General features: G+C 38.6%; 2 protein-coding genes across 3 annotated transcripts; one reads left to right on the top strand and one right to left on the bottom strand.

Moving 5' to 3' along the window:
* Nucleotides 1-12,842: 12,842 nt before the first annotated feature.
* Nucleotides 12,843-35,497, bottom strand: uspl1 (ubiquitin specific peptidase like 1). Of its 2 annotated transcripts, none has more exons than XM_027138415.2 (9): nt 35,347-35,497; nt 23,041-23,189; nt 22,621-22,743; nt 21,616-22,258; nt 21,371-21,481; nt 17,976-18,105; nt 15,811-15,936; nt 15,556-15,716; nt 12,843-14,600 (listed from the first exon to the last, which is right to left on the bottom strand). In XM_027138415.2, exons 2-9 carry the CDS (start codon nt 23,101-23,103, stop codon nt 13,177-13,179), a joined length of 2,781 nt encoding a protein of 926 aa, XP_026994216.2. In that variant the 5' UTR covers nt 23,104-23,189; nt 35,347-35,497; the 3' UTR covers nt 12,843-13,176. The 2 variants fall into 2 exon arrangements, with proteins under 2 accessions (XP_026994216.2, XP_026994224.2); XM_027138423.2 differs by lacking the exon at nt 35,347-35,497 and adding an exon at nt 26,213-26,261.
* A 1,279-nt stretch (nt 35,498-36,776) lies between these two features.
* On the top strand, nt 36,777-40,158 carry hmgb1a (high mobility group box 1a). Its single transcript, XM_027139327.2, has 5 exons — nt 36,777-36,933; nt 38,484-38,643; nt 38,747-38,892; nt 39,019-39,193; nt 39,346-40,158. The coding sequence occupies exons 2-5, from the start codon at nt 38,497-38,499 to the stop codon at nt 39,487-39,489; spliced, it is 612 nt and encodes a 203-aa protein (XP_026995128.1). The 5' UTR covers nt 36,777-36,933; nt 38,484-38,496; the 3' UTR covers nt 39,490-40,158.
* The last annotated feature ends 31,931 nt before the right edge of the window (nt 40,159-72,089 follow it).

The raw sequence follows: 72,089 nt of genomic DNA, 5'->3' as shown, positions 1-72,089 counted from the left end.
ATAAAAATTCGGGTGGCAATTGAGGTGGCCAATCAGATGTCAGGGGTGTTCAGTGCCACCCCGGACACCACTCTGGCTTCGCCACTGCTCCTTTGGCAACATTACACTGAAATAGAGCACGTGGAGCTGCGTAATGCAATCTAGGAGCAGTGATTCTCCAAACCTCCCTTACTGCAGTCGCAGACATTTCTTCTGATTTTATTTTGTAGTAACGAGTAACGAAGATGCTTAGTGGAAATATAGCGGAATAAAAGTATACATTTTATTTAGGAAATGTAGTGGAGTAAAAGTGAAAGTTGACATAAATTTAAATAGCGAAGTAAAGAACAGATACATGAAATTTCTACTTAAGTACAGTAACGAAGTATTTGTACACCGTTACATTACAACACTGCTCCTGGTCAATGAAATACAAATAGTTAGACCAATTTCACACAGCACTCAACCATGACAACACCTTATGGCATCAACATAACTAATAGCAGCAATAGCTTATAGAGCCTTTGTTACTTTATATTAAAAGCAAGTGTGGAGTCAAATCATAAGCCTCTAACAAAGAGAAGAAATCCAAGATATTACTTATTGACACTTTCCAAAGATAGATGAGGGTAGGCTTTGTCTTGTTTCAGTTCTGTTTAATGTCTTGGCTTAAGAGAATATGTTTAAAAAAAATGAGGTTACACATAATTTGTTTTTTTTATTTGTTTAGTAAATTTATTTTGTACATTAACTTTGTCAACCAAGTAATTTTTCTCTAGTCACATTAATATTTAATATATAAGGTGAATTAAGTGCCTCTTAAGCCAGAGAGCAAGCATCTTAAGCAAGATGCTGTCAAATATGTTAATGAGCTTCAAAAACATAATAAGTACTATGTATAAGTATAATAAGTAGAAGTACAATGTATCTTGCAGCATGCCAAAAGAATGGGAAGAAACTCTACTATGCGACTAATTCCAATGAAATAAAGCAGAATTCCAACACCAATAGTTAAATGGACAGTCCGAAAAACTTCGGAAACATGTTGTCTGTACGAATTTTTACTCCTGTAATCATCTATTACATGACAGAAACACAACCTTGGTTCGACAGAATCCAACGGTATAAGGATCATCAATTTGTGACCAATATTCAAAGAAATAGAAGGAAAAACCACAAAGCAACTGAACAGCTATGACACTAACCTTGCTCTTTCCTTTGGTGTTTCAGGATTATAAATCATTTTCCAAGAGAAAAATTCACTTGAATTACAATATTTCATCTGACTGCCACCAAAAGAAACTCCTATTGCACATATGTCAAACTCAGTGCCTTGCCACTGTATTGACGCGTAGTCACGAACAGCAAGCGCCCCTCATTCTCTGTTGACAGTCGTTAACAACCATGCTACAGTTACATCGGGCAAGTTAATTCCACCCTCCACAAAAATGGCCAAACAAAGATGTACAATAGGAGCTTTCAGGACAGGTGGGACAGATTATCTGTTCACGAATATAACAGACAGGCCTGTTTGTCTTGTGTGCGGAGCTAACGTGTCTGTAACGAAAGAATATAACATAAGAAGACACTATGAAACGAAACATTATGAGAAGAATAAGGACCTAGACCAGGGGTCGGCAACCCGCGGCTCCGGAGCCGCGAGTGGCTCTTTGGAAAATAAATTCATTCATTCATTCATTCATTCATTCATCCATTCATTTTCTACCGCTTATCCGAACTACTCGGGTCACGGGGAGCCTGTGCCTATCTCAGGCATCATCGGGCATCAAGGTAGGATACACCCTGGACGGAGTGCCAACCCATCGCAGGGCATACACACACACACACTCTCATTCACTCACACACACTACGGACAATTTTCCAGAGATGCCAAACAACCTACAGTAACATGCATGTCTTTAGACCGGGGGAGGAAACCGGAGTACCGGAAGGAAACCCCCGAGGTACGGGGAGAACATGCAAACTCCACACACACAAGGTGGAGGCGGAAATCGAACCCCGACCCTGGAGGTGTGAGGCGAACGTGCTGCCACCGTGCCCCCCCCCCCCCCCCGAAAAGAAATATTTAATTTAAATTTATTTTATTTTAGTTAGTTAATTTAAAAAAATTTAATTCTAAATTCTAAGATTATGATGCTCTTGTAACATTAAAATTATTCATTCATTCATTTTCTACTGCTTTATCTGAACTTCTCGGGTCACGGGGAGCCTGTGCCTATCTCAGGCGTCATCGGGCATCAAGGCAGGATACACCCTGGACGGAGTGCCAACCCATCACAGGGCACACACACACTCTCATTCACTCACGCATTCACACACTACGGGCAATTTTCCAGAGATGCCAATTAACCTACCATGCATGTCTTTGGACTGGGGGAGGAAACCGGAGTACCCGGAGGAAACCCCCGAGGCACGGGGAGAACATGCAAACTCCGCACACACAAGGCCACCGTGCCCCCCAACATTAAAATTAACCGTTTTTAATTTTTTTGTCGCTCAAAATATGCGTGATAACTGCCGACTTGCGAAATCCGACACACAGAAGCAGACGCATTTTTGGTTTGCTGCAGCCGGGAAGTTAAAATTTTGATGTCATGCAGGGCTGTCAAGTGTCACGCATTTGGGTCTTTTGTCACGTTCTCCCGCCACACATCGTATTTCTCACGCAGAAAAACCTTTTGACTATTTATCATATATTTAATAAGCCGCAGCGCCCAAAATGTATCAGTCCGCACCGCTGTCTCTATGGAACCGGGCAGGAATGACGCGCCTCTCAGTTCTTAGTCGAGCCTGACACATACCAGCCAATCAAAAAAAGAGGCTACACAATAGGCAATCAGAAAATAGCACTATCTGGGAAAGATTTAACGCAATAACTAATGAAAACATTTGGGGTTGCGGGGGGGTTGGCGATGTCACGCTTGCCTGTCTTCAAAACTTGAGAGCCCTGGCCATAAATACAAAGAGGACTCAATTATACATTGAACATTTTATTTGAAAGTAACCTCCAACCCAGCGTCTTTTTTGTTAAGGTTAGTTCGAACTGTTCAAAATATTTTTGTTTGCTTGCAGAAATAAAATTTCGTTTACTGGGTAGAAGTTCGTTGGTTTCATAAATGCAACACAATACAGTTTTTCTATACTTTTCATAAAGGTAAAAAACAATATATGCAGTTTTATCTTCATTTTAGATGTCAAATGGGTTTTGTGCCTCCCTGTGTTTTTTTTCTTTGGGAAACGGGTCCAAATGTCTCTTTGAGTGTTTAGGGTTGCCACCCCTGACCTAGACGTAAATCAGAAGCTCCAGAAGGCGGATCAGATGAAAAAGGTCAGTATCAGTATCAGACGTGTCGCTGCACTCATCTACAGCAAGGGAGTATGCAATAAAATCTTTTCCCTTTTTTATTAGTTGTAAATGTAGATTGGTGGAAAGCTCACATGCACGCTCAGCCACGGTGTTCCTGCTCAGGCTGACAATTTAAAAATTCTTGCTTTTTATCTGGGCACACGATGTCGCAAACTTTGACCATACACTTTTTGACAAACTCTCCCTCATTAAAGGGCCGGGCAGATTTTCTATTACATCATGTGCAGCAGTAAAAGACCTTGGTGTGATTATTGATACCGGTCTCTCATTTGAAGCTCACATAAATAATATCACAAGGGAAAACTTCTTTCATCTCATTGCTAAGATAAGAAATATGATGTCATTACATTACATATGATGCAGAAACACTAGTGCATGCATTTGTTACCTCTAGGTTAGATCGTTGTAATGCTTTACTGACTGAATGTTACAGAAGGAGCAAAAACAAGGTCCAGTTAGTCCAGAATGTAGTAGTAATATCACCCCATCTTATCCTCATTGCATTGGATCCCAGTCAAGTTTTGCATTGATTATAAAATACTATTATTTACCTATAAAGCACTTAATGGTCTCGCTCCACAGTACTTGAGAGATCTCTTGTTTTTTTATGATCCAAACACTAACAAGTGCTTAGCAACTATTTAGCAAGATCCTAGCAATTGCTAGAAATATCAATGTGCCTTGTATGAACCTTATACTTAAAATTTTAACTTTAACAATTTTAAATTTAAAAAAGTAGTAAAAATAAAAATAAAATCTTTGTTAATATTTCATGTGTCACAATTTTTGATGCAGAACCACAACATTTGGCAAAATTTATGCTGGGGTAGATGGGAATTTATTAACTTTATTTTGTAGTACATTCAAAATTAAGCAACACCTTGAAATTGCATAGCATAGCAACTTCCTAGAAACACCCTAGCAATCACCTGGAATATAAAAAGTAATGTCATTATTCTGGCCCTTATCAGTTTTCATGTAACAATCAAGCACTTTAATCCCCACTGTGGCTATGTGGAATGTGTTAATACTATGTGTTAATACTATGTGGATCTAACATCAAAACAAGTGATTGCTGGTACAGTACTGTTCTTTGTAGTTTTCATCCTAATTCGGCCCCCAAGGGGGATTTTTGAAAGAACTAAAGGGTCTAGCCCAAACAACTTAAAAAGTATGACTGTATGACTATGCCCCTGTGCTCAAAGCAATGTCCATGTAGACATGGTTTACCAAGGGTGGAGTGAAAGCTCTCAACAGCCCTTCATATAACCCCGTTAATTTTTTAATTATTATATATATATATATAAAAAAATAAAATAAATAAATAACAACAACAACAACAACAACAACAACAAAAACAATATATATATATATATATATATATATATATATATATATATATATATATATATATATAAATAAATGTATTTTAAAAAAACTGTAAACTAAGATTAAAATGAAATATTATAATATAAAAAATATAAAATTCCATTTTTTTTTAAAATAACCTACTGCATAAGTGTGTAAACCCTAGTTGAAACTTTATATTTTATCATGGCACTGGTTGCATGCTAAATGGTGAATTTCCTCTTTAATTGTTTAGCAAAAGCATTAAGATTTTGTGCCAAAAAAGACTTCATTATTCCCTCCACCCTGATCCAGTAAAAACAAAACTGTTGTTATCATTAACAATAATGTGCATATTTTATTAAAAAATGTGTTCTGTGTTTATTATAAAATATTGAGAACATTTCAGTAAAAAAAATCAAGAGATTAATCTCTCTCCTTTTTTTGAAGAACCAGTTATGCTAATAAAATTGAGGAAAGAAGGCTTCATGTTTATTTTAATATCATTGGTTCAATTATGTGGTTTTGACTGAAACACCTTTATTTGAATCTGAACAGCAGTGATCTGGCGAAATTATGGCTGGGTGGATGAACAGTGACCACAATATGAGGAAGGCCTAAAGCCTTACTAATTTATACGTTTATTTATTTTTTTAAATTAAATTAGCTCTTTCAGATACACACCTCACTCTGTTGAGTTGAATAGGGTGTTTTAAAATAAGGGTATCCAATCATGTAATGTGTTTTGTTGTGAAATTAGGAAGGATAATCTAATCTTAAACTGGTAATAACTACAGTAATGTTGTTCATGTGCTGTAGCTAGAATGCACAAGTTGATCGCTAAAGCAAAATCATCATAAATGACAAGTTGTTCCATAAGTTGTTCATGTCAATATACACTGTGTGCACAATTATTAGGCAAGTGATTATTTCGACCATATCATCAATTATCCATAATTTCCAACTCCAAGCTGTATAACCTTGAATGCTTATTATTTAATGCATATCAGGTGATGTGTATTTGTGTAATGAGCGAGGGTGTGGCCTAAAGAGATCAACACCATATGTCAAGGTGTGCATAATTATTAGGCAGATTCTTCTCCTCAGGAAAAATGAGAAAAAAGAGATTTAACTGACTCTGAAAAGTCAAAAATTGTAAAAAGACTTTCAGAGGGATGCAGCACTCTTGAAATATCTGATTTTGGGGCATGATCACAGAACCATCAAACGTTTTGTTGCAGTCAACAGAGTTGCAAGAAATGTGTAGAGAAGAAAAGATGCAAATTAACCACAAAAGATTTGAGAAGAATCAAACATGACACTACCAGAAACCCATTATCCTCCAGTGCTGCCATATTCCATAACTGCAACCTACCTGTAGTGTCAAGAAGTACGAGGTGTTCAGTTCTCAGAGACATGGCCAAGGCTGAAACCCGACCAGCTCTGAACAAGACACATAATTTGAAACGTCAAGAATGGGCCAAGAAATATCTGAAGACAGATTTTTCAAAGGTTTGGTGGACTGATGAGATGAGAGTGACTCTTGACAGACCAGATGGATGGGCCCGTGGTTGGATCACTAATGGACACAGAGCTTCACTTCGACTCAGACGGCAGCAAAGTGGAGGTGCGATACTGGTATGGGCAGGTATTATTAAAGATGAGCTAGTTGGACCTTTTTGGGTTGAAAATGGACTCAAAATCAACTCTCAGACCTACTGACAATTTTTAGAAGACACTTTCTTCAAGCAGTGGTACAGGAAAAAGTCTGCATCTTTCAAGAAGACTTTGATTTTCATGTAATACAACGCTCCATCACATGCATCAAAGTACTCCACTGCGTGGCTGGCCAGTAAAGGCCTTAAAGATGAAAAATTAATGACATAGCCCCCTTCTTCACCTGACTTAAACCCTATTGAGAACTTTTGGGCCCTTCTTAAGCAGGAAATTTACAGTGAAGGTAAACAGTACACCTCTCTGAACAGTGTCTGGGAGGCTGTGGTTGCGGTTGCACAAAAAGTTGATTCTGACCAGATCAAGAAACTGACTGACTCCGTGAATGGAAGGCTTGTGACTTTTAATCGAAAAGAAGGGTGGCTATATTGGTCACTGAGTTTTTTTTTTATTTCAGAAATATTTATTTGTAAATTGAGTTTGTTTATTATTCTTACTTTAACAGATGAAAATAAACAAGTGAGATGGGGAAACATATAGATATTCTCTTAAGAAAGCCAAAACTTCACTTTTACTAATTAAATGTTCAGGTTTGAGGGTTTGTTAACATTTTGGATTGACCAAGAGCACTGTAGTTGTACAATAACAAAGGTAATCCTCAAAAATACAACTTGCCTAATAATTGTGCACACAGTGTACATTCAATTCAATTCAATTCAATTCAAGTTTATTTGTATAGCGCTTTTTACAATAGACATTGTCTCAAAGCAGCTTTACAGAACATAAACATAAAGCAGAAGGTAGACATAATTAATGATAAAGGAAATAACGAATAATAAAAGAAATAAGAATTAACAGAATAAAAATTCTAGATTATTATTAGATGTATATAGTTCACAGTGTGTATGTATTTATTCCCCTATGAGCAAGTCTGAGATGACTCAGGCAGCAGTGGCAAGGAAAAACTCCCTTAAATTGGTAAAGGAAGAAACCTTGAGAGGAACCGGACTCAAGGGGGAACCCATCCTCATATGGGTGACACTGGGGGTGTGATTGTAATATACAGTCAAACAAATGGTGTATTGGTGTGAGGTTTAAGGACTTCTGATCTTCTGAGTACCACAGAGTCTAACTGGAGATGTCTCAGGATTCTTAGAGTCGGCCTCGGCTGAGTGGATGTCCAAAGGCTTCGTCCCACAGAGGACGATGGGAGCTGGTACAGTGTCTGGATGCCTCGGGATGGGTACAAAGAGAAAAGCAGTGGAAAGGGATTAACATATCTGCCGTTCATAAAAATGTGCTGGTCTGATGTACTGGTGCATGATATTATGGGATGTATTATGTGTACGCCTGACTGAAGAGATGAGTTTTTAATCTACATTTAAACTGGGAAAGTGTGTCTGAGCCCCGAACATGTGACCAGCATCAATGAGCTAGATAGAGGAGACTTTACTGTATATGCTCTTATATTCGCTTCAAATTGTAAAATTGGTTGGAAATTTGACGTTTACCCGTTTCATGTAATATATGCAATTTCTTTCATAATCAACTTTAGAGGGCACTCTCTCACACAGTGCAAGTTCCAAAAACTATAGAAGTAACGTATGATTTATCAAGAATTGATTTTGTGACACACAAATGCAGAAAACACAATGATTTTACAACATAATTTTAAGACTGGGGTGCTTGCAATAAGCAAGTCCATGCAGCATTCATTTGTTCCTGAGCCACACTGGGAGGATTTAGAAGACATCACTGGAGAAAGTGATGAGCAGATTCTAGATGTGTCACAAACAGTTGTTAATAAATTAGCCTTGCTTCTTTTTAAGCTGGAGAGTGTTTATAATGTTTCTTCTAGGTGTATAGATTATTTGGTAGGGTAGCTCCAGTTTATTTCTTCTCTGGCAGGAGGACAAGATGTACGAAAGGCTGTTGATACAAATTTAGGAAAGAATAAGGAACAATTCTCAGTCAAGCCAGTATTAATGAGTTTATCTGTGAACTTTGAAAGCTCAGCCCCATAAAATCAACACTAGATGCAGGAGTCCCCTTGGCTTTTCTTTCAAAAGACTATATTTTAAAGACAATTTAAAAAGTTGTTGAACCAGTGGAATATATTTTGTAATATCTATATTCAAGTGTATTGTTAATGGCAGATATTTCAGTGAAAATTATTTTTTTTCTGTGGTTGAGATGAAATTCTCTGATATGTTTATGACTTCGAAGTGTGCAATCTGCTTAGAACATCCAAGAAAAAGCACAAAATCACAGCAGTTTATTGGGATTTTGCAAATTTGCCAACTGAATTGCGGTCTGCTCTAACATCAATACATTTAGCTGTTCTTAGAAAACATAGTTTGGATATGAAGTCATTTTAGAACCTCTTTTGAATGATCTTTCTATATTAGAGCAGGAAGGGGTTTTCATTGCTAGTTATGGAAAAATTATCAAGGCACTGTGCGCACAGTGTGGCAGCAGATAACCTTGGTGCCCATGCAATTAGTGGTTTAGTTACAAATCTTAATGGGGATTATATATCTGTCGATTCTGCCTTGGCTGCCATGCTGAATTCCAGGAAAAGGAAGTGAGATCAGGTGCTTATGCTGTTCATCTTTAGACTGTGAAGAAAAATCCTACACTTACCCACTGCTTTGGTGTCAAAAAGGTTTGTTACTGACAAACTGAAGCATTTTCAAGATATTGGTTATCTTGACTCTAAAATATCCAAACATTGACATCAATTTCTTGAACTTTTCTCCACATGAAAGAATTCTTGGAACATTATTGTCAGTTGATTGAGTCTTTTATACCAGTTGTTGGAAACTACATAAAATTTCATACTACAAGGCATCAACAAATGATGGACAATATAATTTTTTTTTATTGTTTAAGGCATTCAGATGACACCATGGAACCTGTAGCAGTAAGAGTACTTATTGAACAAGAAATCAGGAAGTTAATCCGACCCTCAGGAACCCTAAAAATTTTACATGAGCTTATGATGGTGGTTAAGGAGGCACTTGATATCACTGAGGATTTCTCCCTTCAGTATAAAGATTCTGAATTCAACGATTTCTTTACCCTTATGTCCACTGACCAAATTCAGCACAAGGATGCTATTAAAGTTCTTTCCCCTGCTCTTATTGAGCTCTCACTCTATACTATGAAGGATGGTAGATATACTGTGCAGGAGACCAGGTAGAAGGGGAGCAAAGTACATAGTATTGGAGGGGATACAACCTTTTATTATTTTGTGGATAGGAAGAAAAATGTGGTAGGAGTAATCCTGAAGGATGAGTTTGTGAGGAATGTTTTAGAGGTGAAAAGTGTAAGACAGGGTAATCAATTTGAAGTTAGAAATTGAAGGGATGATGTTAAATGTCAGTGGTTATGCTCCATTATGACTTCATTCTATGTAGACAAGGCAATCTGAGAGATTAGTGACTGCAAGGTGGTGGTAAAAGTGAGTGTAGCCAGTCTCTGGTGGTCAGGAATATGATGACTGGAAAGACAGAAAAGGAGACCAAGAGGTGGAAGCTGAAAAAGGAAGAACGTGATGAATTCAGACAGAAGCTGATACAGGCATTGGGTGGTCAAGAAGAGATTCCAGAAGACAGGGAAACAACAACAGATGTGATCAGGGAGACATGTAGGAGGGTGCTAGGTATGTCATCTGTAAGGAGAAAAGAAGATAAGGAAAAAGGCTGGTGAAAAGAGGAAGTACATGACAGCATTCAGAGGAAAAGGATGGCTAAAAAGAAGTGGGACATACAAAGGACAGAAGAAAATAGACAGGATATCACATTACAGAGTGAAGAGTTACATGGAAAAGGTCAAACAGAAAGCATATGATGAGTTGTTTGCCAGGTTAGACACGAGGGAAGGTGATTAAGACTTGTACAGTTTACGCAAGACAGATGTGCAACAGATAAGAGTGATTAAAGATGGAGACGGAAAGGTGCTAACAGGCGAGGAGAGTGTGCAGAAAAGATGGAAAGAGTATCAAGGATCAATGGAAAGGTATAAGACAGTAGTGAGACCAGCTATGCTGTATGATTTAAGAGACTGTAGCAGTGAGGACAATACATGAGGCAAAGATGGAGGTAGCAGAGATGAGGATGTTGAGGTTCCCTTTAGAGGTGACGAGGATTTAAAAGATTAGGAAAGAGCACATCAGAGGAACAGCTCAGGTTGGCTGTTTAGGTCAGAGAGGGTAGAGTGCGATTTTTCAACACCTAACAGGATGGATGGATGGATACATATATATAAAATTTTTTTACTATATATTTATACAGTTTTGTTCAAAATAATAGCAGTACAATGTGACTAAGCAGAATAATCCAGGTTTTTATTATATTTTTTATTGCTACATGGCAAACAAGTTACCAGTAGGTGCAGTAGATTCTCAGAAAACAAACAAGACCCAGCATTCATGATATGCACGCTCGTAAGGCTGTGCAATTGGGCAATTAGTTGATTCACAACCATCACCAACTTAGACATGTTCTTGCTGTATTAGCTCTCAACAGAGATTTAGACTGATTGTGGATTCGTAGACCATGCCCTAGTGGACCAGTATCCATGTAGTCATTAATAGAGACTTCAGAAAGCAGTTTAAGTTGCTATGGATAAAGGCATAAATGTAAATGAAATGCAAGTAAAAGGAATATTTAAAAAAATATATAAAATTTACAGTGTCAATTATGGCTACTTTTTTTCACTGTGTATAGCCTTTGTTTTCATGTTCCATTTTCCTTGCTTTGCCTATGTGCTTCATGGAAACATGGCTGTATGATGACATAGCGAATCTCTCAATAGAGTTCTGTCTCATTCAGTTTTACACCATGCAAATTAAGGGAGGGTGGGTCGCAATTTATGTGAACAACAAATGGTGCAATCCTGGACACACTGTAGTGAAGGCAATTGTGTGCAGCTCTGACATTGAACTTTTAGCAGGAAGTCTCTGTCCATGTTAATTGAATTTGTAAAGAGCAGACTTAACTGAGCAGAAAAAAAAAATCAAGGAAAGGGGTTATAGGTGGAAGCTGGAGCGTAAACAGAAATTCTCTTTGAAGTGGTAAAGATCATAATCTCTCCACACTAATTGAAGATAGGAAAAATAATCCTAAAATTGTGATACTATAGCAAAATTAAATAGAAATAAACCACTGAAAAAAACTGTCACCATTAACATGCAGCAGCAATGACTTGGCAATATTTAAAATATCAGAAAATATCTTTATTAAATTTTAAAACTGACAATATGATATCAAACCCTGTAGATAAAAACTATCAGATCTGCATTTAGAATGTTTTACTCCCCTTCAAAAGACTGATTCCACTCATAGCTAAGCGATAATACCAGTAGCAACTGAAACACTTATAAAAGCAAGACTCATCACTGCTGCTGAGGATAGCTCCATGTGGACAACCTGGAAATATATGGAATTGTTGTGGACACATGCCACTCGGTGACCATAGAGGCTCTGCATCTTGGGTATAACCACACTCCAAACATTCCATGTGACCTGAGAATGTTCTGTATACATCTTTCAGGTTTCAAGCAAATCCATACAGTTACAGCCACTTAAGTTAATTATGCTCAGCCTTATTAAAATGATTGATATGGCAGACAAATTACCAAAAAATAAAAATTTAACAAACATTGTGGCCTGAGCTAAATGAATTTTGGAACAGGTGTCAAAATAAATTTTCCACTGAAGAACTTATTTGACATAGCAGAAATAAATGGCAACACATTAGTCCTTTTAGGTGATTATCTGTTCTTAGAGGACATATGGATCCTGACATGATTGTCTGCTACTGTAGCCCATTTCATTTTATTCATTCTGAGATGTTCACATTTGAAATGAGTGACTACACAGGATACTCAAAACTTAGGTCCCCTTGGCTGTTATAACAATTTTTATGTTGAGAAGGCATTTCAGGAAAATTGGCTGTGGGGATCATTCGATTAATGGCTGGGCACTGATGTCAAGTGAAAGCATTTGTAAGGTTGTCCCAAAGCTGTTCACTAGGATTGAGGTCAGGGCTCTGTAAGGGTCACTGGGGATCTTCGACTCAAGGAGTCGGGTGCTTCCTATTTTGAGGAAAGCCCATGCGTGTTTGATATTCAGGTGTTCACAAACCTTTGGCCATATAGATATAAATGTATGTAATAGCACCCAAATAACACTTTTCTTACCATTGTTATTATTACCTTGGGACCGGAATCTGGATTTCAGTACAGTTACTTTTAGAAAAACATTTTAAAAGGTATTACAAACAAAATAAATAGGTAGCAACATATAGCATCCTACAGTATTGAATAGAAGTACAATTCAAAATTTTTTTTTTTTTAATAAAGCAACTTATGAATTATAAATGGTTATCTTTTTAGGCCAATTTTACTGTGCCTGGTTTATCTGAGGAATTTGAAGTTCCATAAAACAGATAAAGAAATATTCCAGTTTATTTAGTTTTACAAAAATCTGCAGTATTTAGTGCATGGTCAGGAGAGTGAAACAAAACATTCAAACGTACACATTCCTATATAAATTACAACTTAAATATTTAATTCTATAAGAATCATTTTGATTGCTGATACAAAATCTATTTTTTAAGGTGAATGTAAGAAGCCAAATATTAGACTGAGAATTCAGCTGAGCCAAGAACAGCTTATTTTTTAATATACTAATAAAATCCATAGCATCTTTATAATGAGAGCTGATCTTTAGCTAGCAATTTTAACTTCCCAAAAACATATGTGCACTGGTCCGAAGAACTTATCAAAAGAATATATCCATAGCATTAAGTTCAGCATTCTCAATAACAGTTTGATGCTCCCTTGATCCTGGGTTTAATTCAAGAAAGGTTTCGTTGGTGGATGATAGGTCATTTAGAAGAGGAACTGGTAGTTCAGAGAGTGGCACAGAGTTCTCCTGAGAGCTGCTTTCTGATGTCCCAGCAGCCTGGCTGTTGGTTAGCATCTCCAAGAGGCCTGTGCTATCAGGCGATTGGTTGCTGGTGCTCATGTCTGGTGAAAGAAGCTCAGCAAAGAAATTATCAAATGCTGGGCTATCATAGGCTGATGTACTGGAAGTGACAGAGTATGGTGAGCAAATATATGTGCTGTCTGGCCTGGGCATAGACCCACTTCCTTCTATACTGAGCAGCTGATTCAACTTTGCTAGCTTCTTCTTCTTGGCCTTTAACCTTTTCATCAGTTTCAGTCTGAGAGCTTCAGTTGATAAGACCATCTTTGATGGGGAAGATTTTAGGATGTTCTGGCTAGCAGATTTCATCAACGTTGAAACTGAATTCACAGTTGTTATGCCACTAGGACAACTGAATGGCTTCTGTGGAGCAGTGGGCAATTTCACAAATGAATGCTTTAAAAGTCCTCCAGGTATCCCTGGATTGGGGGAGTTCTTTGTTCTGTATCCACCAAAGAGCTCAGCAGGCTTGGCCAGGAGTGGCTCGCTGCCATCAAATCTTGGGTCAATTCTGGGATCTGTGGCATGATGGGGTACTCTTAATGGCGTTGACTGGTGGAAAGCTTGCTGATCTAACGATAGGTTGGAGGTGCTGGGGTCTGAAGAGTGCAGGGTCGGTGGACACTTGCTCACTTTTGAAGGGTCTACTAATTCTGGTGATTTTACCACTGAGGGAAGAATCAATTCTGGTGTATGTGAAACACTGTTAGCACTATCTTTATTGTTTTTTACATTACTTGCAGTCTGATAAGAGCTTTTCTCTAGCAGGTGAAACGCCTCTGTGATGCTAGACTCAGCTGACCCAGTTACCATTTCCTGGATATTTGGGCAAGAGTCTTCTTTAACATCTGCTTGGACCTCAACTAGTGTAAGAGTGACAATATCACTATGTGACAGGCCCTCAAACGTATCAAGCAGTGTGGTACTACCTATTGAAGAATCCAATTTACTGGCAGACTCACTGCTGTCCTTATTTCCAGTCAATGGCTCTATAATGCATGCGTCATCTGCTAAAGAATTGGTTATATTATGAAAGTCATCGCCAACCTTACTCATTGTCTCAGTAAGGCTGTTATCGGGGAGACTGTCCAGATGTTGGGACTCCTCTGTGGAACCTGCCTCCCAGAAGACAAGATGGAACTGATTGGCTGGGAGTGCAAACCTCCTGTGTGTTATGCAGTGAGGGTGTTTCAAATCATCAAATTCTAGCCATAATCCTGTGGAAAAGTTGAAATTGAAAGTAGTTATTTAACTTCACAATAATAATAAAAAAAATAATAGAAGACCATGTTGAATACAATACTTAAACATAACTATAAACATATCCTTGTACCCTATCAGAAACCAAAATTTTACATTTACATGGTCTTTTTAAAAGAAGAAAATTAAGAGATTGGTTATCTAATTAAATATTAAAAGATTATCTTTTCAAGCAATTTCTTTTTTTTTTTTAACAATTTGGATTGCCTACATAGTTACCGATTTACCATAAACATAACAGTACAGGGAAATCTCACTCACGATTTTAAAATTAATTAAATTAACCTAGCCAACAATTTGGATTCCTAGGCAGTCAAATGTTCCATTTTTCCAATATTTTAAAAGATTTTATTTGGACAAGTATTGGTCATGGACCTGGTAAAATGTCCATTTCCATATACTGGCAAAACTAATTAATTTGTCTTTTTGCCATACCAAATGCTAAAACAAACCTTTGGTAATGGTCTTCTTGACACCCAGTTTTTACACATTTCCTCTGTTGATAACTTAAATCACATGCTCTAGGTTTGGTCAACATTTGACAATCTGTTTTTTTCTACATACATTCATGTGCCCAACTTATTGGCATTTAACAATACTATTGGTAATTGCAACAACATTTACAGGACACTTTAGAAAACAAATTTTAGAAAACTCAGTTTGTGCAGACTGAGAAAAGAGCACAAAGTTTCTTTTGACTACACAAACACTGAGTGAACCAGACAACGATATGGTATGCAAAGCCAAATCAACAACGTACTAGCCTTTTCACAAACAACCATTGGCTCACATTCTCAGTAAGCTCAAACATATCAAAAATCATATATCTGGATCTTAAGTAGGCACATAATTAGTTGCCACTGAAAAGCACAGTTCAGTATATAACCTTCATTAGAGAAGACTGACACTCACCATCTGGTTGATGGATCCAGGTGACAAAGTGCTCACGTTGTTCATTGTATTGTATAATTTTTCTGATGTTGTACTGTGTGCCGTGGAAATCAAATGCATACTTGGAGAGGTCTCTCCGTGGAAGTCCCTCCAGAAAGTGAAATGCAAGCACTGAAGAAATTCTGGAGAACACACATGAGAAATGACAAATAAAAAAAATACTGCATACTAAACATCACTGTGGCAAAAGTAATAAAGCATCCATCATGCTTTCACCTTTGTAAGACAAGTCTCCTCTTCTGGTTCTTGTTATTGCAGCTGCGACACTTTGCAACCTGGACTGCTTTGAGTGGGTGCCAATCAGATATGATCTGTGTAAATGTTGTTACAGTCTTCTCCATGCTATAAATGAGAACCATGCTTGTATAAATTTCAATTTTACAATAGATTTTCTATATTTAGTAAATAGGCTTGGATATGCTCAGAATTAACCAAATCACATTCAAACTCATTTTTAAAAGGAAACATCATACAATTGTCATCAAACAACTGTTGCTATTATTGAAAACTATCCATCTTAAGAATTTCCAAATATGAAAATGTGCCATGGAACACTATAAAGAACAACTGGAGAAAAGGGGACACTGCTGTGACATTACCAATATAGGACATGCCTTAAAAACAGGGGGTAAAATGGGAGGCTTGTAGGAGTCACGAAGTTGGCAAATTCCTTTAATCTACAGTGAGATTACAGGAGCTTCAGAACTATAAGCAAGTAACTGGTGACACCCATGTGACAATCTTTTGTTCTCTTCATGTGTCTGGGCTAAGGGGTAAGGTGGTTAGACAGATGTATTCAGACAATTGTGTATTATCTGATGAGTCTAAGATGGATCCAGAAAATGTACACAAAACGAGAAGTTTAACAAGACAGCGAAAAAGTAGGAAAGGTGTGTAGCTATACCAGCAGTTGAGAAGGCTGTTTTGACAGAAATATGCCAGAACCATCTGTGCATCCCCTTATACACCTCTGTTAGTATGCAGCTTCATCTCTGCCAGGTGTTCTGATATTCAGCAACTGTTATGACTGCCTCAACTCTGAATTCATTTAAAGGACCCATCCTTGTCAAGAATGCGAGTGCTCACTAGGGCTGAAATGATTCCTTAAGTAACTCGAGTAATGAGTATACTAAAAAAAAAAAAAATCAAAAGCTTCATTTAGTCCATTTATTGTAACTATACACATAGCACTGCATTTCCATGTACTATTATTACTGATGCACAACCTGCTAAACTCGAAATGTGATGTGAACACAGACTCGGAGGAAAACAGAGGAACAAGGAGAAAGCGGCGGGGGGCAAGGAGAAGATTCAGGCGATCGAAAATGGCAGAACGTATCAGAATTTCTGCGATAAAAACTAAAACTGTACAGTGTGTTTTCTGTAAGATTGAACTGGTGAACCAGCTTCAAAATCACATCCAAAAACACTCAGTCCTCACATCAAGTCCACTGATCGGAGTCAACACAAGGTAACATAAGGCAATCTTAGATGAAAACCTGTTAGAGTCTGCAAAAGACTTGAGACTGGGGCAGAGGTTCACCTTCCAGCAAGACAATGACCCTAAACATACAGCCAGAGCTACAATGGAGTGGTTTAGATCAAAGCATATTCATGTGTTAGAATAGCCCAGTCAAAGTCCAGACCTAAATCCAATTTAGAATCTGTGGCGAGACTTGAAAATCGCTGTTCACAGACGCTCGCCATCCAATCTGACTGAGCTTGAGCTATTTTGCAAAGAAGAATGCAAAGCAAAAATTTCACTCTCTAGATGTGCAAAGCTGGTAGAGACATACCCCAAAAGACTTGCAGATGTAATTACAGAGAAAGGTGGTTCTACAAAGTATTGACTTAGTGGGGCTGAATACAAATGCATGCCACACGTTTCAGATATTTATTTGTAAAAAAAAATTTGGATACCATTTATCATTTTCCTTCCACTTCAAATTATGTGCCACTTTGTGTTGGTCTATCACATAAAATCCTAATAAAATACATTTTTGTTTGTGGTTGTAATGTGTCAAAATGTTCAGTGGGTATGAATACTTTTGCAAGGCACTGTAGTTGTGTGAATTGAGCCTAGAAAGCAGAGCTAACCATACAACAGCACCAGAACATTTCTTAAAAATCTTGACAGTTAAAATTGGCAAACATTTCTTGAATATTGTTTCTATAAAAAATATTTATTTGAAAGGCATGTTCTTTTTTGCCAATATTACAATTTTACACATTAAATGGAATTTGAAAACTAATTTAAATCTGAAACAAATAGGGGGTAAAAAGAAAAATGTTTATTCTTCCACTAGGTAGCCGACAGGGTAATCTATTAAAGCAGTGACTAAGCCTGCTATAAAGAGTTATAATAATTAAAAAAAAAATACCTTGTGCTGAAATTGTATCCACATGATGTGCACCTAAATTCCCACTGACCGGCATGCTGGAAAAGACTATTAGCCCAGTCATCTGACTTTAGGAGAAGAGGGAGTGCAAAGACAGGTGTCTCCTCCAGACCTGCAGAGCAATAAATATCAAATGATGAAATGTCTTTTCATTTTTGTCGTCATTTCAACAATATATAACTGACGTAGTACATTGTTAGATGAAACTGTTTCTCCAAAACCATGGTGCTACATAAAACAGAGCTAAAGACTTAAAGCAAGTTGTACTAGCCACATAAAGTGCATCATGTTCAACCTAGTGCAAACAGTAAGAGACAAAAGACAGTGCAAACCGACAGTAAAATAAACACACTACAGAACAAATACTCAAAACACAAAATAGCACTGACTGGTGTGCATTCTGTATATAGTATATTACAATGTGCAAAAATATAGGATTCTAACAAAGAGGGTTCATGTAAACATATATACACTTATGTAATAGCAGTCAGTTTTATAATGCTAAGGAGACACTATGTTAACTCTATGAAGCTATTAGTATTAAAAAAACTCAAACTAAGATTTGACATTCATATGTTGATCATCAGCATGAGTGTAAGGCCTGGAAATGTTCAATGTCCTATAAAAATATTAGTAAAGCAAGTTAAATCTTGTTTTTGCTATACGCTGTATACATTTGTATTTGTGACTAACAAACAAAAGACAATAGATTTTGTGACTTTTGAGAGTTTGTGAGAACTCTCAATCATTTGTACGGAAAGATAAACTATCAAACAAAAACAAATTTCAACTATTTGGCCACTCATAAGCTACACTCAAACCTTCCAACAAGATCAACATAAAACAAGGGTTTTATATGCCCATGTGCTCTAAAAGAGTGTGCTTTTGGGGAACAACACAACCATCAATTTTACAAAACACTCAAATTGTCATTTAGTGACATATTGTGTATATTACTGCAATAAGATCATGTTACATGAATAACTAACTGTCCCAGTAATGTTCAGCCTGTTGCAATCAGGCAAGCGCTTCCACAGTCATAACTAACAAAGAAATGCTCAGGAGGAGCTTCTTCCCTCAGGCCATCAGACTCCTCAATACAGACATGTCCATCTTACATATCCTTTAGGATTCCAAGAAGATTAATTTACTCTGTTGTAATTCTGCATACTGCACTATACTGTTACTACATGTAACTCGCCTGCAGGTTAAATAGATCACATCCAACATGTAATGTTTGCATATTCTGAAACTTTTCTATGTATAATATTAACACCACCCCATGCTACTACATAAAACATTTCACATCACATAATCACATTCTATAACCCTACTTCTTATTATTTATTTATTAATTTTTAAACATGGTTCTTAAATTTATATACACAGTCTAGGATGAGCGGCTCATTCATTTAACTGCAAGTTGCATACTGTAAATAACTGTAGCAAATAAAAATCTTGAAACTTAACGACATTGTTCCCTGCTTTCTCAAATGTTTGGCAAGGTGGTTTGATTCCAAGTAGTGCAACACTACTGCAATATTGTTCTGTTATACACTAATACATCCAACTTATGATTATCTTTTGAACTGTGGAAATTAGTATCTGTTGATTTTAAACATACATGTGTCAATCAACAACAGCATTAAAACCACTGATAGGTGAAGTACAATAGTGATCATCTCTTTACAGTGGCACCTGTCAATATCTGAACAGTTCTCAAGGTTGACACAATGGAAGCAAGAAAAATGGAAAAAACCTAAGGATCTAAGCGACTTTGACAAGGACCAAATTGCAGTGGTTAGAAAACAAGACGATGCATGTACATTAGGGCTGTGTATTGGCAAGAATCTGGCGATACGATATGTATCACGATACGGGGTTGCGATACGATATGTTGCGATACATTGCAATATTGTAAGCAAGGCGATATATTGGGATATTTCTTATTTTAATTATAGGATAAAGTTTTAGGGAAGCTGTCAAGAACACCACCATATGCAAACCTTAGCAAAAAAAAAGTCTTATTTAAACAGAACACAGTGGGAACTGCATTTGCATTAATTAGCCCCTGTAACATTCTATATGATTGAACCACTTTATGTGCAGTATGAATAAAGGGGGAAAAATAAAGTGCTTGCAGGATTTCTTAAATGTATTAAATGTGTTAAATGTATTAAATGTTAGCTATTATAAACAGACCATATATATTTTTAGACCCTGCCTTTAAAGCTTCACAGTTTCAGTTTACAATTGTAGCAGTGTCCTAACATTTTGATCTGAACAAAAGAATTATATCTGCTTAATATCAATGAAAAAATAAAGTGCTTGGAGGATTCCTAAAGAAAACAAAACAAATATAAACAATAAAATATTTACAGATGTTGAACATTTTCAGAACCCTTAAACTTTTTTATAGGTTTCTTTGATTTATATTTGTCTTTTTATTTAATGTCAAGGTTTTTCTGAAGATAGATATGCTGGTCAATATGCTGAGATGTCAGGGCACTTCTATGAGCATCTTCATATATATATATATATATATATATATATATATATATATATATATATATATATATATATATATATATATATATATAGCGAACTATTTTAACGTTAACATTAGTAGCGCACCGTTATGCTCGTACTTTGTAACAAGTGGAGTGGTGCTACCCCTTTAAGAGCAATGTGCTGTTGCTTTATTAATGATATACTAGTTGGATGTGTGCATGCGCAAAAGTGTGCACGCTTCAGTTATAACACCACGTGTGTGGAAGTCTGATGCTGCAACCGATATTCTCTTTTATTTTCATTTTCTCATACTAATGAGTATTTTTTGTTTTAGTAACATGTTATTACGGAGGTTTTTCCTGTGTACGGAGGAATAAACCGTTGTGAGTGAAATGTTTGTGAGTTCGTCCTTATTTTCGCGGGGAGGAGCTATCCTAAATCTCCATTAACGTGTTACTTCCTGTCACCGTTTAAGTTCAGAGATAAGAAGACTGCAATCTAGCGGTTGGGATATAATTTAAATGAATCTGTATAATTTTTTATTTTATTTTTTAATAAATATCGATATTTTGTTTGAGAATCGATACAATATCGGCAAACAAAATATCGCGATACTCACGTATATCGATATTTTCTTACACCCCTAATGTACATATTCAGAGAGTGATTATTTCATACATACAAGAGAGACAAATGAAGAAACTGTAATATAACAAAACACATTTTAAATAAAAATTAGAATGCTGAGATAAAACTGTACATACAAGGTAATCATAAAAATGGAGCAATTACAAAATAAAAATGACACCAGAACTGCCAAGCAGATATCCACAAAAATTGCATGTTTCAGGGTAAAGCTTACTTACTCAAATCGCACTGAAGCTTTGGCTGGAGGAACTGGAAGGCAGACATCCGTAGAGCTTCCAGGTCTTGCTCTACATTATAGAGGTCGTCAGAATGTACTCGTACAATGCTGTCTATTGGGATAAAAAGTAAGCATATGTGCAGTTTGCACACAGAGAATGTAACCCCCCCCCCCCCCCCCCCAAAAAAAAAAAAAAAAAAAAAAAAAAAAAAAAACATAATACAAACAAAATACTCTCTCACTAACCTTGGCACTGTTGTTCCTTTGCTTTAATATACGTGCAAGACTTCTGGTATGATGCACATAAGTTCTTCACAGTAAAATCTTTGCATGGGAATTTCTCAGTTGAGCATACATTTTCACATGAAGCTTCTCTAATTATCCTAATGTGTACAAGTGTCACAAGCAAGGAATCTAACCAACACAAGTTATCCTTATTTTTCCAGAATAAATGCTGCTGTGTAGGTACCATGTGCAGCAAATCTTTCACAAATAAATCCAGTGTTGAGACCTCACATTTTTTGTCCTGAGTGCTTGATACAGAATCCCTGATTTGGAAATCAGGCAATCCTGAATCCTTACAATTGGCATGGGAGACCTCAGCAGTATTGTCAGCATTCTCAAATATTTGCTTCTTCTGGTGATCATTAATTAACAGTCCATCTTCAATTGAATTGACAGGCACGCTACAGTCACCAACATCAACATTCCAGCATTTTCCAGCAGACACAATACTGGGATCCTCTTTCTTCCTAAACTTGTATGATGGATCATGGTCTTTGGGCTCCAATTTGTGATAAATCTTTCTCTTGCACCCCTGTATGTCTTGTGATGAAGAAAGGATGGCACGGATATTGTCCAATGGTCCACTAACTAAAGGAAAAAGACACTGGATCGGCAGGATTATTAGAATTTTAATCATCTGATTAATCCAATACCATACTGTAGAATGATTTGTAAAGCTTATCTGTAATACTAGCCATTCTGTTCTGTAATAATTATTGATTATTAGCTGTTATTTATAATTTACTGAGCATTATATTATAATTTACTGAGCAGCTGTAGATACAGGGTTATAGGTTTGGGGCATAATCATGAATATCTCCAAGACAAACATTTTAGCATATGTTTTTATATTTTCTAATATATTTTCTGAAATATATTATTTATTTACAGAATACAGTTCCCACTATGCATGGATATCTACACAAATTATGAAGACTCCAAATGGTAATATATTAAGTGGCTTACCAGTGGATCAGTACAGAGAGTGATAGAGTCTTTAAAGTTGAATTTGTATGAGCGAAGTACATTTATCTGTCCTTTTGCAGAACACCAAGGGCAGGCTCCATTTACAGCTCCTCTATTCTCAGCCTTAAAAACAAAACATAACTTAGAACACAGTTTATGGAAAATAATAATAATAATAATAATAATAATAATAATTTAAACATCACCAAACCACAAATTCTGGTAATAGCAATTTGAATCATCACCACACCTGGTGAATTACTAAATGTTCTGTAACTTTCGCCTTTTACAAAGATTTCCTTATTTTAATACTGTTGAAAGTGATTTGAGTAGGAATGGTTTGCCCAATACATGATCCAATCTTTACTTTAATAATAGCTTTGCACATGTGACAGTAGGAGAGAACAGAGCACAACTGACATTTCCCAAATACCCTGCCAGCGCTGGGCTTGGCACACTTAGGTCACAGCCTTCACCGTTCATTTGCCCTTCTCCATTCACTGTAATTTGATGAATCTCCTTGCCATGAACTCAGAATCAGCAAAAAGCTGTGCTCATTGCCTCACATCCTAGGGGAAAGAAAAAAATAAAAACATGATTCTCAATCATTTTAATATGCAGGAGGAAAATTTTTTTTCTTCTAGCAGCCATAAAAAAAATTTAACTAGAAATGTCAGACATTTATTGCCTTTTTGTACCATTTTAATGCTTTCAAGATAAAGTTCACACTTTCAATTACACTTTTGTGCAACTGGATTAACTGCAATTACATTTGAAGATTTCTTTAATATCTAATTTACACTCTATGGCCTCGAATATGTGCATATATACCAATATTTACATTTACAGCATTTTGTGGAAAATCTTATCCAGAGTGACTTACAAAACTGCTTTGAAGTCTCGATCAATAAATACACCGATCAGGCATAACACTATGACTACTGACAGGTGAAGTGAATAACACTCTCTCCATCATGGCACCTGTTTGTGGGTGGGCTATATTAGGAAGGTTAACATTTTGTGCTCAAAGTTGATGTGTAAGAAGCAGGACAAATGGGCAAGCATACGCATTTGAGCAAGTTTGACAAGGGCTAAATTGTGATGGCTGGACCACTGGGTCAGAGCATCTCCAAAACTGCAGCTCTCGTTGGGAGATCCCCATCTGCAGTGGCCAGTATGTCAAAAGTGGTCCAAAGAAGGAACAATTTGGAACCAGCGACAGGATCATGGGCAGACCATCTACCCCATTTATTGGAAATGGTATTCCTTGATGTATGTGGCCTATTTCAGCAGGATAATGTACCCTGCCACAAAGCAAAAATGAGTCAGGAATGGTTTGAAGATCACAACAACAAGTTGAAGGAGTTGACTTGGCCTCAAAATTCCAGAGATTTCAATCCATTCAATCATCTGTGGGATGTACTGAAAAAACAAGGCAAAGATAAGGTGAAAGAGAGTATTCCCAGATTGGAGATAGTAGTGATTGGAGCAGACTCCAACAGGCATGTTGGTGAGGGAATCAGGAAGTGATGGGCAAGTTTGTTGTTAAGGAAAGGAACCTAGAAGGACAGATGGTAGTAGACTTTGCTAAGCAGATGGAAATGGCTTGTTAACACTTATTTCCAATAGAGAGAGGAACAGAGAGTTAGATATAAGAGTGGAGGTAAGAGTATGCAGATAGACAACATTCTATGCGGACAAAGCAATCCGAGAGAGACTGCAAGGTGGTGGTAGGAAAGAATGTAGCCAGATGGAGATGTGCAAGATGTGTCTAGTGGTTAGGAATTAAAGAAGAGGAAAGATTGAAAAGTGGACCAAGTTATGGAGTGATCAGGGAGACAGGTAAGAGGGTGTTAGGTGCATCATATGAAAAAAGAAAAGACGATAAGGAAACATGGTGGTGGAACAAGGAAGTAAAAAAAAGTGGGATGTAGAAAGGACAAAGAATATAGGAAGGATTACAAAGAATTGCAGTGCAGAGTAAAGAGGGACATGGCAGAGGCCAAACAGAAGTCATATAATGAGTAATATGGCAGGTTAGATATGAGGGAAGGTGAAAAGGAGAGAGAGTTTGGAAGGATGTGCAACAGATATGGGTGATGAAAGATAGAGATGGAAAAGTACTGACAGGTGAGTAGTGTATGCAGAGGAGATTATTTTGAGCTGATGAATGAGAAAAATGAGAAAGACGGGAGGAAGAGGTGAATATTGTAAAGCAGTGTGGTGGAAATTTTACTGAGCAGAATTTGACGTATGCTCGTGACTGGTTGTTTGTGACTAGAAATTGTTATTGTCAGTGAATGTTTTTTTTTTTTTTGAACAACAGGGACAGAGGGAACTGGAGACGACATGGTGAGACAGACTCAAAAAGCTTCTAATAGTCCTTGGTATGGATAAGATTAGCCTGATCAGGTGGTGAGCAGGCATTGTGCATCTAGGACAATGATAGTTGATGTTTTCCCCTTACATGTTTTCTTGTTTGAATCATCCTATAAAAATCACGGCCCTGGCCTTACTCATGCTACACGAGGAGTGTTGGGTCAATAAAAAAAAATTGTGAAATCTTTTTACTTCTAAAAACTTACACAACAGCAGGAAATAAAGATAAGAAAGAATAAGGTGAGGGAGGCACTGAGGTGAATCAAGATTGGAAAGGCTGTTGGTCCAGATGACACGTATGGAGGTGTGGAAGTGGAGACACAGCAGTGTCTATGTAGATTGTTCAACAGGATTTGAGAGAGAGAGAGAGAGAGAGAGAGAGAGAGAGAGAGAGAGAGAGAGAGAGAGAGAGAGAAGATGCCTGGGGAAAGCAGGAGAAGTGCCAATCTTTAAGAACAAATTTATGTGCAGAATTGTAGCAACTACAGAGGCATAAAGTTGATGAGCCACACAATGAAGATATGGGAACGAGTAGACGAAGCTAGGCTAAGAAAGGAAGTGGATATTTGTGAGCGGCAGTATGGCTTCCTGCCCAAAAAGAGCAATTTTTGCACTGAGAATATTAATAGAGAATTACAGAGATGGTTAGAAGGAGCTGCACTGCATCTTTATGGATTTAGAAAAACTGGATGAAAGGGTGCAGAGAGAGGATCTTTGATACTGTATGATGTCAGGAATGGCAGAAAAGTATGTCAGAGTAGTTCAGGATATGTATGAGAGGCAAGTGCTGTAGGTCAGACAGGAGTTCAAGGTGGAGTAGGGCGATATGGCTGAAAACTTTATCACGATATCAGTTTCATATTGGCTGATATTGATAATTATTGATTTTTATGACCCATTTAAAATAGGGACCAGGAGAAAAATATATTGCATTTAAACATTTTTATTTTAAACTTAACCTTCCTCTGATCATAATCCCCTCGACTATTAAGACAAATGTAAAAAAACATGGAAAACTCAAATAATTAATGTAAACATAAGTCTAAAATCACAATGAATACTTAATCATCTCAACATTTAAGGTGCAAAATGAAAGAAAATGTAAGAAATGCTTAAAAAAAGTGTAATAAAATAGTGCAAAGTGTTAAATATAAACACAGACATCAGGGATGCTTCTGGTCTGGACACCATTTCTTTAACTAGATTTACTGACTTTTTTATTTTCTGGTGCGGGTCCTGAGGTGCAATTCCCCCCTGTTGAGATTTTCAGAGTTCTTCAGCCCTGCTTTTGTTGTGCAAACACCCCCATCACCTGTGAGGCCTGGCTCTTTGCATTTGTTCACTCAGAGTAGCTCAGATCCAAGGCAGGCCAAACCTCTGTGTGTGACATGGAAACCTTCAGAAATGCCTACCGTATCTATACAAAATAGTCTGTTTTATTTATAAATCTAGTGTGCTGTTTGACTCATCTGGAAAGTTGAATGTCCCATAACTTGGTTTTCCTTCCACATATTTCCCTGAAATTTACCAGGATTGTTCAGATTATGAACTTTGCAAGTAAAATTAATTGTGTCTATTTTCGTTGAACTATGTGTTCAGAAAATAAATACATTCCTCCTCAAGCCCTCCCGAGTCAATTTGACACGGCCACATTTAGTGGGGCAATAGGTCACACTTTTGCCCTTTTCGGTGCAATGAACATACATACAGACACAAAAAATGCACACACACAATGTCCACTAACACACGCACCCAAAACACACACTCAAACACACAATTTGGGCATTGCATTTCATTAGGCCTCCAAATAAAAAAAATTAAATAAATAAAAGGAACACATTTGTAAATATTTTTTCACACTTTTGATATTCCTTTGCCTAGCAGAGGGCAGAATATGATCTATGGAAATGATGCTACACACACAAACACTGTTCAAAGCATTGGGCATTGCATTTCAGTTGGCCTCCAGACAAAACAAAAGCTATACATTTGTAAACATTTCACACTCGCACCCACAAATTGGGCATTGCATTTCATTAGGCCTCCAGAAAAAAAAAAGCTACACATTTGTAAATATTTCACACTTTTAATTTGCCTTTGCCTAGGAGAGGGCAAAATATGATAAACCAAAATGATGCTACACACACACGTTGTTTTTTCACATTCAAATCATATTTGTTTTCTCTCTCTTATTTATGAATTTAGTTGCTTCAGTCAGCTTTGACCTGGGGATGTTTGATATACACCAGCCAGTGGTTATCCAAAGTAATATTTAATAATTTCTGCTTATTTTACTTAAACATGGAATAATTTCATGAGGTTTATTGTTTATAAATTAAATATAATAAAAAGCAAAAGAGGTGTAAAGGACGTTTTATTCACAATAAATTATGCCATGTTTTGAGTGGTATGCGTGTGTGTAGCCCGTTTTTGGGTGATCAGATGGCATCTGGTAGGCAAAATAGACATAAGTGTAAAATGTTCACAAATGTAAGCTGATCACACAGAATGGTGATCATTGTAGAATTTTTGAAGTCAATTTAACCTGGAAAAAAAACCCAGGTTTTATTATTTACTGACATTAAAAAGGTCAAAATGGTTTCAAAACAATCTCCTGGCTTTCAAAGAGACAATGCCCCGAGATAGTAAATCTAGTTAAGAGAGAGTGTGTGTGTGTGTGTGTTAGTGCTGCATGTGTGGTGTTGCAGCTACAGATGATGTTGGTTGAATACGGCTGTGCTTCAAAGGGTGAGCGTGGCTAAGGCAGTAAATCAAGTTCGTGGTATTACCAGTCTTGGCGGGGACAATGCTCTTACATAATTTGCAGACAACATTGGTCTGACTATGGTCAGACTTCTACTATCCAAAAACTGCCATACTGGCGAGCTGACTTTCTCTTTTATTTACAATTTCCTCGCTCGCTGCGGATCATTTTCTGCTTATCAGTCACCGGTTACTGAAAAGGAATACAGCAGACCAGCACGAGACAACGATATGGCGCAACCAAACACGATACTGTTACATGATTGGCTGTTAGCGTTAGGTTACCAGAGGGGATGCACTTATTTCCAGGGATTTCAGAACAGCGTAACATATTGCGTCATTGGGTAGGCATTTCCTATTTGATAATCTACCCCTAACCATAGTTTTTTTGTTTATTTTTTTTTTAAAATAGCTTAACTGTAAGATGATAAAGCATAATAGATATAAAATAAAATCTACCTGTATGACTGTTTTGTCCTTCATTATCCATCTTAGGTATGCTTTTTTTTGGAAAGAGTTTTTCCAAGACCTCTAGAAACACGCCCATTTTAGGTCATGGTAGTGAATTTAGTGAATGCCGTTACCAGAGAGTGAGTGCCTTTGTTGATGCAACCAAACTTGCTTCACAACCTGTTTCTTCCGACTTAGAATAAAAAATATCGAACATTTTATCAAACATTTTTTATTGATATTGATCACGTGTCTATCGCGATACATATCGTTATCGTTTTATCGCCCAGCCCTAAGGTGGAGGTGGTGCTACATCAAAAATCGGCTTTGAGTCCCTTCTTGTCTGCTATGGTGATGGACATATGAAGTTGACATATGAAGTCAGACAGGAATCTCCATCGACAATGATGTTTGTAGATGACATTGTGATCGGTAATGGTGGAGGTCTGCTTTGGAAAGTCAGTTGTAGGAAGACATAAAACGTGTGCACTAACACGAGTGAGGGAAGTAGAACAGTGTGGTTACAGGGGCTGAGGTCAAGAAGGGCCATGGATTTAGGTATTTGCAGCCAACAGTCTTGTGCAGCAGGGAGTGGGGGAAAAGAGGTGAAGAGGCAAGTTGGAGTGGGTAGAGAAAAGGGTCAGTAGTGTTGTGTGACAAGAGTGTCAGCAAGAATCAAAGGAAAGGTGTTCAAGACTGTAGTGAAACCAGCTATGCTGTATGTGTTGGAGAACTGTAGCAGTGAGGAAGACACGAGGCACAGATGGAGGTAGCAGAGATGAGGATGTTTAGGAGTGATGAGGATGGACATAATTATGAACAAACACATCAGAAAGACAGCTCAGGTTGGCCGTTTTGGGGTCAAGGTCAGATAGGCTAGATTAAGAGGGTTTGGACATGTACAGAGGAGGGAGAAGGGTTATATTGATAGAAGAATGTGGAGATGGAGCTGCCAGGTAAGAGGTTAAGAGGAAGGCCAAAGAGGAAAGGGTGGGTTGAAAGTGGACATGAAGTTAATCGGTGCGAGAGTACAGGATAATATGTATAATTGAAATGAATGTACAACAAAAATAATGTTATGTCTGATCTGTGTATAGCAAAATACTGGTTCACGAGGTGATGAACAACTATATTACCTATATTGTATATAATATAGGTACTATATTAGATACTATATTAGCTATATTAACTATATTACCTCCCTAAGTTTTTTTTTTAATTACATGATTGTATTAATCATGTAATTAAAAACAAAAAACAAAAAAACAAACAAACAAACAAAAAAAAACTTAGGGAGGTAATATAGTAAGAAAAGCACACATAAGTGTTAATTATATAAAAAGTTTTAGAGCACTTCATGCTTCCTTCTGCTGACCAGCTTTTAAAGATGCTGATTTCATTTTCCAGCAGGATTTGGCACCTGCCCACACTGCCAAAAGCACCAAAAGTTGGTTAAATGACGGTGTTGGTGAGCTTGACTGGCCGGCAAACTCACCAGACCTGAACCTTGTCAAGAGGAAAATGAGAAACAAGAGACCAAAAAATGCAGATGAGCTGAAGGCTACTGTCAAAGAAACCTGGACTTCCATACCACCTCTGCAGTGCCACAAGACTTATCACCTCCATGCCATGTCGAATTGAGGGAGTAATTAAAGCAAAAGGAGCCCCTACGAAGTATTGAATACATACTATATACAGTAAATGAACATACTTTCCAGAAGGCCAACAATTCACTAAATTTTTTTTTATTGGTCTTAGGAAGTATTCAATTTTTTGAGATAGTGAATTGGTAGGTTTTTGTCAAATGTGAGCCAAAATCACCACAATTAAAACAACCAAAGACTTAAACTACCTGTCTGTGTGTACTGAATTTATATAAATACACGAGTTTCACTATTTTAGTTAAATTATTGAAATAAAATGAACTTTTCCACAAAATTCTAATTTATTGAAATGCACCTTAAGGATGGTGCAAAATGATATGCACATACTTCACTGAATAGTTCTATTCTAAGGCTAGTGTTTAGTTATTAGCTGGAAGCTGGCAGAAGTCTTCAGAGTGTAGCTACTGTGCAAAACTTTGGTATACATACAGAACCAATGCATGTTATACAATTTTCTTTTCCTCTTCGTACAAAAATGACATGTCATTTTAGAGTCTAGATTATTTAAAGTTGTAGAATATATATTATTGTTGTAATAATAATAATAATAATAATAATAATAATACATATAGCTGCAAGCAGCAATTCCGGGGTCAAGCTGATCAGATGCGCTCAGAATATGTCGCTGATGAACAATACCAAGTATCGTAGCGATATGGAATTGCATTCGTAAAATACTAGACTTAACGTGAAAATCGGCGCTGTCACGAAACGTTGCGAAGTGTGTGTGTGTGTCGGTCTCTCCGTGTCTGTCTGTCGGTCGGTCTCTCCGTGTCGGTCGGTCTCTCCGTGTCTGTCTGTCGGTCTCTCCGTGTCTGTCTGTCGGTCTCTCCGTGTCTGTCTGTCGGTCTCTCCGTGTCTGTCTGTCGGTCTCTCCGTGTCTGTCTGTCGGTCTCTCCGTGTCTGTCTGTCGGTCTCTCCGTGTCTGTCTGTCGGTCTCTCCGTGTCTGTCTGTCGGTCTCTCCGTGTCTGTCTGTCGGTCTCTCCGTGTCTCTCTGTCGGTCTCTCCGTGTCTGTCTGTCGGTCTCTCCGTGTCTGTCTGTCGGTCTCTCCGTGTCTGTCTGTCGGTCTCTCCGTGTCTGTCTGTCGGTCTCTCCGTGTCTGTCTGTCGGTCTCCGTGTCTGTCGGTCTCCGTGTCTGTCTGTCTGTCTGTCGGTCTCCGTGTCTGTCTGTCGGTCTCCGTGTCTGTCTGTCTGTCTGTCTGTCTGTCTCCGTGTCTGTCTGTCTGTCTGTCTGTCTCCGTGTCTGTCTGTCTGTCTGTCTCCGTGTCTGTCTGTCTGTCTGTCTGTCTGTCTCCGTGTCTGTCTGTCTGTCTGTCGGTCTCTCCGTGTCTGTCTGTCTGTCTGTCGGTCTCTCCGTGTCTGTCGGTCTCTCCGTGTCTGTCGGTCTCTCCGTGTCTGTCGGTCTCTCCGTGTCTGTCGGTCTCTCCGTGTCTGTCGGTCTCTCCGTGTCTGTCGGTCTCTCCGTGTCTGTCGGTCTCCGTGTCTGTCGGTCTCCGTGTCGGTCTCCGTGTCTGTCTGTCGGTCTCCGTGTCTGTCTGTCTGTCTGTCGGTCTCCGTGTCTGTCTGTCTGTCTGTCGGTCTCTCCGTGTCTGTCTGTCTGTCTGTCGGTCTCTCCGTGTCTGTCGGTCTCTCCGTGTCTGTCGGTCTCTCCGTGTCTGTCGGTCTCTCCGTGTCTGTCGGTCTCTCCGTGTCTGTCGGTCTCTCCGTGTCTGTCGGTCTCTCCGTGTCTGTCGGTCTCTCCGTGTCTGTCGGTCTCTCCGTGTCTGTCGGTCTCTCCGTGTCTGTCGGTCTCTCCGTGTCTGTCGGTCTCTCCGTGTCTGTCGGTCTCTCCGTGTCTGTCGGTCTCTCCGTGTCTGTCGGTCTCTCCGTGTCTGTCGGTCTCTCCGTGTCTGTCTGTCTGTCTGTCGGTCTCCGTGTCTGTCTGTCGGTCTCCGTGTCTGTCTGTCGGTCTCCGTGTCTGTCTGTCGGTCTCCGTGTCTGTCTGTCTGTCTGTCGGTCTCCGTGTCTGTCTGTCGGTCTCCGTGTCTGTCTGTCGGTCTCCGTGTCTGTCTGTCTGTCTGTCTGTCTCCGTGTCTGTCTGTCTGTCTGTCGGTCTCTCCGTGTCTGTCTGTCTGTCGGTCTCCGTGTCTGTCTGTCTGTCTGTCTGTCGGTCTCCGTGTCTGTCTGTCTGTCTGTCGGTCTCCGTGTCTGTCTGTCGGTCTCCGTGTCTGTCTGTCTGTCGGTCTCCGTGTCTGTCTGTCTGTCTGTCGGTCTCCGTGTCTGTCTGTCTGTCTGTCGGTCTCCGTGTCTGTCTGTCTGTCTGTCGGTCTCCGTGTCTGTCTGTCTGTCTGTCGGTCTCCGTGTCTGTCTGTCTGTCTGTCGGTCTCCGTGTCTGTCTGTCTGTCTGTCGGTCTCCGTGTCTGTCTGTCTGTCTGTCGGTCTCCGTGTCTGTCTGTCTGTCTGTCGGTCTCCGTGTCTGTCTGTCTGTCTGTCGGTCTCCGTGTCTGTCTGTCTGTCTGTCGGTCTCCGTGTCTGTCTGTCTGTCTGTCGGTCTCCGTGTCTTTCTGTCTGTCGGTCTCCGTGTCTGTTGGACTGTTGGTGGAACTAGAGGGTTTGAGCTAAACACACCAAAGTTGCTATAGTAACTTATAAGACTGGCCTCTACATGTGTGCCAAATTACATAACTTTCCTACGTACGGTTCTATGGCAGAAGAGGAAGAATAATAATAATAAGAAGAAAACCGACAATAACAATAGGTGTCTACGCCCCTTCGGGGCTTGACCCCTACTAAGAATAATAGTGTAACGGATATTTTGCCCCTTTAAAATGGGGTAACTGGCCATAAAAATTTGAGAACTCATAAGACGAGGCTGGATGCGGCTTCTTATTAATATTTACTGTAAATGATGCTGCGAACAAGATACTGTACCTATACACAATAGACACTATTTCTGTTTAAACTTTAGTGTCATTGTATGTAGATCTTTACGATGTTGCTCGTCCGACATTTACTTGGTTTATAAAATGTCTAATTTACTCAATATTAATGAATCAGGCCACTTATGACCATAGCTAAACAGGTCACATCGGTTAGGATCACTATATATTTGTACGACACAAGAACCAGAAACCGGGCAGGAAAAATCACCACTGACCCTTCGCACCCTGGACACAACCTCTTTCAGCTCCTCCCTTCTGGCAGGTGCTACAGAACTTTGCTTACTAAAACTGCCAGACACAGTAACAGTTTCCTTCCCCAGGCAATCACCCTGATCAACAACTCGCCATAATTATATTCACTGCTTCTTATAAGTACTGCATTATCAGGACTGTCAGTCATCACATCATCTGTATATTACACACTACTGCTGCTGTATATTGTACAAAAAGCATAATATTCTATATTCATACTATTTAATACTCATTCTGTCTATATTGTATCTCATCGTCTGCATTGTCTTGTATATTTTATATAGTATAGTGTTATTTATGTCTGTAGTTTTGAGAGTCACAAACAGCTGGAACTAGTAATGGGCAATATAAACGATATACGATATAAACGATACAAAATTGGCCTACGATAGAGATTTTAATTCTATTGCGCTATCGCGATAATGCATGTTGATGACGCAATCTACCCACGAAATTTAGAGCCACGAGCTGCAGCTGGCTGCAACGAATCATCATATTCGTCATCTTGAATAAACATGGCTGAAAGCGTCAGTGAAACAGAGGAGCTCGTGAAAAAGACCGGTGCAACATCTATTATTGGTTTGGATTTAAGCCGTCCGACAAGCAGCAGAACAATATACTCTGTAGAGTGTGTGGGGCAAAAGTTCCAGCTAAGAGCAGTAACACGACTAATCTGTTCTACCACCTCAAAACTAAAGATGTCATTGAATACCACCAGCATTGCCAGGCAATGCAGCCAACCGCAAGATCCAGTACGAAGAACGCATGACAGAAAATAGAGAAGAGCTAACAGACTAACATGCTAACACCAGACAGTTTTTCCTGTGCTTTGCATATTTTGTGTCCTTAATAACTAAGAAAATAACTAAAACTACATTTGCACTTTTTACTGTATATATGGCATGGCACTACTGTAAAGAAACTTTTATACTTTAAAAATTCTCTTTTAGTTGACGTATATGTTCCTTATACTGAAAGTATTTGATTTATTTATTTTGTGCTTTCATTTAGCGCTTTATAATGTTTTCATTTGAAGTATGTGCACTACACTTGGAAGAACTTTCTTTATTTAAAAATAGCCATGCCTAATACTGGAAGTATATCCCTAATTCACAGTGTCCATTTTTTTTTATTAACAAGACACCAGTTTTAATTTCATTAGAACAAAATGTTTAAAACCAAATGCGTTACCTCGGCTGCAGGTTTGAAATATGCTTTTATTTAAAGTATCTGTGCATTTACACAGAATAATTTTCTTTGCCTAATTAATACTGGAAGTATTTTCAGTACAGTGTATGTTCCTTAACTAAAAAGACAAGTTTTTATGTTCTCTGCAACTTGGGTGGCATTTAAGAACCAAGAACTTGAACTAAGTATAGTGCCTTTTAGAAGGAAAGACTTTTATTTATCTGCAACATTTTGTTGTATAATTACAGTTTTGCTTTTGCACAATAAATGTTCTCAAAACGACATGTTTCTTTATTTATTTAAAAAAAATACATTTAGCAGTTTGGCTTTCCTAAGGGTCTGTGTAACCTGTTCTGAAATGGTTCTATTATAATTTATATATCGCAATATATATCGTTATCGCAAGAGGCTGCAATGTATATCGCAATATGGATTTTAGGCCATATCGCCCATCCCTAGCTGGAACCAAATTCCTTGTGTGTGTCAACACACTTGGCTAATAAATCTGATTCTGATTCTGATATATATACACAGGGGATGGAGGGAGAGAGAGCGGGAGAGAGCTAGAACAACGTTACTAGTAGCCAATCTAGTCTCTAAACTGCTTAATTTGCACTTTCTAAAAACTGTATAAATATTTGCATTCACTGTAATATATAATATAACTAATGATGTTAAATCGAAACATAGGGTACATACCTCTACATTTAACTTTAGTGTCATTGTATGTAGATCTTTACGATATGTTGCTCGTCTGTATATGTTGCTCAAAAATGTGCTTTATAAATAAAAAATCTACCCATTCAGTTAGTATTTTTACGCACTATGGTTTATAAAATGGCTAATTTACTCAAGATTAATTCAATCAGGCCACTCATGACCATAGCTAAACAGATCACATCGAGCAGTTAGGATCAAACAAACAAACAAATATATATATATATATATATACACACGAGAGAGAGAGAGAGAGAGAACAATGTTACTTGCAGCTAAGCTAGTCTCCAAACTGCTTAATTTGCACGTTCTAGAAACTGTATAAATATTTGTTTTCACTGTAATGTCTAATATAACTAATTATGTTAGATCGAAACATAGGGTACATACCTCTAAACTGACCAGGCAAGGATAAAACCGGCATTTATTAATAAGGTTTGAACCCAGCGTTTCAGTCCTCCATGTGCACGCAGCATCTGACGTAGGGTTAACGTTAAACTTCCGGTCGTGTGATCTAGGCAGACAAAAATATTTCAGCAAAACACTGCCACCACTCGGATTTCAGAAACAAAACAACACAGTATGTTAATAAAACGTAAGCTAATTTAAATTCATAATGCATGGTCTTATTATTGACATTTTAATATCACTTCTGTTCCTGTTGGGTTTTTTCATTTTGGTTGTAATCTCTTTGCTATTGATAAAATGCACTTTATAAAAAATAAAACACTGATCCAAAATGGACAAATAATTATTATCATTAACAGAATGTTATTCTAACCATCATTAGAATGGTTTGGTGATTTATACTACAAAAGATCTCTGCACTATATAGGTACTTATGTAACTGCGTGTGAAGGTTAAGAAGTCTCACAGTGAAATAATAGTAAGGTTCCTGCCCTCCATTCCTCCTAACAATATTCATTTGTATACAAAATTGTCACAAAAGACTGTCATAAAACTTCTACTCAAATGGCTAAGCATATTATAAAAAAACACACCTAGGTTTGGTTATGGTAAATATATTACAGGTATGTAAACTTGTAAAAATTATTATTATTATTATTATTATTATTATTATTATTATTATTATTATTATTATTAACATTTAAGTGCATTTATACAAACCTTTTTTTTTTTTGCTTTAGTAAATTCACTAACAGTGGAGTAGGTGGCATGCCTTCTGCAAAATTATCTAGAGTTCATTCATTATGCATCCAAACAAAGCACTGAATTCACCTTAAACAGACTAAAATGATAGCAAATATTAATTTGGAAATGTATTTAATGAGTGTGCAGGCATTTTTCTCTATTGAAATATAAATATAATAGGAATTGATCTATTGTATGATTATTCTCAATTCACCACACTAAAAACTCCAAAACTTGCTCATGCTATCTCTGAATGTGTAAAAAAAATATGAAACAAATAAAAATATAAGTAAATAATATATGAACAGCAAGTCATTTAAATTCCCAAAATAATGTATGTAAACTGTCAATGCATATTATGCTAAAAAGTCGGACACTGAGTAAAGCAGGGTGGAAGCCTTGAAAAGCTTTATTTCATTCAGTGTTTGCTATCAGACAAGGGCGCTCCGTACCACCCTCTGTATAAACCCATTGGCCGAGAACTCGCGTGGCGCACATAGAACTATAATACTATAGCTTACACACCGCACACTGTCTACCAACACTGCTTAAAGTTCAGCGTTGAAACACGGTGCAGTTTGTATTTGCCCGCCATTTAAAAGATTCATGACGTTTCACAAAAGACATCCAATCCGGCCAGGTCTGTTATTAGAACAATGGAAAGTTTTTAGCTAATCAGAGCAACGTTCGGTTTGGCGGTAGCCAATAGGACGTGAGTCCTACTGAGAGTAATGTTACAGAGCCGAGAGCAGAGTGAGAAGACTGCGTATCGCTATTACCTTCACACAGCCATTGCAGTACATTGAGAATCAGCAGCAGCCTTTGGTAAGTGTCATCCGTAGAAAATATGGGTTTAAATTTTTTTTGAGAATAATGTAATAACACAAAATTGAGTGACAAAAACATACCTAAAATGTCAGCATTTTATGTGTTTATGTTTCTATAAAGGATTTACTAAACATAAAATAGCCGTGGTTTTATCATTTCAGCAAAATGAATATAACCTGACTTAGAGAATTGTATGGCAATAAAATTTTAATTTTGCAAATGTTAAATAATTAGTGTCATATTACGTGTATTGGATAATTTTAAATATATAACGTTTAACGGACGACTTGATGCTTCAATTGCGTACAAACAAGGTATATAGACGGTAACACTGGCAGCTAGCGACCTAGCACATCGGTTAGCTAGCCGTTGCAGTGCATACGAAGAGATGCCTTGCATGTGAAAACATCTAGATAAAAAAAAAAGAAGGTCAAATATGTGTTTTAAAATATAAGTTCTGTGTATATTTGTTCAGATGGTCATTTTAGCAGCACTTAAGCAAGGATTAAAATGCCTCTAGATTTGCTCTTCACTGTGTAATGGCTGACTGTACTCGCTTAAGAAACAAGGCGAAGCCACATAGCCTGTGACAAGCGCAGTTAACATCAACTTTTTCAAACCGTGTTTTCTTAAGTTATTAACCACGGATCGGCGCATATTAAACTGGAAAATAAAAATTCAATCTTTCATTGTTTCAGCGAATGTTTTTTCTTAATTATCCATGCATGGGAACGTTGTTTATTTCGTGGTTGAAATAAGGTGGGTATTACGGACGCTCTGCCCCTATTGCATGCAGTGTAATGGCTGAGCATTGACACAAAGAGAAGGAGCCATATTCTCAGTGTTAGTGCCATGAAGACAAGCGGCCATTCCGAGCCTACTGCAAACTCTACACAGTCCGCACATAGACTTACTGCAGACCAAGTGTATTACTATACACCGGGACGAGTGCATAGGGTTTTCCGATGGAAAATGATGGTCAAGAACACTGGTTGTCGCAGTTTATTTGTCGAGTTAAAAAGCGAACAGGAAGGCGGGTGGAGACATTTTAGGAGTACTTTCTTTCATGAAGAAGCCTTTCTCACAAAATGGAAGGAGAAATATAGCCGTCGTTGTTGACCTCCTTTCCCTTAACAAGACGGCTAGTGCGCCATTGCTGTGTATGATTGCATAGGGGAAAACGTATTTCAATAGACATACATGTTTTATTATCATTTTTTTTTTTACTTTTTGCAGTTTATTGTAAATAAAAACAGAAACTTAAAAAAATAAACGTGCGTTTATTTATTATTCATTTTTAACTTTTTAAATGTTATTTTTAACAAAAAAGTTAATACATCACAATAACCCAGATATGATGTACACTGCAAAGGCAAGCTGTATATTTAATGGAAAAATAAGTCATATTGTCATTTGATTAACACAAAAAAAAAAAAAAAATTAACATCCACATTAAGTCTAGCCTCATGTGAGTGCAAATATTAGCCCTATAGCTTAGTGATTCGGAACACCTTTTAATATTTTGTCCATTATTTAATGTTTTTCAGAGATTTAAGGAAGATGGGGAAAGACCCAACAAAGCCAAGGGGCAAAATGTCCTCTTATGCCTATTTTGTCCAGACCTGCAGAGAGGAACATAAGAAGAAACATCCTGACACATCAGTCAATTTCTCAGAATTCTCTAAAAAGTGCTCTGAGCGGTGGAAGGTATATAGTACTTTGGTGTACATTTTGAAATGAAGAAAAATTTCAATTGTAAATTTTTTCTACTCTCCTTTTGCAGCAGTTTATTTATTTATTATTTTTTCAGACTATGTCAGCTAAGGAAAAGGGCAAGTTTGAAGACATGGCCAGACTTGATAAGGCCCGTTATGAACGGGAGATGAAGAACTATGTACCTCCCAGAGGTGAAAAGAAGAAGAGGTTTAAGGACCCCAATGCTCCTAAGAGACCCCCGTAAGACACTTAAAAGTTTTCCTCTTTTGTATAGCCCAGGTTAATTTTAGCAGTTGCAAGATGTTTGGTTTACTGTGTTTTAATATGCAATAAATAAATAATCTAAACTTCACTCTTGCTTTTAAGGTCAGCCTTTTTCATTTTTTGTGCGGAATATCGGCCCAAGGTGAAAGAGGAGACCCCAGGATTGTCTATTGGTGATGTGGCTAAGAAGCTTGGGGAAATGTGGAACAAGACCTCTGCTGAAGAGAAGCAGCCTTATGAGAAGAAGGCAGCCAAGCTGAAGGAGAAATATGAGAAGGTTTGTGTGTCAAAGTATTTTTTCTTTTTATTTAACAAAATGTCTGAGTTAGTATTTTGGGATCGAACTATAATGCACTTAATTTTTAAAATACTTACGATGTAAAGGAAGTTCATTCTTAAATACTGTGTACATGTTATGATTTTTAAAAGGACATTGCAGCATATCGAAAGGGAAAAGTTGTCGGGGGTGCTGCGAAAGCCCCCACCAAACCAGACAAAGCAGATGATGATGATGACGACGATGACGATGATGACGACGACGATGACGATGATGAAGATGACGATGATGAGTAAATTGGTTACTAAGTGATCTAGAGATTAGATTCTTGTTTATAAAAGCATTTAACCCCCTGTACACACTTAACTATGGCCATAAAATAGGCAAATGTGGAAAACTTAAAAGAAAAAAAAAAGTTAAGACCGTGTATATGATATGGTTTTTAAACTGTACAGTCCCCCCTTTTGTATAGTAACACTACAAAAGTGTAATGTGTTTCTCGCCTCCTATCCACTCCTGTTTCACAATACTTTGAATTATTTCCCCTTTTTATTTTTCTGGGTAATGGTAGTCCCTAAAGCCACTATTTTTCCCTATTATACTCTAGTGGGGATGAGAGGGGAGGGTTGAGTTGGGGAGGGGATGACAAATTGGCTTGGAATTGGATGTTTAGGTTGCGCATCACACAACTTCATTTAATAAAAGGTTTAAGTTCATATACTTTTACTTTTTTCTTCTTTTTAATTCACTTTCACATCAATATTGTTAGTAAAATGCTGTATCAGTTATTTTAATGTACTTTGAATACCACTGTAATTGCCACAATGACTAAAAAGAAGAGAGAAAATGTTGTTACATTGACATTCTGGTATGCTTCTGACATCAATAAACTTTTTTTTTTTAAATAAAAATGTTTTCAGTTTTCTACATTGCAATAAAATTTATATGTGAGCTTAAGAATAGAATTGACTTTAGTTTTTGTGTGTTTTGTATGCAATTGTTGTGTGTTTTTTTTTTTTTTAAATCAAATTGTCATCTACCTTGGTGTGTGTGTGTGTGTGTGTGTGTGTGTGTGTGTGTGTGTGTGTGTGTGTGCATGCACTATATAATTATCAACTGCTTAATTGGTTTTATTGTGTGTGTATTTATTGTGGGTGTATGTAATTTATATGTAAATTATATACTGTCCACTAAGTTGTCACAGAATGTGGTTCAGTAGACAGCCTTATTGTACTAAAGTAAAACATTACACGTTCTACTAGTTCTTGCATTGCACTGGGTCATCATGCAAGTTCCTAAAATGCTAAAACAACTATGTATATTAATCTGTACCGTCTGTTTGCAGTTATTAGAGATTTTAACAATTACAACATACATAACGCCTTTATCTATAATATTAAATTATTTTTTCTGATGTAATGAGCTTTTCCGAGTTCCTAGCTTCTTACGAAGCTACTTTGTCAATCCTGATGTTCTACCGCTGGCTGGAGTCTCGTTGCCCAGTTGTCAGTCAGCTGTATGGTCTAATCTTTATCAGCAATCAGGTCTGTGCTGAACTCAGAGTTTATGATGACCCATTATTTCCTCAGTTGCACTATTATAAACTGTTGTAGAAAGGACATTATATACATTTATGCTATTTACTGTAGAGTGCCACCCAAATGAGGATGGGTTCCCTTCTGAGCCTGGTATAAGGTTTCTTCCTCATATTACCTCAGGGAGTTTTTCCTTGCTGCCGTCGCCTCCGGCTTGCTCATTAGGGATAGGGATAGATATATAGTATTTTAAGTTAATCTTTTTAAAATTACTTTTAAACTTTAATTGTACATAATTTATTTATATCCTTATTTCTTCTTCTTCTTATATATTTATTTATTTTTCTCTCTCTTCTGTTTCCATACTTCTTTAAACCTGCTTTGAAACAATGGGAATTGTTAAATATTTGTTTTACGAAGGCATATTTCAGGAATCCTGTGGTAAGACAAATAACTTTGAAATCTATTTTTGTTTCTTGTTATTTATCCCATATACTGTATAGACAATGAAAAAAAATATTTTGTGTAGTAACGTTTTATAATTTAATATAATATAATATAATATATTGGGACAGGTTTTAAGCTTTCATTAGTCACAGCATGTTCCTGGAAATATTTTTATGAATTTTGTTAAATCTGGCTGAAAACCATTTCAATGAAGTAATTTGAGACAGCATGCATCATTATCAATTAGACATTTGTAGCACAATTAATTTATATGGTATTTAGTCACCTCTAATGTAATAACATATTTATGACAATTTCATAATCTTTTTTTCTTCCTCATTTTTAAGGTCAATCTACATTGCAATGTGATTTTATTTCTAACAAACAGTTAAATGTTCAAGGGGTTAATAATGTTTTTTATTCATTTAGCTGTGGCTCAGTTTAATACACTTAATGCACCTCACACCCCATAACCCCCTCTGACTGCTGCCACACAACACACTGAGCTCCTTACTCTGTATATACTGTAGTTTTACCATACATTTCATTCCTATTATTCATTTTTATTCTTTTTTTAAGGGAAGCGTTCAAAGTAAGAATTGCATTGTATGGTCTAAAGCACTTTGTTTTCACTGTGCACATGACAATAAACCTTTTGAATCTTGAATCTCAAGATACAAGGAATGTGTTTAACATCTTAAGTCTGGTCAAGAGCCTTTTACTGTATTTTCGACCATATATGTCGACCATATATATCTGATGCAGTACACAGTGAAGTTGTACAATATGAAATGAAAGAACCCAGGTGCTACATAAGACAGCTACATAAGATAAAATAACTAAGAGCTAAAAAGTAAAATGGAGAGAATAGAGTCTATGGAGAGAATAGAGTCTATGATGAGCTCCTCAGCTGTCCTCACCTTCTGCTCCAGGCACTCGTGGTCTGAGACAGTGCATTTCCCAAACCAGGCAGTGATGCAGCTGCTCAGCATGCTCTCGATAGTCCCTCTGTAGAATGTGAAGATGGGTCTGGAAGATGGGATTTAGTTAGCCTTTGTATAATCTGAGTTTGGTGACAGTACAGTGTATTACAGTAAAGTTACTGATTATTTTATATTATGAAAAATCATAAAAAATCAACAAAAACCATTTCCCCAAAATAAGTGTTTTAGTACATCAATTAGGACATCAGTGATGTGTGATCTGAGTTTGATGACAGTACAGTGTATTACAGTAAAGCTATTGATTTTTTAATTTTATGAAAAAATCATAAAAAATAAAGAAAAAGATATTTCTCCAAATAAGTGTTTTAGTACATGTATTAGGACATCAGTGATGTGTGATCTGAGTTTGATGACAGTACAGTGTATTACAGTAAAGCTATTGATTTTTTAATTTTATGAAAAATCATAAAAAATAAAGAAAAAGATATTTCTCCAAATAAGTGTTTTAGTACATGTATTAGGACATCAGTGATGTGTGATCTGATTTTGATGACAGTACAGTGTATTACAGTAAAGCTATTGATTTTTTTATATTATGAAAAATAATAAAAAATCAACAAAAAGACATTTCTCCCAAATAAGTGTTTTATTACATGTATTAGGACATCAGTGATGTGTGTTCTGAGTTTGATGACAGTACAGTGTACTACAGTAAAGTTATTGACTGTTTTTATAGTATTCGCTTTTCGGGTTTTGCACTTTGCAGACGGTCCCTTGGAATCTGTTTCTCAGTTGTCTGCACATAGAGTCTTGTGTATTTTGTCCACCGCGGAGGAAAGCCGATTTTGAGACAAATTTGGTTTTAGCTGCCTCTCTACATTACTAAGATAAAAAATAGGTGTTATTTGTGTAGTAACACCCTTTAGTTCAGGAGCTATTGACTCAGGAAACTCGAATCTGGGAATATGGGGCCAACTTTACTTAAGTGCCAACTTTACTTAAGTGCTGCACACACAGCATCCATCTGGTGAATCTCCGCTCTCTATCCAACAACTCCTTCTGCTCATCCAGACAAATAAGATTTGTCCTGCTGCTCTCTGCTTCACGGAAACCTGGCTGAACAACACCATTCCGGACATTGCGTTAAGTCTGCCGGGCTTTCAGCTCTTTGGAGCGGATCGTGACGCAGAATCAATGGTGAAATCACGCAGCGGTGGGACCTGTTTTTACATCAATGAAAGGTGGTGTTCTGATGTAACTGTGTTAAAGATGTGCCGTCCCGATCTTGAAACACTCTTCATTAACTGCAAACCGTTCTATTCGCCGCGGGAGTTTTGCTCGTTCATTCTGGTGAGTGTTTACATCCCTCCACAAGCGCACGTGAGCTCAGCCTTACAGACACTCGCTGATATGAAAACTCAAATCCAGCACCTGCACCATAGCACTGGTGCCCCTCAAGGTTGTGTCCTCTCCCCACTGCTCTTCTCCCTGTACACAAATGACTGCACCTCTAATGACCCCACTGTCAAGCTCCTGAAGTTTGCAGAGGACAGCACACTGATCGGCCTCATCCAGGATGGTGACGAGTCTGGCGACAGACTGCAGGTTGAACGGCTGTCTGTCTGGTGCAATCTTAACAAGCTGGAGCTGAACACCTTCAAGACAGTGGAGATGATAGTGAACTTCAGGAGAAACCCCTCTGCTTTACACCCCACTTACCATCATGGACAGCATTGTGACAGCAGTGGAGTCATTCAGATCGATGTGGAAAATTGCAAATATTGTTTTCAAATTTAAATTAAATTTTATTTAAATGAAATGATATAGTGGTCAAAGATAGCTACTGATTGAGATACTGTGACTATATTTTCTATAGTTAATCCGATCAAGAGTGTGACCTCCATTATGAGTGGGTCCTATGACATTCTGGTTCACCCCTACTGAATCTAAGATGGAAACAACTGCTGTTCTCAGAGGATCTTACTGATTTACTGCTTTGTCTAAAGAAGCAACTAAGTTTAAAATGAAATCTGCAAATTTACAGAGTAATTCAGAATATGGTCCAGGAGGTCTGAAAATAACAATAAGAAGAACTGACTCAGTAGACTTATTTTTTGTGGCTACATATATGTTAGTATGAAGTACTTTGAATGAGTAAGTAGTGTCTCATGTCTTTCTTCAGTGATCTTTGTTGGTTGACCACTTCTGGGAATGTACCAATGGTTTTAAATTTTCCCCATTTGTACAGAATTTATCTGACTATAGATTTGTGGAGTCCAAACTCATTAAAGAGGATTTTGTAATAGCTTCCAGCCTGATCAGCAACAATAACTCTTTTTTGAAGTCCTCATAAATCTCCCTTGTTTTTGAAATGATCCACTTCCACAAACACATCAAGAACATCAGACTTCGATATATCACTGTTCTTTAAATAAAATAGGACTGTCAGATCTAAGCTCGGACTTTGGCTATGTGCTTTTGTTTATGTTTTGTGTCACATGACTGCCCCGCCCTTGTCTATTCCTGCCCGCCTCTGCACACCTGTTCCTCATGTGTCTAATTGTGATTAGTATTTAGTCGATCCTCAGTTGTTGTTGTTGTTCTAGTCGTGTCTGGTGTTGTTTTGTCCTTGTTTTGTGTTTTTTATTTAATAAAACCTGTTTATTTTACACTATCCTGCATTTGGGTCTGTTTTATTCCCTCACCCCTGACAAGGACACTCATGGAGACCTGATTGTCATCCCATTTACTGAAATCAGATGGACTCAAATTTGACCTTGAAAATAAATTTAAACAAAAGAGTTTCACATACTTTTGCATCTCACAGATATATAATATTTTAACAATTTCCTGATAAAAAAATTACCAAGTATAATATTTGTGTATACTTTGATTGGGTTCACTTTGTCTACTTTTGGGACTTAAGTCTGTGACGATGTTTTGGGACCTATCTTCTTCTTCTTCTTTTATTATTTATATGGCACACATTATACAACAATCGTTCCCCAAGGTGCTTCACACAACAGTCATATAAAACACTTATTTTAATAGTTACATATAACCACAATACAGTATAAGAAAAATAAAAAAACAAGCAGACATTTAAACAAAAGAAATCTACCCTATCACTAGCAAAAACACAAAGGCCAAGCCATCTCAGACTGCCCAAGTAGTCATGTATGTGTTTGGGTATTTAACAAGGCCTTAAACACAACCAGCGACCTTGCCAATCTGACAGAGTGCGGAAGGTCATTCCATAGTATAGGACCAACACACGTGAATGCTCAGTCACCTTTTCGTTTATAATTTGTTTTCACAGTCACAAGGAGATTTTGGATTTCTGATCTCAACAACCTAGACGGGGTGTATACCGACAATAAAAGATATGGTGGCGCCAAATTATTGGCTCAGAGACAATCGTGCAATATGTTGCACACACAGAAGAGGCAGAGACTTCTGGTGGCACATATATTGTTTTATTGCTGAAAAAGAACTGTAAAAACACATAAACAAAGATAGACATTAGTTATCTTTCAACTGTTTATTGATGACTGCCAGAGTGGCTTCTTCATATTTCAATGAAGCTCTATGTCCACAAACTCACTTTGCACAATCTTATGACAACACATCAAAAGAAAATGAAAATATATTACTGAATACTGTCTGTAACACATTAACATTTTCATGGCATCAGACAGACAATAATACTCAAGAACCATACACAAACGGTGTATAAGCACTTTGTTTCCTTTTTAGTAGGCTATTTCTCTTTATGTGCTCTGTTGTAAACAATCTGTATCAATTAGTTTTCCCTTCCCCATGACAGATGTACAGAACACAACTGTAACAATAAACAAATAACTCTTTCATAACAACGAGTGATTGTAATTATATTTTCTAACATTAGGCACTTAAGTTGCAATGCATCACGCGGCCTCCACAAGCGCAGCGGCATCGACCGCCTCCCAGCCGCGATAGCGCAATCCATCGCGCGGGTTCAGCCTGCCGTACCTCAACCGCTTAATTTATCGGGTTAATATACACATTAATCAAACTAACACATATAACACGTATACTGTTACGGGTCGCCGTGCCGTGCATGGCACGGAAGTCAAAGTCACCACTAGGGGATGACCCAGAAACAAGCTTCAATTCAACTTTAAAGCATCAAATCCTCCAAAAACACAAAAAAACCTATTTACCTATTAAAGTTTATACTCAATATTTTTTTAAGCCCACACACAAAGCATAATATGATTCACAGCCTTCATACTATTAGAAAAAAATTTTGGACAAAACTGACCAGTTTTTCCCTTACCTTTAGACGCGTCTCTTTCTTCACTGGGGTAATATATTCCAAAACAAATAATCCACAAAAATCCACACAGGTCCAAGGAATTGAAATCTGTAAGCCTTTTATCCAAAACGCTCTGGTCGCGCCGCAAATATTCCGTTAGTGTTCTGAAAACTGGAAACAGTAATGCGCCATCATCTCGTTTTGCCGCTCTAACTTCTCATTGGGATATTCAAAAATTCAAAGTCTACATCATTTATAGCCCAGGTCCTAACGAATCAAACAAGCCCTCATTTGAGCCAATCGGTGCTTGTATGGCAGAGATAGACGGCTGAGAAGCCAATGATGGCATGACCTCATTTTTTGGGAACCCGCATTTGACTGACAATTACTCCTTCCAATAGCAATGAAATGGGCTGGGACCTGTACAGCTGTTTAGCCAATAAGCAGACGATTCCAACGATATGCGGCATGCTGTATGTTCTTTGCCTGTGTCTGCGTGAACGAGATGCGCAGAAGAATTCTTGCGTAATCCTTGACCTTTTGTCCCTCTCACAGCTCAGGGTGTCAAGTTACAGGCCTGTTTTCACACCAGAGTGATAGAGAGAGAGTCTATGCTTGTTTTAGGCCTTTCAGACTGAGCATGCAGCCTATTTCAAAGTTATACAGTAAACAAGTACACAAAAACGCTGCACCCGACGACCATGGCCGTAGAAAAATATTCATATTAAATCCATTTTTGGGTCTTTTGACTTTTTTTTTGGTGTTTTGTCCCTAGCATGTTCCAGAAAAATAAGATTAATCAGTTTATCAGGTAAACAACCCAGGCGGAAATGAAAACCTTCCATTCTAACCCCTGTAACTTTGTGCCAGTAAGGCCTAGAATCAAGCCGAAACTAGTTTCTGAAACTAGAGAATCTCTTCTTTCAAATGAGACCATACGTACCTCACGCCTATGTGTCAAAGTATGTAGGAGCTGTACCACTTTTTGTTGGGCAAGTCATGTAGGCGAAAAACGTGCAGGCGAGATCCATGAACACAAACTGTGATGCCACATCACTCATCTTACCTGTAAAAACACATAAACAAATATAGACATTAGTTATCTTTCAACTGTTTATCGATGACTGCCAGAGTGGCTTCTTCATATATAAATTAAGTTCTATGTCCTCAAACTCACTATCACCCTCTAGCGTCACCCGCCAACGTCTACAGGTCTAAGTGATGTTCAAGTTCGCATCATTGCACAATATTATATACAAATATATTTGCATATACATTTAACCCAAGAACCATATTTAGCAAATAATAACTAATAATACTAATGAGAAACAACACATACATGACTACTTGAATCCATATCACTACACCCTCCCACACTTTTAAAAATGTTCTTCGACATTTTACCACAACTTTAGAACAGGTGTTTTCAGGCTGACCCATTCATTGCTGCAAGACGAAAGGTAGGTGTCCAGTTTGTTTTAACTCTGTGGGTGAAATCAGTTTGTAATGACGAGGAGGCATACGGCTGGGGATCCATTAGCAGTAGTAGTTTATTAAATATAAAGACAGGCGAAGTCAAACAGGCAGGGGTCAGAACCGGCAAAACACGATAACAGACAGTGAGCAGAATCAGAATCGGGGACAGGCAAAGGTCGGGGCAGGCGGCAAACAATCAGAAAGTCAGAAAGGGAGATCAGAAGTAATAACAGGGAAACGGAATACAGGAAACGCTCAGAATGACTGCAGAAATACAAGTTGAGACCTCGCACAGGTATGGAGTTGAAGCGTGGTATTTATGTGAATGGGAAATGAGAAACAGGTGGTGGTGTAATCAGGAGGCGAGGTGGCTGATGGGAAGTGTAGTGCGGAAGCGTGCTAGTACTCAGGAGACGCGTCTCTAGGGCAACGCTCTCGCGGTGGTTCGTTGCTCATGCCACAGTTATTCCCTCCTCCCCATGGCTTATTTTCTAGAAAAGGGGGTCAGTCACTATTGTGCTACATTTTCTAACTATTGCACTGTACAATTTATCTGACTATTCCTACCAGTAAGGTTAGCATATATGTAAACCGTTACATTCTAATTAGATGAGTCTTACCATGTAATCAAATTCCATAATATTCGGCCACTTATTCACTTAATCTTGTTACCCTTTTTTCTGTTTACTTTACAGGTCACCGATCACAGGTCTCAAGTCACAGGTATGTATCTTTTCTTTTCCTCTTTCCATCCTCTTTTTCCCTGTGATATTTGATTGTCTTTAGTTTACCATCCTGTTGTTTATTAAAGTCCACGGCCTCCACAGATTCTGACCACAGACAGGCTGGAAGTTGATATCCTTTAGAACTACATTTCTCCGCACCACTGTCGGTTCTTCCAGATCATTATAAGTCAACATCTTTGGCTGATGTCTCTGCCTTTGTGGATAAGTACATGACTGTGGTACCTCCAGTTCACTCACAGAATCTTGATTCCCCTCTTCAGAATCACTGTCCTCCTGTGGAACATTTTCCTCCTCCATTCCTGTGACCTCTGCATTCTCTCCTCCTCCAGCATCAGGTTGGTATTCGGGTAAGTACTCATCCATCATAGCCGGTTCAAATGGTTCAGCTTCAGGATTCAGAGTGGTGAGCTTTGCACTGTGTTCAGTACGGGGTAGAAATTTACAGCATAGTTCATAGTTCACTTTCATCATCATCACTGCCTGAGTCCAGGTTGTGTTGTTGTTCTGGCACTTTCCTGCTCTTAACACTGTGCTTTCTTTTTTGTGTTTGGCTGTCTTTTGTGTCTGGATTTTCTACAGGTAAACTGTCGCAGGGCAGCAGGAGGTTTCTGTGTACCACACGACTCTATCCTCCCTTCTCTGGTCTGATCTCGTACACTGGACTCTCAGGGCTTTTACGACTTATCACCGTATACACACAATCTTCCCAGTGCGAGCGCAGTTTACCCGGTCCTCCTCTTTCGCTTAGGTTTCTGAGTAGGACTCTGTTGCTAGCCAAAAGCTCAATACCATGAATTTTCTTGTCATAGTATTTTTTTCCTCTCAAGGCCTCTTTTCTTGCAGTCTTTGATGCAATATTATAGGCTTCCTGTATCCGTGTTTGCCAGTTTGCCACATACTCTGCATAACTGTTTCTCATTCGCCTGGAGGTTGAACATGAGATCAATGGGGAGCTGGGGTGAACGTCCAAATAGCAGGTAATATGGAGAGAAGCCAGTTGTTTCAGAACGGGTGCAGTTGTATGCATGGACCACTTTGGACAGCGAGTTCTTCCAATCAGCCTTCTTAGTATCACTCTGTGTCCTGATCATGGACAAGAGCGTCCTGTTGAACCTCTCAACTTGCCCATTGCCCATTGGGTGATATGGGGTTGTGTGAGACCCACGCACACCGCACACCTCTTGCAACTGATCCATGAGGTGATTCTCAAATTCCCTTCCCATGTCGTGGTGGATTTTTTCAGGGAAACCAAACTTGAGGGCAAAATCACCAAAGACGTGCTGTACCACTGTTTTTGCCGACTTATTTCTTGTGGCATAAGCCTGGGCAAAACGTGTGAAATGGTCCATCACTACAAGTATGTACTCATAACCATTTTTGCACCTCTCAAGATGAAGAAAGTCAATAGGCACAAGCTGGAAAGGGTAGGTGGTTTGAGGTTTTTTCCTTTTCAGGCACTCACATACACGTGTCACAAAGTGCTCTGTCTCTTTTTGCATATGGGGCCAATAGAATCTTTCACGAATTAGACTTAGAGTCCTCTTTGTTCCAGGATGACCCATCTCTTGATGCAACTCTCTGTAAACTGTTTGATGATGTTCTTTCGGTAGAATAAGCTGGTTTCTCTTTCCTGCTTTTCTGTACAGGACTCCTTCATCGCTCAAGTGCAGTCGTGTCCACTGTTTCAGAAGGAATCTGGTCTCCTGACATTCTTTTTTGAGAGTGCGGCCGAATGGACGACTGTTATTCTTTTTGTACTCCAGGACACGGCTGATAACTGGGTCTTTCTCTTGGGATTGTTTGATCTGCTCCTGCGACAGACACAGATTAGTGGGCAGTGAGATGTTGTCTTAGACCAGATGTACAGCTTGTAAGTGGATCCCACTTGTCCACAGAGGAGCATCCTTGAAAGTTAAAACCACACCCTGCACTGCAGCACATATCACATCTTGGTTTATCTCCTCTGTGCACAGTTTCATGTACTGGTCAATGTCAAGCGGCATCCTCGACAAGCCATCTGCATCTGCATTGGATCTCCTAGGCTGGTATTTGATGGTAAAATTAAAATCAGCAAGCTCTGCGACCCAACGGTGCCCTGTTGCATTGAGTTTGGCTGTTGTCAAAATGTACGTTAAGGGATTATTATCTGTGTACACTTCGAAATGGGGAGCATGAAACAAATAATCCGTAAAGCATTCACAAATGGCCCACTTAAGAGCGAGGAATTCTAGTTTACCTGAATGCATGTGGTAGTTTTTCTCCGGAGGTGTGAGAGTCCTCGACCCATATGCAATCACTGACATCTTCCCATTTTGTTTTTGATACAGGACTGCCCCCAAACCATCCTGTGACGCATCGCAATGGAGGACAAATGGTAGAGTCAGATCAGGATAAGCAAGAATTGGTGGCTCCATTAAGTGGTCGATCAGTGTGTTCAACACATCTTGATGAGTCTGTGTCCAAGTTATGGGTGTGTTGGGAGATGCCTGCCCTTTTGACTTAGTACTAACTCTTCTTTTCTTTCCTTTAATCTCAGCAGGTAATGTGCTTTGAGGTGGCGCTGCTATCAGCTGATAGAGAGGTCTTGCCAGGTGAGAGAAATTGGGTATGTAGGTCCTATAATAGGAGAGGAATCCCATCATTTTTCTCAGATCTCCCACTGTAGCTGGTTTTCGGAGCTTCAGGGCCTGTACCGGGGCTATTTCAGCTGGGTCCATGGAATATCCATCCTCAGATACAATACGGCCCAAGAACCACACTTTCCTTTGGAACAGTTCACATTTGTGTGGGCTGAGTTTGACTCCATGTTTCTGGTATCTTTGGAGGACTGTGCGAACATGAGCCACATGATCATCGAAAGAGGTACTATGTACAAGGTTATCATCCAGGTAAGGCTGACAGATAACATCTCTCAGATCTTCCAGGCAGGCTTCCATGTTCCTCTGGAACTCTGCTGGCGCTGAACTAAGGCCAAATGGAATCCTGTTCCACTGAAATAGTCCCCAGGGTGTTATAAAGGCTGTTAGGGGTCGGCTCTCGACATCAAGGAATCCTTGGTGATAGGCCTTCCCTTGGTCCAAGACCGAAAACCAAGAACTGCCACTCAGGGAGTCCAGTATATCCTGGATCCTGAGAATGGGGTGCCTGTCAGGTACAGACTTGCGAATTAATTCACGATAGTCACAGCAAAGTCTCAGGCTCCCGTCCTTTTTCCTCACACATACGACTGGCAAGGAGTAATGAGATCTTGATTTGCTTATCCACCCTCGGTTCAGCAGATCTTGAAGGTACTCCTTCACCTCCTGTAAAAGTGGCTTGGGTACAGAAATATAAGTCTTTTGCACAGGTGATTTGTCATGGAGTGTAATATGCCTCTTCCTTTAACAGTTGTCGTACAATCTGTTGCTGTGACTCTGTTAAGTGTTCAAGTTTTATTGGTGGATCCCACTGACTGGGTCTCTTTGATTGATGTGGTGTAACACTCACCCCACATGTCTGCACTGTGGATGTTGGCTGTTCTATCACCTGCTCCATCTGACTATCATTTCTCTGGAAAGAGTCTGTTGTTATTGGATAAGTTGTCTTTACCACTTCCAGGTGGCCAAGGATGAGTCGTGGCGTAAGTATGACTGGGAGACTGGCTGTATTGACGATGGCAATCGGCACTTTCGCTGTCTTCCCATTATCAACTTTGACTATGCCTTCCTGCATTATTAAACCCTCTGGTAGTGGTGATTGTTCACTTGCAGCAAATAGCAGGCTTTGTTCTTGAAATTGCCCCCCAATGTGTGCTTGTGCATAGACAGTGGTTATTTGCCCTGCATTGAGCTGGATCCTTTGTTTACCAACTCGCACCGTTCCAACTGTCACATTTGAATTTACAGTCTTCAACAATTTAAGCATGGATCTTGCCTTATTTATTGAAATAGAGAACGCTTTGCTTACCCTACAGACAGTATTGGACCGTGGTCTCTGTTTCTCCCACCTGGTAATTATCTCTTCAATGATATTGTAACCGATGATAGGGTTTTCAGCCACGTTAATATCACTTGCCACGAGCATAGGTACCTGCATGGTCCCTTCTGCACCTGGATCATCACTTAATCAGAAGCTCACTTCCACCCAGCCATCAAAATCTGGGTGAGTAACAGGTTGAATGTTATTTTCTTTACTGTCTTGCTTGCTTTGCACAGGTCTGAATGTCTGTCGCGCTTCTGAACTCATCTGGGACCCAGTGGCAGAATGGACTACTAGGGGGTCCAGCTCCGCAGTCCCCGCCCGTTTCCCGATGCCGGCCTCCGTTGTCGACAGCCCCGTGACAGATGTCCATCTTGTCCGCAGCGATAACAGTGCCTGCACTCTTCACCTCTTTGGGCCTCCTGGCATGAACGGCAGCCTTTGGGCCTCCTCTCAGTTCGAAGTGGAGTCAGGGGTGGGTGAAACTGTGATCTGGTTGCTTCCATTGTCTCTCTGAACATTTTGGTCATTTCCATGATGTTTGCTCTGAGGTCTTCAATTGCTTTAGCAGTGTCATTGTCAGTCTCTTTGTTTTGTATCTGTTTCTTCTTGTATTTGCCAGTGATAATGTCTTTCATTAATGTCTCTTTCCTCTGTACTTGAGTCTCCATCTCGCTACTCGAATGCCGCTCAGTGTTGCAGACGTGTTCTACTGTTTGAACTTCACTTAGTCCAAAAGGCTTTGGAGTCATCTTACTTTGTTTGTCTCTCCAATTCCAGATTAGCAGCTTCACCTATTTTCTCAATCAACACTTCATCTGCTACTTTAGGATCACTGAGGTATGGTTTGACTTGGAACTTAACCGCATCATTTAAAAGGCCTGTCTCCACAGAGCAAAGAAACTTTCATTGGATGAACTCAGGGCTAAACTGTTCTCCATTCTGCTCATCTCCAGATGTCCACAGTAGTTTCTCCCTCAGTTCAATGGCTCGGAACAGAAAACTTTGAGCAGACTCCTTGGGTTCCTGAGAGATGTTCATGAGCCTGTGCAGTAGATCAGATGAAGAGTCTATTTTATAATGTCCTCTGAGGATAGTCTTTAATGTGGAAAATGTGAGATCTCGTTTAATTTCAAGGAGTTCCCTGAGGACTCACTGCTCTGATAACTGCTTCAATGATTTCCGCCTCTGCGTACCCCTTTCTCACTCCTGATTCAATCTGGTTGTTGAGGCTACTGTATGACAATTTTTCCTTTTGGCCAGCCTCTCCAATCTGTCCGAAGACTCGGAATTCCCTCCTCAGAGTAACTTCAGGAATTGCTTTGTGTCTTGTGACTTGTTCTTTCACACTCATTTTATCTTTTCCTCTCTGATGTTTTTCCTCATGTAGCCCAATCTGTTCCTCTAATACACGACGAGCATTTACATGTGTTTGCTGTAGTTCTGCATACTCTTCTCTTAGCTTCTCTATCTCGGACTGGGTTACTGGTGACACTTTGAGCTTGGCTGATTCCTTAAGGGACTCGATGAAACACAGAAGTTCATTAAGGCTCTCTGCATATTGCTCCTCTTCTAAAATTTCCTCAATTTCATCCAATGTTCCCTCTGCCAGCCTTATCAGCGCCCGTCTCGTTTGGCCTGTGAAACCTTCACCCGATGGCTCGTTGCACTTTAGATAGAGGCAGACTTTTATCAGTTCAGGCTTCTCTAGCATCAGAAACTTGGAACTAAAGCAGTCTTGAAGTTGTTCCATTTTTTTTTTTTGGTTTGCATTCAGTCTCTTTAATGTGCTTTATGTAATTCTTTGTATTGACAGATCTTCTGTTATTTCTAGGTTCGTCTCAGGGAGGAACTGTCTCTCTCACATCCAATCAGCAGTCCTCTCCTGGCTGGCTCGCCATGATGTTGCACACACAGAAGAGGCAGACTTCTGGTGGCACATATATTGTTTTATTGCTGAAAAAGAACTGTAAAAACAATTAGACATTAGTTATCTTTCAACTGTTTATTGATTATTGATTGCTTCTCTCCTTCGGTGTGCATCTTTAGTCGTCTGAGAACTTCAAAGCGGACCGCTTAACGTAAATTATCTGGAATGATTAGTATATTAATTGATTTACGATGCCTACCCAGCTAATCCATGTGTCAAGACAAATACAGCAACAAGCAAAGAGGCATTGACAGAGTCAAGAAATAATGAAAATAACTATTATTAATACTTCAGTAAAGTTCATTAAATCTATTCTGTTGTTAGTGTGGTCTCTAAACTGATGAACTATGTATGGACTGACAAAGGTGGTACATGAGGAAGCAATTTGACAACAATGCAGTAAATAATTTAGGTGCATCAAAAAGCGTGCTCATTAAGATACCAGTAGACAAGCTAATCCAGCACAAATTAGTGCTTAAAAGGTCACCAAAATGAAGTATTGAACCTCATAATTAAATACAAAAGGAGGAGAAAAACTTCAAAAAGGTCCACTTTTTGGAAAAAAAGGGACCCACCCCAACCCCCTTCAGTAGGCTGGCTACGGACCTGATTCTAATGTTGTAGAGAGTGAACAGATATGAGTGTGTCACATTAACAACCTGTGAGAAAAAAGGACACTTGATTGTCCATAGTTACCCCAAGGTTACAAGCTGTGACTGAAGGGGAGATTAGATCATTATGCAGGGATATTGCAAGATCATGACCTGGGGATAAATCAATTGAGATGATCAGAAGTTCAGTTTTGCTACGATTGAGTTTCAAATGATGAGTCATCATCCACAATGATATTGTAATGAGTCTGTCTGTGTTTTTCTTTGTTTCTGTCTGCTGTCTTTCCCTGCTGTTAATTGTTTGCCCCGTCCACTTATTTGTTACCATGGACATTAATTGCACTCAATCTCTTCCCCAGGTGTTTTGTCTTTGTCTCTGATTGTCTCCGCTTTGTGATTGGTTCCTGTTTACTATATCTACTCTGTTTGTTCACTTCCCTGGTGTTAGTCGTTGTTGGTATGTGGTGTGTTCATGTCAATGTTCCCGTTTCCTGTTTTGTTCCGTGTTCTGCCTAGTGTTGCCTGCCTGTTCATCTTTGTTTTGGATTAAAACTTTAAACTGCATTTAGATCCTCACTCGCCTTTGTCTCACCGTGTCTAACCGTGACAGATATGTCTGCCAGACATGCTGATATCCGAACAGAAGCTGTGGTATCTGTGGGTGGGAAGGAGAAGATAAGTTGAGTATTATCTGCATAGCAGTGGTAAGATAACCCATGTGAAAAAATTTTACCAAGAGATTAAGTATACAGGGAGAAAAAGAGAGGACCAAGTACTTAGCCCTGTTGGACACCAGTAGAGAGACTGCGTGGAGAGGATGTCACTCCTCTCCATGTCACCTGATATGAGCAACCTTCCAGGTAGGAAGCAAACCCTTTCTATGCTGATCCACAAATTACAAGATTCCTGAGGGTGGACAAGAGGTTCATATGGTTGACTGTATCAAACGCTGCTGAAAGGTCGAGGGGGATGAGGACAGATTAGCACTTGGCTGATCTAGCAGCATGTAGTTTCTCAGAGACATTCAAAAGAGCTATCTCTGACAAATGTGCTGTTTTAAAGCTAGACTGGTTGGATCATGGAGTTTGTTCTGTGAGAGATAGACAGAAGGTCTTGAGCGATGGTCTGGAGCAAAGTGGTAGGGGTTGGATCCCTTTATGTCTATATTTATACCTCTGTATATTATACCATCCTGTTAATAGATCCAGGTCTAAATCCTGTTTTTACAGATCTTTCCACACAGAGACAAAAATTCAAGTTTTATTTTTATAGCGCTTTTTACAATAGACATTGTCTCAAAGCAGACTATTAAAAACTATTATAATAATATGATTATTATTTTTATAATTAAAATTTACATGTACATTTTTTCATTTTAATTAGTTTAATTACAACTTCAAATTACTTATTCTCTTAAACCATGTTAACACATTACTCAGATGAAATTGTTCAGATTCTGGTGTTGAAGTGGCTCACTGTGAACTCCTATGTCCTCTCAAGCTCTGAGCCAATCATGTAGTCAAGGTGACGTTATCAGCCTCCAAGGCACCCTCCGTACACCTTCCTGGGAATTCCCATAGCCTACTCACAAGTTCAGAATTCTGCCTGCAATATTAATTAGACAGCACAATCTATTCAATTCAATTCAGGTTTATTTGTATAGCGCTTTTTACAATAGACATTGTCTCAAAGCAGCTTTACAGAACATAAACATAGAGCAGAAGGTAAACATAAGGAATGATAAGAGATAACAAATAATAAAAGAAAAAGAATTAACAGAATAAAAAAAATCAAGATTTAAATATATATAGTTCACAATGAGTATGTATTTATCCCCCTATGAGCAAGTCTGAGGTGACTCAGGCAGTAGTGGCAAGGAAAAGGAAGAAACCTTGAGAGGAACCAGACTCAAGGGGGACCCATCCTCATATGGGTGACACTGGGGGTGTGATTGTTATATCCAGTCAAACAAATGTTGTATTGGTGTAAGGATCATGGACTTCAGATCTCCTTGGTATCACAGAGTCTAACTGGAGATGTCTCAGGATTCTTAGAGTCGGCCTCCGCTTAGTGGACGTCCAAAGGCTACGTCCCACAGAGGACGTTGGGAGCTGGTACAATGTCTGGATGCCTCGGGATGGGTACTGGTATAATGTCTGGATGCCTCGGGATGGGTACAAAGAGAGAAGCAGTGGAGAGGGATTAACATATCTGCTGTTCATAAAAATGTGCAGGTCTGATGTACTGGTGTGTGGGAAAATTATTTTAAGTCATTGTTTTATTTCCTTTTATTTCTAGCATATTTTTATGTATCATGTAGAAGCGAAATCAAGTTGCAATGCTAGTTAAATTCAAACTTTACATTAGACTTGTGGTTCCTGTATTTCATTAATATGAAAGGAAAAGGGGCAAGGTAACTCAGGTTATCATTTGTCTCTTTTTGCCATTTGTCCCGTTGTTTAAGGTGGCCATTTGATTCAAGGTCCGAGTCAAGAAGGAATGCCAAGCATTAGAGGTGAACTCGTTTCTATGTTAATGAAGGGGTCTGAGAAAGACTGTTATGTTAATAGAATTAAGGGTGAAAGTCCAGGATCTGGAGTGGGGGCTGTTACATCCTTTCATGTTTTGATTGTCACCCAAGTGTTTTGTCGCTATCTGATTGGACTGCCCCCTAAAATGTGTATATTTACAATGTATTACAACTGTAAGTCAGACTTGATGACTGCAGCACCCGTGCCAGTACGCTCTGACTTGCAGACTCGTTTCATCGTGTATCTACAATAAAGACTACTGCACAAGGATAACCAAGTCTCCTGGTCTTCTCTGGAAAAAGTTTACAACAGGTGCAATCTAACCAAATGAGATCAAACAACTCTTTCTAAAACAGGTCTGAGTAAGGTCTTGATTCATGTTTTGCAAATCTTAGCACAACTGTTTGACTCAGCACCCCCCCTGCCAAGGAATCTCTATGTTACAAGGAAAAAAGGGCCATTCATTGCACTTGAGCATGTTTAAGGAGGACTAGTTCCCCCTCTATTAGGTTTTGCTGTTCATCTTGAAATTTACATTAGCTCTAAATAAAGAAAATTGCATTCTTGATCCAACATCCTGTACTGTCAAGGCCTGTATTGCCCAGGAAAGGGTTAAGTTTTTTCAGAGTACCATTTTATGGAATGTTTCAATTGAAAACATTGGCCCTTGTTAGCAAGCTCTTGTTTGTAAGCTTCTCTGTGCATGATCTTGATTATGACTGCTACTGCTTGCAGCAATTCTGTCACTGTGTGAGACTTTGTGCAGTAGTGTCATGATCTGCAGGTTCTATCTTGACCATCAGTTGCCTTGAAGCCTAGATGAGTTGTATGAGAAAAGCTATGGCACTCATTAAGGACCTCCAGGAAGATGCACATTCCTGATGTTCTGCACTATTTTAGCATCCTACACATACTATAAAAACCTCTTTCTGGGTGTAAATATATCCCAGGACAACTATATTATGTGTGTAAAACTCCATAGAATCTAGCGTGAAGTACTGTTCACTTGATATCACCTTAGCTATTTTTTACAGCCAGAGCTATGGCTCCTAGTTCGAGTCTGGGCATTGTTTGAGCACTTGTGAAGCTTGCTTGAAGGATGTCACTGGCCAGAAGATGAAAAATCTGGGGTTCTGGATTCAATGGTTTAATGGAATTAGCAATGGCCTTTAGGTGAATAGGCCACCATGTTGCACAAGAGTTGGTACTACAGGCTATGTCATCTGGCATATTGTTGCATTCATTAAGAGTTGGTAGTTTCACCTTTGTCCTGCCAATTTAAGACTCTAATGAAAGCTGTGGCTCTTTTCCACCATCTCTCACTCCTGCACAAGTGCATAGGGTGTCGTTTTGGCAAGTGACCTGTTGCTTTGATCATCTAAGATTATATAGATTTTCTTTGCTGGACAGCAAGTGCCAATCTTTTGCCTTATCTGGATAAATCTTAGCACAGCAGATCTTGGAGCAAGACATCAGTACATGGAAGTGACTGCAGGTTGAGGTGCTTTAATTTCGTCCATTCCTTCTTATGGCCTCCCTGCCATACCTAGTTAAGTTTGAAGGACCTGGAAGTTTTATATATATAAAAAAGTTTGATCATATGTGTTACATAACTCATTGGAAACATTGTAATATCACAGATGCACCAGCTGGGGATCAAAATCAACATTGCTAAAGTTCTTAAACATGCAATGATATTTATGGTTACAGTCAGATTACAAAATGTTATACACATTGTAAAAATGAGCATATAGTATTAGAAAATATTCCATAAGTTCTAAGGCACAAATGTTCAGAGCTGTCAAGTGACGGAGTACAAATACTTCTTTACTTTATTTAAGTAGAAATTTTGAGTATCTATTTTTGGCAGACTTTTTACTTCTACTCCTTACATTTTCACACAATTATCTGTACTTTCTACTCCTTACATTTAAAAAATTGCCTCGTACTCCTATTTCATTCCGGCTTGTTTTCATTAAAAACCTATCAAGATAAATCGTGCCATCCGGACAGAGTGAATTTGATTGTGGTTGGATGGGAAGTACAAACATATACCATTCCGACACCCTATTGCAATCCATCGCATGTGAACATGACACAAATCACATCACACTTCCAGGGCTCTTAAGTTTTGAAAACAGGCACGCATTACCCCCCCCCCCCTCACCCCCCCCCCAAAAAAAAAAACCAAAAAAATAAATAAATAAATTCATAAATAATTTTAAAAAATGAAAAGAAAAGAAAAAACAATACTGGGGAAGTTGTTGTACCGCAACTCACTGCAATTTATCCAAATACGAAGTATGTGTTTAATTTCCTTTTATTAATTTGTGTGTGTGTGTGAGAGAGAGAGAGAGAGAGAGAGAGAGAGAGAGAGAGAGAGAGATATGTGTTGTTTATTGTAAATGTTTGTTTCCTTTTTTGGACTCCTTTATCATTTGTAATGTTGCTCCCATTTAAAACAGTTCGGCTCAAGCCCAGCCATTTTTAGGGTCATGATTGAGGACAATGTCCCGAACAGAGTCAAGCTGTTTCGTGTTGAGGTTTTGTTCAAACCGACCATCGAAAATACCCTCGCTATTGAATGTTTTTATTTTTCATTTGGTTGGTATGAAAAATCTAACTAATCTTACCCAGATAGTGCTATTTTCTTTTTTTTGATTGGCTAATGATTGTCAGGCTCGACTAAGAAATCCAGGGGAGACGCGCTTGATTCCTTCCCGGTTCCATAGAGACAGCGGTGCAGACTGATACATTTTGTGTGCTGCAGCTTATTAAATATATGATAAATAGTCAACGTTTTTCTGCATAAGAAATACGATGAGTGGCGTGAGAGGGTGACAAAATACCGAAATGCATGACTGTCACTCTCAATGCGTGATACTTGACGGCTCTGCACTTCAGTTACCCAAGTACGAAGACGTCCGTGGCAAAGGCTCAAAACTCAATGTCTCAACAACCAAGCACCAGCACCAGCGAGGAAGTTGGTAGCCAGGAAGACCAACCAACCCCAACCCTTATACATCCCTGGCCAGACCTGGCAGAATTGTTTGAAATGGTTGGATGGAAAAATAAGTCATTGCGCATGCGACAAGCTAATGGCTTTCAAAAACTCGCCATCTAATTTAAAAAAGCATATTGAGGTGAGCTGAAATTTTGTTATCATCAGTCAACTATTAACAAATTTGAAATTCGACTTAAGCCAAATGTCATCTGCTATGATTCAATGTTGCAAACTACAATAGGTTGGTGAAAACACTTTTACCAAATCTTATCTGAGCTTATATTGTTACTATATGCAATATTTGTAAGTTAATTGTGCAAAGCTATAATCTATAGTTATGTACTAAGGATATTTATGATAGGTCCCATAGGTCCTGTATGGGGCAGGACCTATGGGTCCTTGTAAAGAGGTAATATGCCCAACTTTTTAAAATTAGCCAAATGCTGTTTAAAATTATTTTACTGCTAATTTTCAGTCATGCCAGCAGCTGCTTGTGGTCCTAAAACAGATTAAAGGGATAGTTCACCCAAAAAGAAATAAATCTGTCATCATTTTCTCATCCTCATGTTGTTTTAAATCTGTATAAATTTCTTTATTCCGATGAACTTCTTTTCTTCCTTGAAGAAGATCAGCCTTCTTAAAATGACCCAGCAGTTGGATGCGTACCTGGGGTGCCCAGGAGACACAGTAGAGGTACTGAAGTCCTTCCCAGCTGTGTGCCAGATATCACTTAAGCTTAATACGACACTCCCTGCATCAGCAGCCCGTGACATGCCTCTGAAGTTTGACTTTTTGCACCATTACAATACTTATAGCCAACTAGTCATATCTTCCTCTCCAAGAAACACAGCTCAGTAGTACACATATATGGTTCTTTAATCTCCTGAAACAGGTAGCCTCGTGCATCCCAATTTTTTCAACATTATCATATTAATATAACATTATAGTCATTATGGCCTTTAGAAATATATTTTTTGAGGATGTAGTGCACAATAGGCCCCTGTGGCACAGCCTAAGCTTTTGTCCTTAATGGCATTTTTTACTTGCATTACTTTTACTTTTATGCTTTTACACTTTTACTTGAGTAAAAAGCTTGAGTTGATACTTCTACAGACGTCTTTTTAAACCCTAGTATGTATACTTCTAGCTGAGTAATGAATGTGAATACTTTTGACACCACTGCAAATTTGACAGAAACCATAATGGAGTAACCTGAGTTGCATAAACTTAAATTAATTTTTTTACACAATACTGCCACAAGGTGGTGATAAAGCAACAGTAAAATAATGTGTACTATGACATTTTAAGTTTAGTAAAGAGGATCTCGTAACAGGAACACAACTACATTCCCAAGTACCAAGTTATTTGCAATAAGCAAATTAAGTTATGTTTATGAATCAGCTCAAATGAAGACAACATCAGCAGAAGAGAGTCGTGATCCTTATTCATTATTATGAGAAGCCCATGATAGACCACCATCTTCTTTAAACTGAAAAAGATAACAGCACTATCAAATAACTGATTTTTTTAATTCAATAAAGAATTAAGTTGAAACATTCAATAATATATTTATTCAAATAATCTGAAGTATACAAAAAGAGGAATTCTCTAATAAATTGTATTATTCCTTGCCTTTTTGGTTTAGGTGTTCAATAATAATGGCAATCTTTAAAGGATCCTGAATGTAATTTTGCATGGACTTAATTTCTTTTAAATAATTCTGTATAACATTACAGTATGTTTTCCCCCTCTAAAAATGAGACATTGCACATTGTCCCTCTTACTGGAATTTGCCAGGAGAGTGGGTCTGAAAAGATTTTAATAATTAGCAGCTCAAAAATCTGTAGAGAAGAATGAATTCTCCAAGCTGCTTAATTGCTCAATCATTATTTTTAGTATTTCAGGAAACATATGTTCACCCTATCAATGCATGGCTGACACTGTAACAGTGTGAATATGCTTGTGTTTCTTACCAACAATCTGCCCCAGGTCAAGAAAGGGAGACCGGGTATAAGTTGTAACACGGGGAGAGTTGTAACACTTCCAATTCCACGAATCAGGGATAAGATGCGACAAGTCATGTGACAGTTTCAGTCTCATCAGGCTTCCTTTACAGTCCTACATGTAGGTTTTCCAGTCTGTGTTCTAGTAAAATCCAAACGTAATTCAAAATGTATTAAAAATAAAATAATAATAAAAATAATCAGCGCTACTCCAGGGTGCATCCTGCCTTGATCCCCAATGACGCCTGAGGATAGGCACAGGATCCCCGTGACTCGAGTAGTTCGGATAAGCGGTAGAACATGAATGAATGAATGAATAATCAGCGCTGCCTTACAGTCACATTGTCCACAACGGGAACGCAGGAGGAGATGGCGCGACTACATGTCATACAGAATAGCATGAAATACCCTTTTATTACAGAACTGCAGAACACAGTGTAAAAACAAAATATTTTCCTTAATGTACATATATCATAAAATGTCAAAGTCTGCAAATACAGTCATGAAGCACAATCGCTACTCATCATCGGTCCTAACTATTACGGTGTTCATTACAAAACCGTCATGAAGAAGTGTGTTCACTATAACATTTTCGTCTTAAATTTTCGTCCACAAATTAATTCTGTGATTTTGTCAAGGTGTTAACGATCAGTCTAATTGCTAGAAACATATAAATCCTCCGGTGACCAGGGTATGTAATGCTTCATGATGGCACTGCTGGCACTGTTGGAGGATTACGCAATGGGAGAATAAGGAGAGAACGAGTTTTCAGGGACCATGATGATTTCCTGGCCCATTATGATGACTGGCTAGTAAGCCGATTTAGATTCCCTAGAGCTGTGCTCTTAGATATATGTGTTGAATTGGGTCCAGTATTAGAGAGGGCAACACGCCGGTACCATGCCATCCCAGTCCAAATACAAGTCCTCACCACTCTGGGGTTCTTGGCAACCGGCTGTTTCCAGCGGGAATTGGCAGACAGGTAAATTATTTATATATATAAAAAAAACTATAAGTAATCCTCAACTTTGTGTCTAAAACCTTTTCGTATATGAAATAATTCTATTGGAATCTATCATCTCACCCTATAGGTCTGGCATATCACAGCCGTCCCTGAGTGCCATAATATCTGTCGTTTGGAATGGTATACTTATGGGTAGTCGGTACATCAGGTTCCCCTACACTGTGCGAGAACAGGCCGAAATTAAAATGAAATTTTGCAGCAATGTCTCGTTTCCCAAATGTAATCGGCGCAATTGACTGCGCTCATGTTGCTATAAGGGCACCATCTGAAAATGAATTTGCTTATGCTTATCTATTAATGTGCAAATCATATGTGACTCCAACATGACCCTCACAAACATTGTGGCACGCTGGCCTGGTTCAACACATGATTCCTTTATCTTGACACATAACAGTGTAGGGAACAGACTAAATGCAGGCGCAGTACGTGATGGCTGGCTTCTTGGTGAGTTTAACAGTATTAAAAAATAGAAACTGTAACAGTTTTGTTTTTAATATAGTTATAAAAATGTTGCTTTTAATATGATTATAACCTGCAGGCGACAGTGGCTACCCCCTGAGATGCTGGCTCCTCACTATAAAGGGAACATTGCTTACAGGTGCGCGTACGCACGGTTTTATAAATCTGAATTTTTTTTGGCGTACGTAAACTTTTAGTAGGGATCCTACGCACAGTTTTATAAATGAGACCCCAGAGCTTCACTAGGGAGCAGGAGGAGACTTTGTCACACTATATAAGCCAGGCAGCCGATATATACTATGGGTTAACTCCACGTGAGGTGAGCATGATGGATAAGTGTCTTGGGAACAGGGTAGAAAAGGCAAGATTCAAGACCTCTTGATGTGCATTAGACCTTTCATGCAAACTCAATTTAATGTTTGTGAATAAAATATTTCAAATCACGTAAAAGTTAAATAAATACAAACACACATACATTTAGACAATTTCTAAAAAAAAAAAATGTGTGTCCCTACTCAGACATCATGTTATGATTTCTTTTAGGTCAGAAAGTTTGCCCATCAACTCGCGGTGGAAGTGACCGATAAAGAACGCGTTTCATTTGTTCATTCTGTGGAGTGGGGGTAAATATGTTTATGTTAATTTGCTCTCACTCACGCACACACACACACCCATATGAATGTGCACGTACAGACATGCACACACAAACGTACACGTGTGCATGCACAAAAAAACACAATATGCTCATACACTCCCATATTCACACATTTTATTGTTGCAGCCATTCATTTAAAATGTGACATGGGTGAATAAATTTAAATTGTTGCCATTTGTAGCAGACAAATGTGGGTACTTTGCCTTAAGGTTTCAGACGTGTACCATAAAAAGGTAGTTTTAGGTGCTGAACTTAAAAGTGTTACAACCATACCCGGTCTCCCCTACTTTGAAGACATTTAATACATTGGGATTCTTACTGCACTTGCTTTCTTGCTCTTTGTGTTTTGAATTTCCAGTTACCCGTTTTCAAATCGTTTGCTACAAATTTCTATCCTGTTGTCACGGTTGAATCGCCTCCCGAGTACCAACGGAGAGAACCGTCTCCTGAGTATTAGGCGTTTCCGGACTGCATTTCCCATAATCCTCGCGCCGGGACTAATTACACCGCCACCTGTTTCCTATTACCCACGCCTATTAAACCTAACGTGAACTTGACCCCAGTGCGACGTCTCGATTCTTTTCCGCGATCATTCTGAGCGGTTTTCTGTGTTATTCCTAGTTCCGGTTTTTGATTCTCGATTGATTGATCGATCGAAGCCGCCTCCCCTGACCTTTTGCCTGTTATTATCGATTACGTACTTTGCCGCACCTGCCCTGTTGTGCCGTTATTGACCTCTGCCTGTTGTTTACGAGTACATTAAATAAAGCTGCAAATAGATCCTCAGCCTTACGACGCTTCATTACATCTGTGACAGCATTTAATTATATTGATTTATTTCTCATTTTTTTCATGAATAACTTTGCTTTCCTGCTTTTGTTTATATTTTTCATTGCTGTCACATTTCATTTTTGTCACAAATCTTTTGTTCATAAGACACTTGTTTTTGGTCTAAAGACAGCAAGCAGAGTAAACCGCTTGTCCAGTGTGTTAGCTGCAGGATGTTTAAGAAGTAGCACTAAATTTACATTTTTTAAATTTTTTAGTTAGCTCTCTGCCAGAGAAGACTGCAGTATGAGAGGTGCACATCCAGATTCTAGAGAGGGTTAGCGATAGTAAGAGCAGTGTAGTGTCTGTAGTGTCTATACTAATAGAAATATTGTAGAGGTGTGTTAATCAGCGAAGGCCATGTCATCCAAATGAATCATTACCCAGGTTTCACATTATTTCAAACCTATTTATCTTCTTGACAAAGCATTAATTGTGGGAGACTTAATCATTTGGATAATTCATAAGATCTACTGATAATGTCTGTGTCCATCCTAGACTGAGTAGGGGTTTAGAACGGACTCACTTGAAATCAGACTTGAGGTCAGACTTTTAAACTTATTCTAACATCCGGAATTATACAAACTGTAGTTACATTTCCATAGCCTGAAGCGATATCAGACCATTATCTCAATTAAAATGTTTCTTAGACATGATATTTGCACTTTGCCATGTCGTTGTGCTAAACTTACATTTACATGTTCTTCTGTAGAGAGATTTATCAATAAACTCCCAGAATTATCATTCCTGATTAATCCTTTTGTTGCTGTATATTCTTATTTGTACTTATTGTAAATATGCCACTTATGTACTTCTTGTTAGATGCAAGCTGCATTTCATCTGCTTTCTACTTGTAATGAAAATAAAGTTGAATCTAAACTAATCTAATCTATTAATCTATCTCCACTTAGAAGAAATATAATTAGATAGAAAAAACTAGCATTCTGGTATAATGATCAAACACACCTTAAAATAGACCACTAAGAAATTTTAATGTAAATAGAATTAAATTAAATTGTTAGTGTTTCAAAAAGCATGGAATGAAAGTGTGCTACTGAAAATTTCATAGTGCTGTGAGATCAGCATATCTGTTCACTCTAACTGAAGATAATAAAACAGAATACTTAATTTTTACTAAATACCATAGCAAAAAAAAAAAGGAATAAAACCACTGTAAAAAATAAATAAAGTGCACACCATCAGTATACAGCAGCAATGATTTGATGAATTACATCAGTGACAAAACTGAAAATATCAGCTGAAAAAATTCAGAAGTGTTCCACTAAACTTAGTTGATTTATATTATGTTTAGTTATGTAAATGTTTTAACAGATACCTATGTGAGAGTGCTGTTTGTGGACTACAGCAGAAAATTTAGCGGGAGATCCACGGGACCCGGTGGGGTTTGGCGTGTAGCCTAATAATAAGAATGGAGTCAACACATGACGTTGAGAAGATGATTAGTATTTGCATTAGTATTAATTTATCTTATTTAAATGCAATCATGTTTAACTCTGTTATTCTGGACATTAGCCTGAACTAATAATTAGTCTGATCATTTGTATACAATCAAAATTTTTTACAAGCTTTCAAGAAAAAATCCGCGGGAGTGGACACAAACGTTGCGGGTGCAGGCGGGAGTGGAACACTCAGCTTGCGGGAGCAGGCGGTCCTGGTCAGAAATTCAGCAGGAGCGGGCGGGTGCGGGTTTATGAAAACAGTCCCGCGCAGGGCTCTAGTAAGAATGGGCAGCAATACTTCATCCCCGCTGATCCTCAATAAGCTCCTCAGGGCTGTGTCCTCAGCCCACTCCTGTATTCCCTGTATACACATGACTGTACAGCCACAGCTCCAACATCATCGTCAAATTTGCTGATGATACAACGGTGATAGGCCTGATCACCGACAACGATGAGACGGCCTACAGAGAAGAGGTGAGCACCCTGACTAAATGGTGCCAGGAGAACTACCTCTCACTAAACATTGACAAGACCAAGGAGCTGGTGGTAGATTTCAGGAGACAGAGCAGAGAACACGGAACCATCACCATCAACAAGACACCTGTGGAGCGGGTGAGCAGCTTTAAGTTTCTGGGTGTTAACATTAGTGAGGATCTCACCTGGTCCACACACACTGACGCAGTGCTGAAGAAGGCACACCAAAGCCTCTTCTTCCTGAGACTGCTGAGGAAGTTTGGAATGAGCCCCAGCATCCTCAGAAGATTCTACACCTGCACTATAGAGAGCATCCTGATGGGCTGCAATACTGCCTGGTTTGGAAACAGCACCGCTGGCAACCGTAAAGCCCTGAAAAGGGTCGTGCGAACTGCCAGCCACATTGTTGGAGGTGAGCTTCCCTCCCTCCAGGACATCTACACCAGGTGGTGTATAAGAAAAGCTTGGAGGATCACTAATGACTCCAGCCACCCATCCCACAGACTGCTCTCTCTGCTCTCCTCAGGAAGATGTCTCCTTAGCATCCGATCCCACACTAGTCGACTGAGGGATAGCTTTTTCCCTCAGGCCATCAGACTAATTAACAGCCATAACTAACACAGCATACAGCATACTTCCACAATATGGTATGCTACACACTGCACTCAAACTTCAACAGTTCAACACTGGACTACACACACACACACTGCATTCATACTGCATCTATACACAATGGACTATACACACACTGCATTTAATATAATATAAAATTCTATCTGACAATAAGCTATCGGTACCACAGGCCATTTCTGTATCTGTACAGTCTGTTGCACCTTACATGTTGCATATATATATATATATATATTACATGTATATAATATTTATACTTTATATATGTTTGTAAATTAACCTGTTTGTAAATTGTTCTAATTTCTGTTTCTTAACTACTGTATGTAAATGGTTCTGCAATTTCTGGAGCTCGCTCCCAAGAATTTCACTCATCAAAAGAGTCCCTTTACTACCTGCCTAATATTGTGTTGGTCCCCCATTTGCTGCCAAAACAGCTCTGACCTGTTGAGGCATTGACTCCACTAGACCCCAGAAGATGTGCTGTGATACCTGTTCATGTTGACGACACAAACGACGCTTTAGGACTCACATTAATGGACTTACTAAACTCACTTGGGCTTAAACAAAACATCACTAGAGCAACTCATCGAAGTAATCACACACTAGATTTAATAATATCACACAGAATAGATGTCACTTCCCCAAAGTGATGACATCACAGACCATTACCTCATAATATACACACTACCCGTAGAACAGACTAACTATGTCTCTCCACGTTATCGACTCGGTAGAACTATTATTCCGACCACTAAAGACAGATTCACAAATAACCTGCCTGATCTGTCTGGTCTTCTTACTGTACCCTTAAACACAAATGACCTAGATGTAATGACTAACAGCATAGACGCTATATTCACTAGCACATTAGACACTGTTGCCCCAGTCAGATTACAGAAGGTTAGAGATAAAACACTTGCACCGTGGTATAATAGTCATACTCACACCCTCAAGAGGGAGACCCGTAACCTCGAACGGAAATGGAGAAAAACTAAATTAGAGGTTTTTAGAATTGCGTATAAGGACAGTATGTCCAGCTACAGACAGGCTCTAAAAGCTGCTAGGGCTGAGCACCTGAGCAAACTCATAGAAAATAACCAGAACAATCCTAGGTTTTTATTTAGCACAGTGGCTAGTTTAACAAAAAAACAGAAATCTGAACACACTATTCCATCACAGTTCAGTAGTGAGGATTTTATGAGATTCTTCACTGATAAAATCGAAAGTATCAGGAATAAAATAGGTGATGCTCAACATATGAGAGAAACTAGTGACACAATATCACCTAAGGCTCTACAGAGCTTTACAAGTACAGGACAGGTAGAGTTAGATAAACTTATTACTACAGCTAAATCAACAACATGTTCACTAGACCCCATCCCAACTAAACTACTGAAAGAAGTGTTACATAAAGCTGGTGAGCCTCTTCTTAATATCATTAACTCCGCATTATCTTTAGGCTACGTCCCGAAGTCTTTCAAGCTGGCAGTTATTAGGCCACTCATCAAAAAACCTAACTTAGATCCAAATGAACTATCAAATTACAGACCTATTTCACACCTTCCGTTTATGTCTAAAATACTTGAAAAGGTTGTGTCTGTTCAACTGAGCTCCTTCTTACAGGAGAGCAACATCCTTGAAGAGTTTCAGTCAGGTTTCAGGACAGCACAGCACAGAAACAGCACTTGTTAAAGTTACAAATGACTTGTTCTTAGCTTCGGACCAAGACTGTATGTCCTTATTATTTCTACTTGACCTTAGTGCTGCATTCGACACTATAGACCACAACATTCTTCTAGATCGCTTACAAAATTACACAGGTATTCATGGACAGGCTTTAAATTGGTTTAGATCCTACCTGTCAGACCGATACCATTTTGTAGAATTAAATGGTGAATCCTCCAGTTTATTACCAGTTAATTATGGGGTCCCTCGAGGATCAGTTCTAGGACCTCTGCTTTTCTCGATATACATGCTTCCATTAGGGAACATTATTAGAAAACATGGGATTAGTTTCCATTGTTATGCTGACAACACACAGTTATATATCTCATCAAAACCAGAAGAAATAGCCACAGTGTCCAAATTAACTCAATGCCTTAGAGAGATAAAAGATTGGATGAACTGCAATTTTCTGTTGTTAAACTCCGATAAGACAGAAATACTACTTATAGGTCCAAAAACCAGTGCACAGAAACTCTCACAACTTAACTTCCATTTAGAGGGATGTACTGTTACTCTGAGATCACAAAACTCAGGACTTCTGGTAGTTCCCAGAATATCTAAGTCTACTAAAGGTGGTAGAGCGTTTTCTTATTTAGCTCCCAAACTTTGGAATAGTCTTCCTGATAGTGTTCGGGGCTCAGACACACTCTCCCAGTTTTAAATTTAGATTAAAAACTCATCTCTTTTGTCAGGCATACACATAATGCATCCTATATCATCATACACCAGTACATCAGACCTGCACATTTTTATGAACAGCAGATATGTTAATCCCTTTCCACTGCTTCTCTCTTTGTACCCATACCGAGGCATCCAGACATTGTACCAGCTCCCAACTTCCTCTGTGGGACGAAGCCTTTGGACGTTCACTGAGCCGAGGCCAACTCTAAGAATCCTGAGACATCTCCAGTTAGACTCTGTGATACTAAGGAGATCTGAAGTCCATGATCCTTACACCAATACAACATTTGTTTGACTGGATATTACAATCAAACCCCAGTGTCACCCATATGAGGATGGATCCCCCTTGAGTCCGGTTCCTCTCAAGGTTTCTTCCTTTACCAATTTAAGGGAGTTTTTCCTTGCCACTGCTGCCTGAGTCACCTCAGACTTGCTCATAGGGGGATAAATACATACAGATTGTGAACTATATATATCTAATAATAATCTTGCATTTTTTATTCTGTTAATTCTTTTTCTTTTATTATTCATTATTTCTTTTATTATTCCTTATATTTACCTTCTGCTCTATGTTAATGTTCTGTAAAGCTGGTTTAAGACAATGTCTATTGTAAAAAGCGCTATACAAATAAACTTGAATTGTATTGAATATCTGGCACCAAGATTTTAGCAGCAGATCCTTTACATCCTGTAAGTCACAAGGTGAAGCATCCATGAAATAGACTTATTTATTCAGCACATCCCACAGATGCTAAGATTGAGATCTGTGGAATCTAGAGTCCAAGACAACACTTCAAACTAGTTGTTTTGTTCCCAAAACCATTCTTGGACAATTTTTGCTTTGTGGCAGCGTTATCGTGCCAAAAGAGGCTACAGCCATCAGGAAGCACTGTTTCCATGAAAGGGTGTACATGGTCTGCAACAATGCTTATGTAGGAGGTACCTATCAAACTAACATCCACATAGATGGCATGACCCAAGATTTCCCAGCCGAACATTACCCAAAGCATCACAGTGTATCTGCTGGCTTGCCTTTTTCTCATAGTGCATCCTGGTGCTATATGCGCCCCAGGTGAGCGACACAAATACACCCAGCCATCCACGTGATGATTCATCAGACCAGGCCACCTTTTGGCAGTGGTCACCATGGGCACCCTGACTGGTATGTGGCTATTCAGTTCCATATGCAGCAAACTGCGATGCACTGTGCATTCTGACACCTTTTTTTATCAGAACCATTATTAACTTAATCCACAAGAATTGCATTTTTGGAGAGCTCCAAGCACCTGAAATGTGTAAAGCATTACATCTAGATGCCTTGCTGCCAGCTCTTCTGACTGAGCTAAATTACTTGTGAATGTTATTCATTACACAGATGCCCTGGAATTGCAGAGGATTCAGAAATTAATCTATGCACTTTGTGAAGGTGAGTGGTGACAGAGCTAGTCTGAAAGGAAGAACTGGATATTGGTAAGCTTC

This window comes from Tachysurus fulvidraco, chromosome 20 (genome assembly GCF_022655615.1).
Source record: "Tachysurus fulvidraco isolate hzauxx_2018 chromosome 20, HZAU_PFXX_2.0, whole genome shotgun sequence".
Classification (NCBI taxonomy): domain Eukaryota; kingdom Metazoa; phylum Chordata; class Actinopteri; order Siluriformes; family Bagridae; genus Tachysurus; species Tachysurus fulvidraco.
Note: the sequence above shows the minus strand (reverse complement) of the source record. Positions and strands in the feature narration are given on the sequence as shown.

What these genes read in the sequence shown, in the direction of transcription:
- hmgb1a (XM_027139327.2), top strand. Translation starts at nt 38,497, where the DNA reads ATGGGGAAAGACCCAACAAAGCCAAGGGGCAAAATGTCCTCTTATGCC. An exon ending in AGTGCTCTGAGCGGTGGAAG is followed by an intron (nt 38,644 to 38,746) that starts GTATATAGTACT and finishes TTATTTTTTCAG; the next exon opens with ACTATGTCAGCTAAGGAAAA. An exon ending in AATGCTCCTAAGAGACCCCC is followed by an intron (nt 38,893 to 39,018) that starts GTAAGACACTTA and finishes CTTGCTTTTAAG; the next exon opens with GTCAGCCTTTTTCATTTTTT.
- uspl1 (XM_027138415.2), bottom strand. Translation starts at nt 23,103, where the DNA reads ATGAACGGTGAAGGCTGTGACCTAAGTGTGCCAAGCCCAGCGCTGGCA. An exon ending in AAAGCTTCAGTGCGATTTGA is followed by an intron (nt 18,106 to 21,370) that starts GTAAGTAAGCTT and finishes ATTGCTCTGCAG; the next exon opens with GTCTGGAGGAGACACCTGTC. An exon ending in AGGAGACTTGTCTTACAAAG is followed by an intron (nt 15,717 to 15,810) that starts GTGAAAGCATGA and finishes TGTGTTCTCCAG; the next exon opens with AATTTCTTCAGTGCTTGCAT.